Here is a 72089-nt window from a genome sequence, read left to right as displayed (position 1 = left end):
AGTGTACAGCCAACAGCTGATTGATTGTCATCAGTGGAGGGATGTTAGTCCCTTAAGTTGCAGGTCAGTAAAAATATGTATTGGTGGTCACTAAGGGGTTAATACAGTAAATCTTGTAATTACATGGAAAATGAACATGGGTAGAGGAGAGAGAGAACCCTGCTGACCATAAGAGCTTACACTTTACATCTGAGAGAACCCCGCTGACCATAAGAGCTTACGCTTTACATGTGTGAGAGAGACAATCCCACTAACCATAAGAGCTTACACTTTAAAGGCAACAGAAAGAGGACCCCACTGACCATAAGAATGTACACTTTACAAGCAAGAGAGGGACTGACTCACCATAAGAGCTTATACTCTACAGAAGAGAGATAGAGAGGGGACTCCACTGTTCATAAAATCTTACAGTCTGGTGGAGAAAGAGAGACTAGACCCTGCTCACTATAAGAGCTTGGAAAACACATGTGAGGCAAAAACTCATCTCCGCAGGGAGCCAGCAATCTCAGAGGCTCCATTTACTTGTATGGAGGAAGACCGGGCTGCGGATGTCTGCGTTGTGCCGGGTCCGGAACTGCTGAGGCTGCGTCCAGTGTTGATGGGGGGAAAGAATGAGAGACCAGACAGGTCCCATGACCTGAGGAGAGGGGGTGTGGCTAAGCCGGGCAGTGAGCAGGAAGCGCAGGAAATAACTCCCAGCTTCCCGCCGGCGGTGAGAGCAGAGAGAGATGTTCTGCATGCTCCGCAGTTACAGAGGCAGTGTGGAGATGTACCCCGGCAGAACTTGTGTGAACGCTCCGGTGAGTCAGTGGATGTGCAGAATGCCACAAGCCAGGGCCGGACTGGCCATCTGGCAATTCTGGCAAATGCCAGAAGGGCCTCTCTGGTCATGGGCTGCCTTGTCTGCTACGTTGTTCTTAAGACACCCATACTGTTAAGAGTTATGATGGAGCACAAAGTCGCTGATTCCATCACTTACCCCAGCAGGCTACGGATATCATTAGAAATATTGATCTCGTAGAAAATCTTCCTTTCCTCCATCCAGGGTAATATTAGTGATATTTCCCATCTGGTTCATGGGGACAGGGACAACATGGGTCTGTGTGATTTCAAATGCCAGGACTGAAGTTCAGTCCTAGTCCGTACCTGGTGGTGGCCCCAGAGTGTAACTCCATATCCTGGAGTAAAGAGCAACCGCAGATGAGAGATGTCTCCTGCCGAGGTCGACGATCCAGACTGAAGCGCCCTCCAGACAGACACAGACGTGAGTGCTGGTCGTGCAGAAGGGTGGGACACATGTCCAGAAATTGCCCTACCCGAGAAGAGCGGTGGCAGATCCGCTCACCCCTCTGAGGGTCCTGCTAACTGAAGGGAACGTCGCCCCTGGAGAGAGTGGTACGGCAGGAAGAGAAGAGCCCCACCTAGAGCAAGACAGTACCACAATGTTGGAAGAAGGAGAAGGGGGAAAAGTGCCAAGTGTTCCTGTGATGCTCGTTTTCAAGGTCCTAGTCGATGAGAAGGAGGAACCACTGATGTCGCCCCCTGAGGTGAAGAGTGTGCTGGCTGTCAGCTCACAAGATCCTGATCGGACAGAGGAAATGGAACAGCTGTGTGAGACAGGGCGTGTGGCTGAGAAGCCCTGGGAAGTGATGCCCGCAGAGCCCGGCGCAGATGACGAAGAGTCCGGCCTGCATGGTCTTAATCCATCTGATTCTAGTTTTGACAAGAATGCTCCTGTCAAAGAGAGGGGGAGCTATGGAGAAGAATTACTTGTACTAAGCCCCCAGACTGAGGAGCCCGGGCAAAAAGTCCCTAAAGTTTCCGATAATGACAAGGAAAAGGACGACTCATCTATGCAAGCATCTGCTAGCAGCAAAGCCAAAAAGAAGAAGAAAAAGAAGAAGAGGACAGTGGATGCCGTTGGAAAATCTAATGTGACAACACAAAATTCGTCTGAGGAATTTTCTTCTATGGCTGCCGACGAGGTAGAGGAAGAATATCTCAACTTGACTGATGAACAACTCCTAGACCATTTAGTTTGGCAGTATGTGAAAGAAGAAAGGCAGAAGGAGATGTGAGAATTGCAGGTATCTGAATCCCCTCAAAAGAACAAAGAGAAACACGAAGAGTCCTCGCCCATGGAATGGCGAGCTTCAAGAGAGGGGGAATGTAAGGAGGTTGCTTTCCCTGCTCCTTACCTGGAACCACTTGATCAGACAGCTGGGTTGTTGTGGGGAAGACTTTCTGCCCTGGACAGAAGGGACCATGTGACTGCTGCGGGCAGAGAGGAAGAGAGAGGGATGTGGTCAGAAAAGAGCAGGAGAGCAGAGCACGCGGCACAGAGGGGACAGCGCGCCAGAGAGAGAGCAGGCTGCAGCACTGCGCTCCCCGAAAGAGAGTGCTCCCCGTGAGGGCACTAAGGCTGAGATACCAGCCGTAGTGAAGGCTGGATGTGAGAGTGTGGACTTGGAAGCCTCCATAATCAGAGAAGACGTATCCCCTTACAGTGACCTTAGCGCACAGCCCCTGTGACCGCACTGACAAGCCAGGACCCCTGAGTGTGACAAAGTAAACTGCTCAGTGTGTGTGTAGCATTGCTGCTGCAGAGAGAGACTGCCAGCCTAATATACAGAGACTCACAGCAGTGTGGCTGTGTTAATTCCAGCTTCCAGCTTCACTGGGAGAAAAGACTGCAAAGACTTAACCCCAGAGTCTCCAGGTCCCAGGAGACAGAGGAGAGACTTCAGGATCTTCAAGCGCTGCTGGTGACTGTACCCACGTTGGAATAAGGACCCTCCAGTCAGGACCGCCCTGGACTGATAAATTACAAGAACATTCGTTAACCATTTATATTCCGCTTGAGGCCAGCATCACACTGGCGTGTTTAACGGACATATGAGAGGAGCAGAAAATGCGGATTAGTTACCTCGAGTCGCAGTGATGCGCCCTCTGCTGGATGAACTCATATGAACTCGAGCCTGGGAACTGTTCAGAATATTTTCCCAGGCTTGAGTTCATATGATTTCATCCAGCAGAGGGTGCATCACCGCGACTCGAGGTAACTACAGTACATTCCCCTGCATTCCATTAATTCACCAAGTTTTACAGACAGGAGCACAGCTGCATTAGCAGAGCTCCTGGTTGTAAAATGATTTAACCCCTTCAGATGGATTTACAGCGTAGGACAAGACTGAACGACGGAAGGTATGGAATATTGTTGTTTGTTTTGTTTAACTTTATTTCAGGTGACAAGGGTCTTCAGGTGGATTAAGGGCATAATAAAATATTAAAAAACATGTGTCTTTATTTCATTAAAATACTTTTTAATAATGTGTGTGTGTTTTATTAACCATTTCGTACTATTGGATTAATAATGGATAGGTGTCATAATTGATGCCTCTCCATTATTAACCTGGCTTAATGTCACCTTACAATAGCAAGGTGACATTAACCCTTCATTATCCCATATCCCACCGCTACACAGGAGTGGGAAGAGAGAGGCTAAGTGCCAGAATAGGCGCATCTTTACAGATGTGCCTTTTCTGGGGTGGCTGGGGACAGATGTTTTTAGCCAGGAGGGGGCAATAACCATGGTCCCTCTCTAGGCTATTAATATCTGCCCTCGGTCACTGGCTTTCCCACTCTGGCGGAGAAAATTGCGCGGGAGCCCACGTCAGTTTTTTCAGCGATTTAACCCTTTAATTTAATAGCTAGAGCCCCCAATTTTGACACCAAGACACTTGTTACATTAGTGAAGAGGAATATGTAATAAAAGAAGGGATATGAGATGGCTTACTGTATGTAAACCATGTCTCATATCATGTCGGGTTTGTGAAGGAGAGAGGAAAAGCTGGCAATTGAATTACCGGCTTTTCTGCTATCTAGCGCTGAATTAAATATAAATACAGTATATATATATGTCTCACTGACATATATATATATATATATATATATATATATATATATATATCTAATATATAATTGCCTAGAATACTACTTCCTGCAATTTGTGCCAACTTCCGTGGCTTTGTCCGGAGCTATTGTCTGGAGCTATTGTCCGGAGCTATTGTCCGGAGCTAATGTCCGGAGCTAATGTCCGGAGATAAGTGACGTCACCAGTGTCCTACACCCAGGCAGAGCACAGTGGCCCCAGGCAGAGCACAGGGGCCCCAGGCAGAACATGGGGCCCCAGGCAGAGCACAGGGGCCCCAGGCAGAGCACAGGGGCCCCATGCAGCATATGGGGCCCCAGGCAGCATATGGGGCCCCAGGCAGAGCACACACCAAATCGGAGGCCGAGGGGCTCCGCCAACCAAATCGGAGGCCGAGGAGCCCCGCCCACCAAATCGAAGGCCGAGCGGCCCCGCCCACCAAAGCGGAGGCCGAGGGGCCCGACCCCGCCCACCAAAGCGGAGGCCGAGGGGCCCCGACCACCACATCGGAGGCCGAGGGGCCCCGCCCACCAAATCGGAGGCCGAGGGTCCCCGCCCACCAAATCAGAGGCCGAGGGTCCCCGCCCACCAAATCGGAGGCCGAGGGTCCCCGCCCACCAAATCGGAGGCTGAGGGTCCCCGCCCACCAAATCGGAGGCCGAGGGGCCCCGCCCACCAAATCGGAGGCCGAGGAGCCCCGCCCACCAAATCGAAGGTCGAGGGGCCCCGCCCACGAAAGCGGAGGCCGAGGGTCCCCGCACACCAAATCGGAGGCAGAGGGACCCCGCCCACCAAATCGGAGGCCGAGGGGCCCCGCCCACCAAAGCGGAGGCCGAGGGTCCCCGACCACCAAATCAGAGGCCGAGGGTCCCTGCCCACCAAATCGGAGGCCGAGGGTCCCCGCCCACCAAATCGGAGGCCGAGAGTCCCCGCCCACCAAATCGAAGGCCGAGCGGCCCTGCCCACCAAAGCGGAGGCTGAGGGGCCTGGCCCTGCCCACCAAAGCGGAGGCCGAGAAGCCCCACCCACATCGGAGGCCGAGGGGCCCCGCCCACCAAATCGGAGGCCGAGGGTCCCCGCCCACCAAATCGGAGGCCGAGGGTCCCCGCCCACCAAATCGGAGGCCGAGAGTCCCCGCCCACCAAATCGGAGGCCGAGGGGCCCCACCAACCAAATCGGAAGCCGAGGGGCCCCGCCCACCAAATCGGAGGCCGAGGGGCCCCGCCCACCAAATCGGAGGCCGAGGGGCCCCGCCAACCAAATCGGAGGCTGAGGGGCCCCGCCCACCAAATCGGAGGCCGAGGGTCCCCGCTCACCAAATCGGAGGCCGAGAGTCCCCGCCCACCAAATCGGAGGATAAGGGGCCCCGTCAACCAAATCGGAGGCCGAGGGGCCCGGCCAACCAAATCGGAGGCCGAGGAGCCCCGCCCAACAAATCGAAGGCCGAGCGGCCCCGCCCACCAAAGCAGAGGCCGAGGGGCCCGGCCCCACCCACCAAAGCGGAGGCCGAGGGGCCCCGACCACCACATCGGAGGCCGAGGGGCCCCGCCCACCAAATCGGAGGCCGAGGGGCCCCTCCCACCAAATCGGAGGCCGAGGGTCCCCGCCCAACAAATTGGAGGCCGAGGGTCCCCGCCCACCAAATCGGAGGCCGAGGGGCCCCGCCTACCAAATTGGAGGCCGAGGGTCCCCGCCCACCAAATCGGAGGCCGAGGGTCCCCGCCCACCAAATCGGAGGCCGAGGGGCCCCGCCCACCAAATCGGAGGCCGGGGGTCCCCGCCCACCAAATCGGAGGCCGAGGGGCCCCGCCCACCACATCGGAGGCCGATGGGCCCCGCCCACCAAATCGGAGGCCGAGGGTCCCCGCCCACCAAATCGGAGGCCGAGGGTCCCCGCCCACCAAATCGGAGGCCGAGGGTCCCCACCCACCAAATCGGAGGCTGAGGGTCCCCGCCCACCAAATCGGAGGCCGAGGGTCCCTGCCCACCAAATCGGAGGCTGAGGGGCCCCGCCAACCAAATCGGAGGCCGAGGGGCCCCGCCCACCAAATCAGAGGCCGAGGGGCCCCGCCCACCAAATCGGAGGCTGAGGGTCCCCGCCCACCAAATCGGAGGATAAGGGGCCCCGCCCACCAAATTGGAGGCCGAGGGGCCCCACCAACCAAATCGGAGGCCGAGGAGCCCCGCCCACCAAATCGAAGGCCGAGTGGCCCCGCCCACCAAAGCGGAGGCAGAGGGACCCCGCCCACCAAATCGGAGGCCGTGGGGCCCCGCCAACCAAAGCGGAGGCCGAGGGTCCCCGCCCACCAAATCGGAGGCAGAGGGACCCCGCCCACCAAATCGGAGGCCGAGGGGCCCCGCCCACCAAAGCGGAGGCCGAGGGTCCCCGCCCACCAAATCGGAGGTCGAGGGTCCCCGCCCACCAAATCGGAGGCCGAGGGTCCCCACCCACCAAATCGGAGGACGAGGGGCCCCACCAACCAAATCGGAGGCCGAGGAGCCCCGCCCACCAAAAGTAAGTGCGGCCCCAAAAGTAAGTGTGCCCCCGGGTGCAAAAGTAAGTGCGCCCCCGGGTGCAAAAGTAAGTGCGCCCCCGGGTGCAAAAGTAAGTGCGCCCCCGGGTGCAAAAGTAAGTGCGCCCCCGGGTGCAAAAGTAAGTGCGCCCCCGGGTGCAAAAGTAAGTGCGCCTCCGGGTGCAAAAGTAACGGCCCCGGGTGCAAAAGTAAGCGCGCCCCCCAGTCCCGTGTGTGAAAAGTGCTGCTGTAAAGCTGGTAGCGCTGTTCAAGCACCATGTATTTCCTTCAGGAAATGCCCATCTAATATATAATTGCCTAGAATACTACTTCCTGCAATTTGTGCCAACTTCCGTGGCTTTGTCCGGAGCTAATGTCCGGAGATAATGTCCGGAGATAATGTCCGGAGATAATGTCCGGAGCTAATGTCCGGAGATAAGTGACGTCACCAGTGTCCTACACCCAGGCAGAGCACAGGGGCCCCAGGCAGCATATGGGGCCCCAGGCAGAGCACAGGGGCCCCAGGCAGAGCACAGGGGCCCCAGGCAGCATATGGGGCCCCAGGCAGAGCACAGTGGTCCCAGGCAGAGCACAGGGGCCCCAGGCAGCCTATGGGGCCCCAGGCAGAGCACAGGGGCCCCAGGCAGAACATGGGGCCCCAGGCAGAGCACAGGGGCCCCAGGCAGCATATGGGGCCCCAGGCAGAGCACAGGGGCCCCAGGCAGAGCACAGGGGTCCCAGGCAGCATATGGGGCCCCAGGCAGAGCACAGGGGCCCCAGGCAGCATATGGGGCCCCAGGCAGAGCACAGTGGCCCCAGGCAGAGCACAGGGGCCCCAGGCAGCATATGGGGCCCCAGGCAGAGCACAGTGGTTCCAGGCAGAGCACAGGGGCCCCAGGCAGCCTATGGGGCCCCAGGCAGAGCACAGTGGCCCCAGGCAGAACATGGGGCCCCAGGCAGAGCACAGGGGCCCCAGGCAGAGCACAGGGGCCCCAGGCAGCATATGGGGCCCCAGGCAGAGCACAGTGGTCCCAGGTAGAGCACAGGGGCCCCAGGCAGCCTATGGGGCCCCAGGCAGAGCACAGGGGCCCCAGGCAGCATATGGGGCCCCAGGCAGAGCACAGGGGCCCCAGGCAGCATATGGGGCCCCAGGCAGAGCACAGTGGCCCCAGGCAGAGCACAGGGGCCCCAGGCAGAGCACAGGGGCCCCAGGCAGAACATGGGGCCCCAGGCAGAGCACAGGGGCCCCAGGCAGCATATGGGGCCCCAGGCAGAGCACAGGGGCCCCAGGCAGCATATGGGGCCCCAGGCAGAGCACAGCGATATTTTGGACCACTGTGCGGTGTTTCAGACCCCCTGTGTGATGTCTGGGGCCCTGTTCTTAAGTATATTAAAGATTAAAGTAACGTATATTAAAGTATATTATAGATCAAATTTGACACGTTTATGAGCACCATTGAGTGATATACTCAAGAATGACATAATTTTTCCACATTTTATGGTTTCAAACTGTAAACACTCAGAGTTTTTTTTACTTCAACCAGAAAACCTTAACGGTTCATAAAAAACTTGACTGTTCAGGATATGATAAAAGTCATAGTATTCTGAATCTTTAACTTATAAAGATACCTTTACATGGGGTGATTATTGGTTCCAGAGAGGCTTTCGGCCGATAATCGTACACATGGCTGGTGACAGGACAATACAATATAAACGTTCAAAGGTAAACACTGATAACATTAAAATCTAATATATAATTGCCTAGAATACTACTTCCGGCAATTTGTGCCAACTTCCGTGGCTTTGTCCGGAGATAATGTCCGGAGATAAGTGACGTCACCAGCGTCCTACACCCGCTCAGGGTGGACAAAGATATATGCCTTTGTGGTGCGCGGCACTTTTCTGATTGGTTGCCGCCTGCCGCGAGCGACCAATCAGAAATGTGCCGTACTGTCAAGAATTGTCAAGAGCTGGTGAGTGCAGCCATTTTTTGTTCTTTCTTACTATTATTTATTAATTGTATTATTCTTACATTTGAATAAATAAAGTATATATGGATTCTAGACTCCCGATTCTTTAGAATCGGGCTGCCATCTAGTATATATATATATATATATATATATATATATATATATATATATATATATAGACTGTATATATGTTTTAACAAATATTTGAGCCCATGGATCCATTGTGTGTCAGATTTGCAAGCCTGCGAGAAAATATCGCAGTACGGATGCCATACGGATTACATACGGAGGATGACATGCGCAAAATACGCTGCCACACCCTGCCTACGGATGACATACGGATCACTATTTTGGGAACATTTCTGCGTATTTTCATACGCCTAGTGTGACACCGGCCTAACTGTTTACTGTTTGCTTTATCTCTATTAACCCCCTGTTTACTCCCTGCGAGGAGAATCTTACTCCTGTTAATAAATTCCCCTCAACAGTTGGTCTGTCTGTTCCATGGTGACATACTCAACCCTGCACTCTATTACATATGGATGGAAGGCTGTTGAGTGTCATCATAAAGAAAGGTGGCTATATTGGTCACTAATTTTTGGGGGGTTGTTTTTGCATGTCAGAAATGTTTATTTCTAAATTTTGTGCAGTGATATTGGTTTACCTGGTGAAAATAAACAAGTGAGATAGGAATATATTTGGTTTTTATTAAGTTGCCTAATAATTCTGCACAGTAATAGTTACCTGCACAAACAGATATCCTCCTAAGATAGCCAAATCTAAAAAAAAAAACACTCCAACTTTCAAAAATATTAAGCTTTGATATTTATGAGTCTTTTGGGTTGATTGAGAACATAGTTGTTGATCAATAATAAAAATAATCCTCTAAAATACAACTTGCCTAATAATTCTGCACACGGTGTATTTATTTCACCCGCTGTATGTCCTAATAATACCGCCTCACCTCGCCCCCTATGTGTCGGAGTCCCGCAAGGTTCAGTCCTAGAGCCCCTGCTCTTCTCCTTTTACACCTTCAGGCTGGGACAGCTCATAGAATCTCACGGCTTCGAGAATCACCTCTATGCCGATTACACACAAATCTACCTCTCTGGACAAGATATCACCACCCTACTAACCAGAATCCCACAGTGTCTGTCTGCTATTTCATCCTTCTTCTCCGCTAGATTTCTAAAACTTAATATGGACAAAACAGAATTCATCATCTTTCCTCCATCTCATTCTACTTCTCCAATGGACCTATCCATTAAAGTAAATTGCTGCTCAATCTCCCCAGTCCCACAAGCTCACTGCCTTGGGGTAATTTCTGACCTCTACTTCAAATCACATATCCAAGCCCTTTCCACATCCTGCCGACTTCAACTCAAAAATATTTCCCGAATCCGAACATTTCTCAACCAAGAATCTGCAAAAATCCTAATCCATGCCCTCATCATCTCCCGCCTTGACTACTGCAAGCTCCTGCTCTGTGGCCTCCCCTCTAACACTCTCGCACCCTTTCCAATCTATTCTAAACTCCCCTGCCTGACTAATCCACTTGTCCCCCTCTATTCCCCGGCCTCCCTCCTCTGTCAATCCCTGCACTGGCTCCCCATTACCCAAAGACTCCAGTTCAAAACCCTAACCATGATATACAAAGCTATCTGCAATCTGTCTCCTCCATACATCTGTGACCTCATCTCCCGGTACTTACTTGCACGCAACCTCTGATCCTCACAAGATCTCCTTCTCGACTCCACTCTTTTCTCCTCTTCCCACAAACGCATGCAAGATTTCTCCCGCGCATCTGCCCTACTCTGGAACTCTCTACCACAACATATCAGACTCTCACCTACCGTGGAAACCTTCAAAAGGGACCTGAAGACCTACCTCTTCCGACAAGCTTACAACCTGCAGTAACCTGCACCGATCCACCAATCCACTGCACGACCAGCTCTGCCCTCACCTACTGTATCCTCACCCAGCCCTTGTAGATTGTGAGCCCTCATGGGCAGGGTCCTCGCTTCTCCTGTACCAGCTGTGACCTGTGTTGTTGAAAACTACTGTACTTGTCTTTTATTATGTACACCCCTCCTCACATGTAAAGCGCCATGGAATAAATGGCACTATAATAGTAAATAATAATAATAATAATAATAAATAATAATAAAACTTTTGGTTTGGCGATCCAGTGATTTCTACATATGCTCCTGCTCAGGAGGCAGACTGCAAAATCAGTATTATTACAGGGAGAGAACAGGAGACATATTATTATACAATCACAGGGGTAAGAAGGTATGGGGTCAATATTATTATTATAAAGGGTGAAGGAGAATTATTATAAGGAGGCATGGGGGCATTATTTCTATTTGCTGCTGTACTTAGATATAAGGAAGCATACGGGAGGCATTATTACCCTAAGTGTGTACAGAGGGAACATTATTACTGTGTAGGGGCATGGAGGAGGCACTGCTATTGTGGGGGGACACAAAAAGAGGCTAGGATTACCATACAGGGCACAGACAGGCATTATTACTGTCTAGATTACTTATTATTGCACTACATGGTATGTACAGGAATGGGGGAATCTATGGAGGGTAAAAGCTGTAAGGAGTGATGGGCAAGCACTAAAATGCTCGGGTGCTCGTTGCTCAGATCGAGCAAATTGGAATACTCGGCTACTCGACAAGAGCAATGAGCCCAATGTAAGTCTATGGGAAACGCGAGCATTTTTTCCGCGATCTGTTAAGGAAATCCTTTCTAGGGTAATAATTTGTATGTAAGGCAAAATAAAGACCCCCCCAAAAAATGCACCTCCACCACTTGGGCTATGTTCACATGTAGCATTTTTGATGCGTTTTTCAACTTTAGCATTGCTTTCAACTAGTGATGAGCGAGTGTGACCTCTGAGTATTTATGACTGCTCGGAGATTTAGTTTTCATCGCGGTAGCTGAATGATTTACAGCTATTAGTCAGGCTAAGTACATGTGGGGGATGCCTGGTTGCTAGGGAATCCCCACATGTAATCAAGCAGGCTAGTAGCTGTAAATCATTCATCTGCCGCGATGAAAACTAAATCTCCGGGCAGTCATAAATGCTCGGAGGTCACCCGAGCGTGCTCGGGAAAACCCGAGCAACGAGTACACTTGCTCATCACTACTTTCAACCAATACAAATGCATTCACTCGGAAATTTGATTTGAACATTTAACAACATTAGCTGTCCATGTGGTGTGTGACACATCGTCAGACACATCTTGTTTCATTTATGAAGGAGGGACTCTTAAAGTCACAAAGCCTATTTTTATGGTGACATCAGGCGGCATTAATATTCTTAAATGACCATTATTAAACAGTGGGTCTCCTATACTGTTATTGCCTATGCAGTGAGTGGCTGGGCTGCCAAAATTAGGACGCATCCTAATACTCCTTTCACAAGACGTACAGGAGGGCCTCCTGAAAATATGTTCCTATTATAAGAAAGTGGGTCTCCCATAGTGTTTGCCTGTGCATTTAATGCAATGCCTGCCCTGGCCCAAAGTTACACACACCCCAATAAGCCTTTGAGCCCCCATACTGGATGGCAACAGGAAAACCTAGTTCACATTATTCATTTGGTACTGCCATACTGTTTGCTTAGGCATTGAATGCAAGACCTGCCCTGCACCAAAGTTACACGAACCCCAATAAGCCTTTGAGCCCACGTACTGGATGGCCACAGGAAAACCTCGTTCACATTATTCATTTGGTACTGCCATACTGTTTGCTTAGGCATTGAATGCAAGGCATGCCCTGCACCAAAGTTACACGCACCCCAATAAGCCTTTGAGCCCACGTTCTGAATGACCACAGTAAAACCAAGTTCACATTATTCATTTGGTACTGCCATACTGTTTGCTTAGGCATTGAATGCAAGGCCTGCCCTGCCCCAAAGTTACACGCACCCCAATAAGCGTTTGAGCCCACATACTGGATGGCCACAGGAAAACCTAGATCACGTTATTCATTTGGTACTGCCATACTGTTTGCTTAGGCATTGAATGCAAGGCCTGCCCTGCATCAAATTCACAGGCACCCCAATAAGCCTTGGAAGAGACGTAGAGGTGGGCCTCCTGAAAACAATGTACCCGTTATTAGGAAGTGAGTCTCCTATAGTGTTTGCCTATGCAGTGAATGCAATGCCTGCCAAAAATTAGGAGGCACTCCAATGCCCCTTGAAAGAGATGTGGAGGAGGGCCTCATAATAAAATGTTCCCTTTATAACGAAGCGGGTCTCCTATACTTGGAATGCCCATACACTAAGTGTATGGGCTGACAAACATTTCCCCATGGGGGTACACCTAATTATTGTTTTTTTTTTTATATTTTTTTCAGGCATCATAAATACAGTTTCCAAAAAATAGAGTGGCTGTTCCATCACGGAATACGTTCACCCTGGTGTTCTAGTGGTGGTGTCTGAAGAGACGTGGAGGATGTCCTCCTATAAATCTTTTCCCAATTTAAAGGAGCAGGTCTCCTATACTTGGAATGCCCAAACACTAAGTGTCTGGGCTGACAAACATTTTCACATGGGGGGTACACATTATTTTTTTTATACAGTACAGACCAAAAGTTTGGACACACCTTCTCATTTAAAGATTTTTCTGTATTTTCATGACTATGAAAATTGTACATTCACACTGAAGGCATCAAAACTATGAATTAACACATGTGGAATTATATACATAACAAAAAAGTGTGAAACAACTGAAATTATGTCTTATATTCTAGGTTTTTCAAAGTAGCCACCTTTTGTTTTGATGACTGCTTTGCACACTCTTGGCATTCTCTTGATGAGCTTCAAGAGGTAGTCACCGGGAATGGTTTTCACTTTACAGGTGTGCCCTTTCAGGTTTAATAAGTGGGATTTCTTGCCTTATAAATGGGGTTGGGACCATCAGTTGTGTTGTGCAGAAGTCTGGTGGATACACAGCTGATAGTCCTACTGAATAGACTGTTAGAATTTGTATTATGGCAAGAAAAAAGCAGCTAATTAAAAAAAATTGAGTAGCCATCATTACTTTAAGAAATGAAGGTCAGTCAGTCCGAAAAATTGGGCAAACTTTGAAAGTGTCCCCAAGTGTAGTGGCAAAAACCATCAAGCGCTACAAAGAAACGGGCTAACATGAGGACAGCCCCAGGAAAGGAAGACCAAGAGTCACCTCTGCTTCTGAGGATAAGTTTATCCGAGTCACCAGCCTCAGAAATCGCAGGTTAACAGCAGCTCAGATTAGAGACCAGGTCAATGTCACACAGAGTTCTAGCAGCAGACACATCTCTACAGCAACTGTTAAGAGGAGACTGTGCAGCAGGCCTTCATGGTAAAATAGCTGCTAGGAAACCACTGCTAAGGACAGGCAACAAGCAGAGGAGACTTGTTTGGGCTAAAGAACACAAGGAATGGACATTAGACCAGTGAAAATCTGTGCTTTGGTCTGATGAGTCCAAATTTGAGATCTTTGGTTCCAACCACCGTGTCTTTGTGCGACGCAGAAAAGGTGAACGGATAGACTCTACATGCCTGGTTCCCACCGTGAAGCATGGAGGAGGAGGTGTAATGGTGTGGGGTGCTTTGCTGGTGACACTGTTGGGGATTTATTCAAAATTGAAGGCATACTGAACCAGCATGGCTACCACAGCATCTTGCAGTGGCTTGCTATTCCATCCGGTTTGCGCTTAGTTGGACCATCATTTATTTTTCAATAGGACAATGACCCCTAACACACCTCCAGGCTGTGTAAGGGCTATTTGACCAAGAAGGAGAGTTATGGGGTGCTACGCCAGATGACCTGGCCTCCATAGTCACCAGACCTGTACCCAATCGAGATGGTTTGGGGTGAGCTGGACCGCAGAGTGAAGGCAAAAGGGCCAACAAGTGCTAAGCATCTCTGCGAACTCCTTCAAGATTGTTGGAAGACCATTTCCGGTGACTACTTCTTGAAGCTCATCAAGAGAATGCCAAGAGTGTGCAAAGCAGTCATCAAAGCAAAAGGTGGCTACTTTGAAGAACCTAGAATCTAAGACATATTTTCAGTTGTTTCACACTTTTTTGTTAAGTATATAATTCCACATGTGCTAATTCATAGTTTTGATGCCTTCAGTGTGAATGTACAATTTTCATAGTCATGAAAATACAGAGGGCATCATAAACACCCTTTCCAGGGCAGGCCAGGACCTCCAAGGCATAGAGAGCCAGTTCATGTCACGTGTCCAGCTTGGATACCCAATAATTAAATAGCACAGAGGAATCATGGAGGACATAGGTACAGTCAGCAAGGTACTCCCTCAGCATCTTCCCAAACATTGCACTCCTTGTGACAGAACCCTGTGCCTCTGGGCCAGGGCGATGGGAGAGTCTGAGAAAACACTCCCAGAACTTTGCCGTTGTTCCTCTGCCTCTGCTGGATTGGAGTTGTGTCTCTCTCACCTGTACTCCTTGGTTGTCCAACGAACTATGATGCCTGCCAGCAGCATTCTCAGATGGGAATTTTTTTAGTAATTCCATAACAAGGGCCCTCTGGTACTGCACCATTTCAGTAGACCTGTCTGCCTCTGGAAGAACAGATCGAAAGTTCTCCTTGTAGCATGGGTCTAGAAGTGTCACCAACCAGTAATGAGTGTCCCCGAAAAATTTCATAATGCGGGGGACATGGGAAAGGCATCACAACATAAAGTCAGCCATGCGTGCCAGACTGCTAACAGGCAAGACTTTCGTGTCCTCGCCAACAGGATGACTGATCATGCTGTCCTCCTCCTCCCTATCCTCAGGCCATCCACGCTGAACAGACGGTATGACAGCTGTGCTTGTAGTACCATCCATAGTGCATGAAAGTAGCTCCTGTTCTTCCCCCTCTTCTTCCTCATTGTCTACCAATCCACATTGGGATGACATGAGGCTGGGCTGGGCTGTGTGTTATCACCCTGTATGGCTCCTTGCTCTATGTCCTCATGCTCTGCCTGCAATGCATCCTCTTTCATTGTGAGCAGAGAGCTTTTCAGAATGCAGAGAAGTGGAATGGTGACTCTAATTATGGCGTCATCGCTGCTCACCATCTTGGTGGAGTCCTCGAAGTTTTGTAGGATGGTACATAAGTCTGAACTGAATAACGACGGCTTTGTTGATGCTGGTAGTCAACAACTGCCCTCTTCTGCTCACAAATTCTTTCCAACATATGCAGTGTAGAGTTCCAATGCATGGGGACATCACACACCAGTCGGTGACCCAGAAGCTGCAAACGCTGCTGAAGCACGGCAAGGGCAGCTGAAGCTGTAGCTGACTTTAAAATGGGCACACAGGCGGCATACTTTCACAAGCAGATCTGAGTAGCTTTTGAGAAACTGTTGAATGACGAGGATAAGCACATGGGCCAGGCATGGTGCATGTGTGAGCTCACCTCGCCTCAGTGCCACCACCAGGTTCCAGCCATTGTCACACACAACCATGTTGGGCTGGAGGTTCAGCAGTGTCAGCAACAAATCTGACTTCTCTTTCAGATCTGTCCACAACTCTACAGCATTGTGCAGTTTATCACCTAAGCAGATTAGCTTCAGCACAGCCTGATGCCACTTGGCTTTGACAGTGCTGCAGTGCTTCCTGCTTGTGACTGATGTGCTCATTTCAGAGATGGAGGCTGAAGAGGAAAAGGAGGAGGAGGTGCAGGAGCTGTTGACTGTGGGGCTAACCCTGATTGACGTAGGGCCCGCAATCCTTGGTGTCGGGAGGACGTGTTCCATCCCAAGATCCAACTGGATCCCATCTTCCACTATATTAACCCAGTGTGCCATCAGTGAGATGTACCATCCCTGCCCACAAGCACTTGTCCACTTGCCCATGGTTAGGTAGACTTTCCCAGTAACAGCATTGTTAAGGGCATGGGTAATGTTGTGGGACATGTGCTGGTGTAATGCCGGTACGGCACTGGGAGAAGTAGTGGTGACTGGGGACCGAGTACCTTGGGATGGCCGCCCACATCAGGTTGCAGAAAGCTTACGTCTCCGCGAGCCTAAAAGGCAACATTTCGAGCACAAGTAGACGAGAAATGTGTGAATTTAGTACTGTGGCCTGTGAAGCGTTGGCTGCATATTTCCAATGACTGGGGTATGGACAACTGAAGGCTGCACTGGGACAAGGACATGGAATTGCTTGATGATGGTGCTAGTTGACTGTGGGTAACGACAGGTGCAGGTCACGAGGATCTTCATATGCACCATGGACAGGGGATTGGCTTGCATGCACAACAGTGGAAGAAGCAGTGGTGTCACCCGCAGACACTGTTCCTGGAGGCTGGGGCTTGTCCCACAAAGTTAAGTGCTTTGCTGCCATGTGCCTTGACAAGCTGGTCAGGCTGGTAGTTTTGCTACCCCTGCTGATGCGGGCATGGCAGGTGGTTCAAATGGCCTGTTTGGGGTTATCGGCAGAGTCTTTAAAAAACAACCAGACTCGGGAAGACCTAAAAGTTGGAATGGCAACTTCCGTCATGTTGGTGTTAAAGGGAATGGATGCACACCTTCTGTATGCGGCCACCACACTGCTTCTTCCTGCCTGTTGGGGTGCTATACTTACTTCCCCATGTGTGCTGCTGTCCTCACTAAGCATGTCCTCCTGCCAGGTTGAGTCAGTCACTATATCATCCACCACCTAGTCTTGCACATCCGCACCCTGGTCCTCCTCCTGACTTTCTGGCAATTGTCTCATCATCGTCCACCTCTTGTGACACTTTCCCACCTGTTGCCTTCGTGTGACCGTGGCTGCTCAAATATTTGGGCATCGCTACATGCAATCTCATCTTGCCCCGCTTCAAGTGGACCGGACGAAAGTCCCGAATCTATAAATGGAAAAGTGAACAGCTCTTCAGAGTGTAAAAGTGTGGGACCAGTTGTCTCCGGGCACTTGGCATTGTGGGAGGAAGGAGGATCAGGGTGAGTAATATGCTGTCCAGACTCACGGCTATTCAAACTTGAACATGTGGAAGATGTGGTAGTGGTGGTGGCAAAGTGACTGGACGCATTATCCGCTATCCAACCAACAACCTTTTGACACTACTCTGGGTTCAATAGTGGTGTGCTGTGGTTCCTTAGTAATTGGGACAGAAAGGTCGAGCAAGAAGATGTGGGTGTTTGTTGTGGCCCACTTTCACCTTTCCCACGGCCTCGGCCTCAGCATGCACCATCAGCATAAATCAGCATTAAATGGACTACTAAATATTTTCCACGTTCACTACAAGTGGCTGAATTTGGAGCAAACATATGTGATCAGGGTACGTAAAAACCAGTTTAAATTATCTGGACTGTAGGTAATTTTTTATTTTGTTTAAAAACTGTTGTTAATAACTAGCGTAAGAAACAGCAAAACCTGTTCAATGGAGCCCACAAATGCCACAATTTTTAGCCCACAGATAGAGGAGGTGTTTGACAGAGATACCACCCTGTTCAATATGTGGCCTGTTGTGAATTCCGTTCTTGGGCTCCCTCCGGTGGTTGTAAATAGCACTTTTGTGAATTCTGCCCTTGGGCTCCCTCTGGTGGTTTTGAGTGGAACTGCTGCTCCTTGGGTTTAGCATTAGCAGCTGCTTCCACTGATCGTCTCTCCTGGCTCTGCTATTTAACCTGGCTCTGGGCTTCAGCCAGTGCCAGCTGTCAATGTTTCTTGGTTGGATTCAGATTTCTCCTTGGATTTCTCTGATTGCCTGTCCATTTCAGCAAAGATAAGTCCTTGCTTGTTCTTTTGTTGTCCACCTGCTGTGGACTTAATCGCTCAGCTCATGTTATGTTTTTTCTTGTCCAGCTTTTCAGTATGATATATTCAACTTAGCTGGAAGCTCTGAGGAAGCAGATTTGCCCTCCACACCATGAGTCGGTGTGGAGATTATTTTTGTAAACTCTGCGTGGATTTTTTAGCTTTTAATACTGACCGCACAGTATCCTTTCCTGTTCTGTCTATTTAGGTGGTTTTGGCCTCCTTTGCTAAATCCTGTTTTCATTCTGTGTATGTCATTTCCCTCTCCACTCACAGTCAATATTTGTGGGGGGCTATCTTTCCTTTGGGGGTTTTCTCTGAGGCAAGATAGCTTTCTGTTTCCATCTTTAGGGGTAGTTAGTTCTCAGGCTGTGACGAGGTGTCTAGGGAGTGACAGGAACATCCCACAGCTACTTCTAGTGTTGGTGTTAGGATTAGGAACTGCGGTCAGTACAGATACCACCTCCTCAGAGCTTGTCCCATGTTGCTTCTTAACCACCATGTCGTAACAGTACAGCTGGCCCACAATGTGTTGAATGCATCTCAAAAGAGGGCAAAAAAAGTTCTGAGCCATTTTTTTTTCTTTTTCTCTGCAGCCTGTTTTGTCCTTTTTTTCTCCCTTAATCTCTGGGTGGTTCAGGATTCTGGCGCTGACATGGATATTGAGGGTTTGTTCTCTCGTGTGGATCAACTCGCTGCAAGGGTACAGAGTATCCAAGACTATGAACTTTAAAAATAACTGCAGATTGTTTTTTGCTTTGAGACCCCGTTCCTCTGGTGACCCCATTCAGCAGGTGAAGATTGTCATTTCTCTGCTGCGTGGAGATCCTCAGGACTGGGCATTCTCCCTTGAGTCAGGGGATCCTGCATTGCTCAATGTAGATGCATTTTTTCAAGCGCTCGGATTGCTGTATGACGCACCTAATTCTGTGGATCAGGCAGAAAAAACCTTGCTGGCTCTGTGTCAGGGTCAGGAAGCGGGAGAAGTATACTGCCAGAAATTTAGAAAGTGGTCTGTGCTCACTAAATGGAATGAGTATGCCCTGGCAGCAATCTTCAGAAAGGGTCTTTCTGAAGCCCTTAAGGATGTTATGGTGGGGTTTCCCACGCCTGCTGGTTTGAACGAATCAATGTCTCTAGCCATTCAAATTGATCGGCGCCTGCGCGAGCGCAAGGTGGTGCACCATATGGCAGTGTCCTCTGAGCAGAGTCCTGAGCCTATGCAATGTGATAGGATTTTGACTAGAGCAGAACGGCAGGAATTCAGACGTCAAAATAGGCTGTGTTTTTTGTCATGGTTCCCAATGGCAAGGGAACGTCAGAGAACATAAATAACAGAACAGCTCTTGGGTGATGGAATCTCGAGCTGACCGTGAGCTAAACCTACCACACAACTAACAGTGGCCGGGTGGCGTACCTACGTTTTATCCCTAGACGCCTAGTGCCAGCCGGAGGACTAACTAACCCTAATAGAGGAAAAGACAGACCTGGCTTACCTCTAGGGAAATTCCCCCAAAAAGGAGACAGAAGCCCCCCACATATATTGACGGTGAGTTCAGAGGAAAAGACATACGCAGTATGAAGGTAGGTTCAGCAAAGCGAGGTCCGCTTACTAGATAGCAAGAAGATACAATAGGGAACTTCACGGTCAGCTGAAAACCCTATTAAAATACCATCCCGAAATTACTTTAAGACTCATGTGTCAACTCATGACACCGGAGTGGCAATTTCGGCCCACAAGAGCTTCCAGCTACAGAAAAATAACATAACTGTGAACTGGAACAAAAATGCAAAACAAACTTAGGACTAAGAGTCCAACTTAGCTGATAGTAGTCTAGAAGCAGGAACATGCAACAGAAAGGCTCTGGTTACATTGATGGCCGGCACTAGAATAACTGAGCAGCAAGGCTAAATAGGATACACCCATATCCTGATGGAAACAGGTGAACAGAGAAAGTGAAGCACACAAGTCCAGTACCACCAGTGACCACCGGGGGAGCCCAAAAACCAAACTCACAACAGTACCCCCCCCCCTCAAGGAGGGGGCACCGAACCCTCACAAGAACCACCAGGGCAATCAGGACGAGCCCTATGAAAGGCACGGACCAAATCAGAGGCATGAACATCAGAGGCTGTCACCCAAGAATTATCCTCTTGACCGTAGCCCTTCCACTTGACCAGATACTGAAGTTTCCGTCTGGAAACACGGGAGTCCAAGATCTTCTCCACAACGTACTCCAATTCACCCTCAACCAACACCGGAACGGGAGGCTCAACGGAAGGCACAACCGGTACCTCATACCTGCGCAATAATGACCGATGGAAGACATTATGGATAGAAAAAGATGCCGGGAGGTCCAATCGAAAGGACACGGGGTTAAGAATCTCCAAAATCTTATACGGGCCGATGAACCGAGGCTTAAACTTAGGAGAAGAAACCCTCATAGGGACAAAACGAGAAGACAACCACACCAAGTCCCCAACACGAAGACGAGGACCAACACGACGACGGCGGTTAGCAAAATGCCGAGTCTTCTCCTGGGACAACTCCAAATTGTCCACCACCTGTCCCCAAATCCGATGCAACCTATCCACCACAGTATCCACTCCAGGACAATCCGAAGACTCCACCTGACCGGAAGAAAAACGAGGATGAAACCCCGAATTGCAAAAGAAAGGAGAAACCAAAGTGGCAGAACTAGCCCGATTATTGAGGGCAAACTCCGCCAACGGCAAAAAGGCAACCCAGTCATCCTGATCCGCAGACACAAAACACCTCAAATAAGTCTCCAAGGTCTGATTAGTTCGCTCAGTCTGGCCATTAGTCTGAGGATGGAACGCAGACGAAAAAGACAAATCAATGCCCATCCTAGCACAGAACGCCCGCCAAAATCTAGACACGAACTGGGTCCCCCTGTCAGAAACGATATTCTCCGGAATACCATGCAAGCGAACCACATTTTGAAAAAACAGAGGAACCAACTCGGATGAGGAAGGCAACTTAGGCAAGGGCACCAAATGAACCATCTTTGAAAAACGGTCACACACCACCCAGATGACAGACATTTTCTGAGAAACAGGGAGATCAGAAATAAAATCCATAGAGATGTGAGTCCAAGGCCTCTTCGGAATAGGCAAAGATAACAACAATCCGCTAGCCCGAGAACAACAAGGTTTGGCCCGAGCACAAACATCACAAGACTGCACAAAAACTCGTACATCTCGAGACAGGGAAGGCCACCAGAAGGACCTAGCCACCAAATCCCTGGTACCAAAGATCCCGGGATGACCTGCCAACACAGAAGAATGAACCTCCGAGATGACTCTACTGGTCCAATCATCAGGAACAAACAGTCTACCAGGCGGGCAACGATCAGGTCTATCCGCCTGAAACTCCTGCAAAGCCCGTCGCAGGTCTGGGGAAACAGCAGATAATATCACCCCATCCTTAAGGATACCTGTAGGTTCAGAATCACCAGGGGAATCAGGCTCAAAACTCCTAGAAAGGGCATCCGCCTTCACATTTTTAGAACCTGGTAAGTATGAGACCACAAAATTAAACCGAGAGAAAAACAACGACCAGCGCGCCTGTCTAGGATTCAGGCGCCTGGCAGACTCAAGATAAATCAAATTCTTGTGATCGGTCAATACCACCACCTGATGTCTAGCCCCCTCAAGCCAATGACGCCACTCCTCAAAAGCCCACTTCATAGCCAAAAGCTCCCGATTACCAATATCATAATTTCGCTCGGCGGGCGAAAATTTTCGAGAAAAGAACGCACAAGGTCTCATCACGGAGCAGTCGGAACTTTTCTGCGACAAGACCGCCCCAGCTCCGATCTCGGAAGCATCGACCTCAACCTGAAAAGGAAGAGTAACATCAGGCTGACGCAACACAGGGGCGGAAGAAAAGCGGCGCTTAAGCTCCCGAAAGGCCTCCACAGCAGCAGGGGACCAATCAGCAACATCAGCACCCTTATTGGTCAAATCAGTCAAAGGTTTAGCAACATCAGAAAAACCAGTTATAAATCGACGATAAAAATTAGCAAAACCCAAAAATTTCTGAAGGCTCTTAAGAGACGAAGGTTGCGTCCAATCACAAATAGCCCGAACCTTGACAGGATCCATCTCAATGGAAGAGGGGGAAAAAATGTACCCCAAAAAAGAAATCTTTTGAACCCCAAAAATACACTTAGAACCCTTCACACACAAGGAATTAGCCCGCAAAACCTGAAAAACCCTCCTGACCTGTTGGACATGAGAATCCCAGTCATCCGAAAAAATCAAAATATCATCCAGATACACGATCATAAATTTATCCAAATATTCACGGAAAATGTCATGCATAAAGGACTGAAAGACTGAAGGGGCATTTGAAAGACCAAAAGGCATTACTAAATACTCAAAATGGCCCTCGGGCGTATTAAATGCGGTTTTCCACTCATCCCCCTGCTTAATTCACACCAAATTATACGCCCCACGGAGATCAATCTTAGAGAACCACTTAGCCCCTTTTATTCGAGCAAACAAATCAGTCAGCAGTGGCAGAGGATACTGATATTTGACTGTAATTTTATTCAAGAGTCGATAATCAATACACGGCCTCAAAGAGCCATCTTTTTTAGATACAAAGAAAAAACCGGCTCCTAAGGGAGATGAAGAAGGACGAATATGTCCCTTTTCCAGGGACTCCTTAATATATTCTCGCATAGCAGCATGTTCAGGTACAGATAGATTAAATAAACGACCCTTTGGAAATTTACTGCCCGGAATCAGATCTATGGTACAATCGCAATCTCTGTGAGGAGGTAGTGAACCAAGCTTAGGCTCCTCAAAAACATCACGATAATCAGATAAAAATTCCGGAATCTCAGAGGGAATAGATGACGAAATGGAAACCAAAGGTACGTCCCCATGAGCCCCCTGACATCCCCAGCTTAACACAGACATTGCTTTCCAGTCAAGGACTGGGTTATGAGATTGTAACCATGGTAATCCGAGCACCAAAACGTCATGTAGATTGTACAACACAAGGAAGCGAATCATCTCCTGATGGTCTGGATTCATACGCATAGTCACTTGTGTCCAGTATTGTGGTTTATTACTAGCCAATGGTGTAGAGTCAATACCCTTCAGAGGTATAGGAACTTCCAGAGGCTCTAGATCAAACCCACAGCGCCTGGCAAAGGACCAATCCATTAGACTCAAAGTGGCGCCAGAGTCGACATAGGCATCCGCGGTAATTGACGATAATGAACAAATCAAGGTCACAGACAGAATAAACTTAGACTGTAAAGTGCCAATTGAAATAGACTTATCAACCTTTTTTGTACGTTTAGAGCATGCTGATATAACATGAGTTGAATCACCACAATAGAAGCACAACCCATTTTTTCGCCTAAAATTCTGCCGTTCGCTTCTGGACAGAATTCTATCACATTGCATATTTTCTGGAGCCTTCTCAGAAGACACCGCCAAATGGTGCACAGGTTTGCGCTCCCGCAAACGCCGATCAATCTGAATAGCCATTGTCATGGACTCATTCAGACCTGTAGGTGCAGGGAACCCCACCATAACATCTTTAATGGCATCAGAGAGACCCTCTCTGAAATTCGCCGCCAGGGCGCACTCATTCCACTGAGTAAGCACAGACCATTTACGAAATTTTTGGCAGTATATTTCAGCTTCATCTTGCCCTTGAGATAGGGCCATCAAGGCTTTTTCAGCCTGAATCTCTAAGTTAGGTTCCTCATAAAGCAACCCCAAAGCCAGAAAAAACGCATCCACATTGAGCAACGCAGGATCCCCGGGTGCCAATGCAAATGCCCAGTCTTGAGGGTCACCCCGCAGCAAGGAAATTACTATCCTAACCTGCTGTGCGGGATCTCCAGCGGAGCGAGATCTCAGGGAAAGAAATAATTTACAATTATTCTTGAAATTCAGGAAACGAGATCTATCCCCGGAGAAAAATTCTGGTATAGAAATTCTAGGTTCAGATATAGGAGCATGAATAACAAAATCCTGTAAATTTTGAACCTTCGTAGCAAGATTATTCAAACCTGTAGCCAAACTCTGAGGATCCATTTTAATCAGGTGAGATCAGAGCCATTCAAGGATTAGAAGGAGAGAGAGAGACAAAGGCTGCAATTAGAGCAGAAATGCAACTAAGTCAACTATAGAGCAAGCTCAGAGGAAAAAAAAAAAAAAAAAATCTGCAGACTTCTTTTTCTCTCCTTTCTTCTGCCAACGGTTTTAACACTGGGCCGGCCATACTGTCATGGTTCCCAATGGCAAGGGAACGTCAGAGAACATAAATAACAGAACAGCTCTTGGGTGATGGAATCTCGAGCTGACCGTGAGCTAAACCTACCACACAACTAACAGTGGCCGGGTGGCGTACCTACGTTTTATCCCTAGACGCCTAGCGCCAGCCGGAGGACTAACTAACCCTAATAGAGGAAAAGACAGACCTGGCTTACCTCTAGGGAAATTCCCCCAAAAAGGAGACAGAAGCCCCCCACATATATTGACGGTGAGTTCAGAGGAAAAGACATACGCAGTATGAAGGTAGGTTCAGCAAAGCGAGGTCCGCTTACTAGATAGCAAGAAGATACAATAGGGAACTTCACGGTCAGCTGAAAACCCTATTAAAATACCATCCCGAAATTACTTTAAGACTCATGTGTCAACTCATGACACCGGAGTGGCAATTTCGGCCCACAAGAGCTTCCAGCTACAGAAAAATAACATAACTGTGAACTGGAACAAAAATGCAAAACAAACTTAGGACTAAGAGTCCAACTTAGCTGATAGTAGTCTAGAAGCAGGAACATGCAACAGAAAGGCTCTGGTTACATTGATGGCCGGCACTAGAATAACTGAGCAGCAAGGCTAAATAGGATACACCCATATCCTGATGGAAACAGGTGAACAGAGAAAGTGAAGCACACAAGTCCAGTACCACCAGTGACCACCGGGGGAGCCCAAAAACCAAACTCACAACAGTTTTTACTGTGGTGATTCTGCTCATGCTATTTCTGATTGCCCTAAGCGTACTAAGAGGGTCGCTAGGTCTGTTACCATTAGTACTGTACAGCCTAAATTTCTCTTGTCTGTTACCCTGATTTGCTCTTTATTGTCCTTTTCTGTTATGGCATTTGTGGATTAAGGCGCTGCCCTGAACTTAATAGACTTAGAGTTCGCCAGACGCTGTGGTTTTTCCTTGCAGCCTTTGCAGAGCCCTATTCCCTTAAGGGGGATTGATGCTACACCATTGGCCAAGAATAAACCTCAGTACTGGACACAGTTGACCATGTACATGGCTCCAGCACATCAGGAAGATTGTCGTTTTCTGGTGTTGCATAATTTGCATGATGTTGTTGTGCTGGGTTTTCCATGGTTACAGGTACATAATCCGGTGCTGGATTGGAAATCTATGTCTGTGACTAGTTGGGGTTGTCAAGGGATACATAGTGATGTTCCTTTGATGTCAATTTCCTCTTCCCCCTCTTCTGAAGTTCCTGAGTTTTTGTCGGATTTCCAGGATGTATTTGATGAGCCCAAGTCCAGCTCCCTTCCTCCTCATAGGGACTGCGATTGTGCTATTAACTTGATTCCTGGCTGTAAGTTCCCTAAGGGCCGACTTTTCAATCTGTCTGTGCCAGAGCATGCCGCCATGCGGAGTTATGTAAAGGAGTCTTTGGAGAAGGGGCTTATTTGCCCATCTTTGCCACCGTTGGGAGCTGGATTCTTCTTTGTTGCCAAGAAGGATGGCTCCTTGAGACCCTGTATAGATTATCGCCTTCTCAATAAGATCACGGTCAAATTCCAATACCCTTTACCTTTGCTTTCTGATTTGTTTGCTCGGATTAAGGGGGCTAGTTGGTTTACTAAGATTGACCTTCGAGGGGCGTATAATCTTGTTCGTATTAAACAAGGTGACGAATGGAAAACAGCATTTAATACGCCCGAAGGCCATTTTGAATACCTGGTGATGCCATTCGGGCTCTCTAATGCTCCATCTGTGTTTCAGTCCTTTATGCATGATATCTTCTGGAATTATCTTGATAAATTCATGATTGTATATTTGGATGATATTTTGTTTTTTTCCGATGATTGGGAGTCTCATGTGAAACAGGTCAGGATGGTATTTCAGATCCTTCGTGCAATGCTTTGTTTGTGAAGGGGTCTAAGTGCCTTTTTGGAGTTCAGAAGGTTTCTTTTTTGGGTTTCATTTTCTCTCCCTCGGCTATAGAAATGGATCCTGTTAAGGTCCAGGCCATTCATGATTGGATTCAACCCACATCTGTGAAGAGTCTTCAGAAATTTTTGGGCTTTGCTAATTTTTATCGCCGTTTCATTGCTAACTTTTCCAGTGTGGTTAAGCCCCTGACCGATTTGACGAAGAAAGACGCTGATGTGATGAATTGGTCCTCTGCGGCTGTTGAGGCCTTTCAGGAGCTTAAACGTCGTTTTACTCCTGCCCCTGTGTTGCGTCAGCCGGATGTTTCTCTTCCTTTTCAGGTTGAGGTTGACGCTTCTGAGATTGGGGCAGGGACCATTTTGTCTCAGAGAAGTTCTGATGGTTCTTTGATGAAACCGTGTGCCTTCTTCTCCAGAAAGTTTTCGCCTGCTAAGCGTAATTATGATGTCGGCAATCGGGAGTTGTTGGCTATGAAGTGGGCATTCGAGGAGTGGCGACATTGGCTTGAGGGAGCCAAGCATCGCGTTGTGGTCTTGACCGATCATAAGAATCTGATTTACCTCGAGTCTGCCAAGCGGTTGAATCCTAGACAAGCTCGATGGTCCCTGTTTTTCTCCCGTTTTGATTTTGTGGTCTCACATCTTCCGGGATCTAAGAATGTGAAGGCTGATGCCCTCTCTAGGAGTTTTTTGCCTGATTCTCCGGGTATCCTTGAGCCGGTTGGTATTCTCAAGGAGGTGGTGATTCTTTCTGCCATCTCCCCTGATTTACGGCGGGTGCTTCAGGAGTTTCAGGCTGATAAACCTGACCGCTGTCCAGTGGGGAAACTGTTTGTTCCTGATAGATGGACAAGTAAGGTAATTTCTGAGGTTCATTATTCGGTGTTTTGCTGGTCATCCTGGGATTTTTGGTACCAGAGATTTGGTTGCTAGGTCCTTTTGGTGGCCTTCCTTGTCGTGTGATGTGCGTTCTTTTGTGCAGTCCTGTGGGACTTGTGCCCGGGCCAAGCCTTGCTGCTCCCGTGCTAGTGGGTTGCTTTTGCCTTTGCCAGTCCCTGAGAGGCCCTGGACGCATATTTCCATGGATTTTATTTCGGATCTTCCTGTTTCCCACAAGATGTCTGTTATCTGGGTGGTTTGTGACCGGTTTTCTAAGATGGTCCATTTGGTACCTTTGCCTAAGTTGCCTTCCTCCTCTGATTTGGTTCCATTGTTTTTTCAGCATGTGGTTCGTTTGCATGGAATTCCGGAGAATATTGTGTCTGACAGAGGTTCCCAGTTTGTTTCTAGGTTTTGGCGGTCCTTTTGTGCTAGAATGGGCATTGATTTGTCTTTTTCTTCAGCATTTCATCCTCAGACAAATGGCCAAACTGAGCGAACCAATCAGACCTTGGAAACCTATTTGAGATGCTTTGTGTCTGCTGATCAGGATGATTGGGTGACCTTCTTGCCGTTGGCCGAGTTTGCCCTTAATAATCGGGCTAGTTCGGCTACCTTGGTTTCGCCTTTTTTTGTAATTTTGGTTTTCATCCTCGTTTTTCTTCAGGGCAGGTTGAGCCTTCTGACTGTCCTGGTGTGGATTCTGTGGTGGACAGGTTACAGCAGATTTGGACTCATGTGGTGGACAATTTGACGTTGTCTCAGGAAAAGGCTCAACGTTTTGCTAACCGTCGTCGGTGTGTTGGTCCCCGGCTTCGTGTTGGGGATTTAGTCTGGTTATCTTCTCGTCATGTTCCTATGAAGGTTTGTTCCCCTAAGTTTAAGCCTCGCTTTATTGGTCCTTATAAGATTTCTGAAATTATCAATCCGGTATCTTTTCGTTTGGCCCTTCCAGCTTCTTTTTCCATCCATAATGTTTTCCATAGATCTTTGTTGTGGAGATATGTGGTGCCCGTGGTTCCCTCTGTTGATCCTCCTGCTCCGGTGTTGGTTGAGGGGGAGTTGGAATATGTGGTGGAGAAGATTTTGGATTCTCGTTTTTCGAGGCGGAAGCTTCAGTATCTGGTCAAGTGGAAGGGTTATGGCCAGGAGGATAATTCTTGGGTTGTTGCCTCCGATGTCCATGCTGCCGATTTGGTTCGTGCTTTTCACTTGGCTCGTCCGGATCGGCCTGGGGGCTCTGGTGATGGTTCGGTGACCCCTCCTCAAGGGGGGGGGTACTGTTGTGAATTCCGTTCTTGGGTTCCCTCCGGTGGTTGTATCTTTAGGGGTAGTTAGTTCTCAGGCTGTGACGAGGTGTCTAGGGAGTGACAGGAACATCCCACGGCTACTTCTAGTGTTGGTGTTAGGATTAGGAACTGCGGTCAGTACAGATACCACCTCCTCAGAGCTTGTCCCATGTTGCTTCTTAACCACCAGATCGTAACAGTGGCCTATATAATTTTAATTTAAACAGAAAAATACTGTGTAGAACTAGGGTAACACACCAGAAAAAAAGGTGAATGTAGGCCTGAAATGCCCAAATTTGCAGCCCACAGATAGATCAAGAGTCTGGCAGTGGTACCACACTGTTGAATCTGTGGCCTGTTTTATTTTTTAACCAAAAATACTGTTTAGAACTAGGGTAACACACTGCAAATACAGTGAAATGGAGGTGTGAACTGCCCAAATTTGGAGCCCACAGATAGATCAGGCATCTGACAGAGGTACCACACTGTTGAATCTGTGGCCTGTTTATTTTTAACCAAAAATACTTTTTAGAACTAGGGTTACAGACAGCAAATACAGTGGAATGGAGGCGTGAAATGCCCAAATTTGTTGCCCACAGATAGATCAGGCATCTGACAGAGAAACCACAATGTTCAATATGTGGCCTGTATTTTTTTACCCCAAAATACTGTTTAGAACAAGGGTAAGAGACAGCAAATACAGATGGCCAGTCCGGCCCTGCCTATAATGCCACATACGAGGAACACATACCACCACACCATGTCCAGACCACATATTACCACCACAGTGACTGAATGCTATCACATGCAAGGACAAATACCACCGCACCATGTCCAGACCACATATTACCATCACATAGTGATGAAATAATAGCACATACAAGGAACAAATACTGCCACACCATGGCTGGACAACATATTACCACCACATAGTGACTGAATACTAAAATACTGATCAGTAATAAGAAAACACAATACTAATATCACCATAAGTGCCATTATACAAAGGAGATCTGTACTTAGTATGCAGTGTCTGTGTACAGGTAATACAGTTATCACTGGTGACATTATACACAGGAGCTCTGTATATAGTGTATAGTGTAAAGGTAATACAGTGATCACTGGTGACATTGTACACAGGACCGCTGTATATAGTATATTGTCAGTGTACAGGTAACACACTGACTCACCAGTGACGTCTCTAGGTGAAGTCTTTCATCTTTGCTTTTCATCTTCATCCAGCACAGACCGCCATCGCTTCTTCCAGCCAGGGCTAGTCTCTGCAGAAAATAACACAGTTACCTAGAGCTCTGCTTGCAGAACACATTACTTTTTTTTTCCCAAATTCTAAACTACACCAGCAAGGCTGGAATTGGGCAGGTTAACCTTTGCAAAGGAAGAACGAATTAAGCCGCATACAAGGTTATCCTGGAAAAACAGTTGATTCCTTCTGATCAGGCAATGTTCCCCAACTCTGGGGACTGTTTTTTCCAGCAGGACAATGCGCCATGCCACACAGCTAGGTCAATCAAGGTGTGGATGAAGGACCACCACATCAAAACACTGTCATGGCCAGTCCACTCTCCAGACCTGAACCCCATTGAAGACCTCTGGAATGCAATCAATAGAAAGATGGATAGTGACAAGCCATCAAACAAAGAAGAATAGCTTTAGTTTTTGTACCAGGAGTTGCATAAGATCATCCAAAAGCAGTGTGAAAGACTGGTGGAAAGCATGCCAAGACGCATGAAAGCGTTAAAATATTAGTATTGATGTTTCTAAATGATTATGAACTTGTCTTTTTTTAGATTATTTAACGTCTGCAAGCAATGCATTTTTTCTTATTTTGACCATTTCTCATTTTCAGAAAATACAAAATGTATTGCTTGGAACTTCGGAGACATGTTGTCAGTAGTTTATAGAATAAAAGAACAATTTACATTTTACTCAAATATCTATAATATAACGCTGGGAGCGTCACTCTGTCCGAAGCCTTTATAGACTGCGCAAGCGCAAGCGCCGGCGCAGTCTGGACCCCACAGAGTGACGCTCTCAGGAGATCGCGGTATGCATAAGCACTGAACGCACACCGCGATCTCCAACGGAGAAGCAGGGACGAGCCAAGAGGGTGAGTATGCTATATTTACCTGTCCCGTTCCACCGATGCGTGCTGCTCCATCCTCCACAGCCTGTGACGTTCAGTTCAGAGGGCGCGATGACACGCTTAATGCGCGCCGCCCTCTGACTGAACAGTCACAGCCAGAGTATGTGGAGGATGGAGCAGCGCGCATCGGTGGAACGGGGGACAGGTGAATATAGCAAGTGCCGGGGGCCTGACCTAGCGGCGACTCCGGCACCTGACCCCCACAGCGCGCCGGTGTCCCTGCCTGCTCAGGCCCCCAGCATTCGGCGCCCAGCACAGCCACGCACAGCCGCCCGCACTCACCACAGCCACGCACAGCCGTCCGCACTCACCACAGCCACGCACAGCCGCCCGCACTCACCACAGCCACGCACAGCCGCCGGCACAGCCACGCACAGCCCCCCGCACTCAGCACAGCCGCCCGCTCTCAGCACAGCCGCCCGCACTCAGCACAGCCGCCCGCACTCAGCACAGTCGCCCGCACTCAGCACAGCCGCCCTCGGGAAGTAGAGCCGGAGAGAGAAAGATGGGAGCAACATATGGCAGAATGGAAACAAGAACAGGCAGAATGGGGGCAGCACACTACAACAGAATGGGGGCACAGGATGGGAGCAGCACATGATAGAATGGGGGCACAGGATGGTAGCAGCACATGACAGAATGGGGCGCAGGATGGGAGCAGCACATGACAGAATGGGGGCGCACACATGACAGGATGGGGGTGCAGGATGGGAGCACATGACAGGATGGGGCGCAGGATAGGAGCAGCACATGACAGAATGGGGGCACAGGATGGCAGCAGCACATGACAGAATGGGGGCACATACATGACAGGATGGGGTTATAGGATGGAGCAGCATATGACAGGATGGGGGCGCAGGATCGGAGCACATGACAGGATGGGGACGCAGGATGGAGCAGCACATGATAAGATGGGGGCGCAGGATGAAGCAGCACATGACAGGATGGGGGCGCAGGATGGAGCAGCACATGACAGTATGGGAGAGCAAGATGGGAGCAGCACATTCCAGGATGGAGACCATATACCAATATAAATGCTCACCACCTGGGCGTAGAACGGGTTCAATAGCTAGTATACCTATAAAGAGAAAAATCAGACAAACTGAAAGTTTTGTAGTGGCTTCTTACTTTTTTGCCAGAGCTGTATATGGTCTGCAGTGCACTTGTGTAGAACTGATAATACCATTATATGGACACTGTATGTTGGTGATATCAGTTCTAGTACATTGGTTTCAGCTAATGATCTGTATGGCGGCATTATCATTACTGTATATGCTGGTAATATTTTGATCTGCTCTGGTGCTATTTGTTTGGTAGGCTAAGTTCTCGTGATGAGTAGTTGGTGACTTTGTTTTTTCCACCTATTAGGTAAACTAGGCTACTTGCGTTTTTATTACATTTTGGTATCTTTTTGACTCTTTTTGGTTATTTGCCATGTTATGTGTTGAATAAATCTGCTTTATTTTTTATACTTCCTGGTACTCGGCTTTAAAAAAGCTTTATTGATAGAGTCATGTGTGGATTTTATGCTTTTTGTGCTTTTACCTGCCTATTTTCCTCATCTAATGCAATTCTATGGATAAAATCTGCATATAAATCTCAGCGTAATCGCAAGAAAGATGTATGCTGTATTTTTTTGATTTTAACCCCTTAGTGACAGAGCCAATTTGATACTTAATGACCGAGCCAATTTTTACAATTCTGACCACTGTCACTTTATGAGGTTATAACTATGGAACGCTTTAACAGATTCCGCTGATTCAGAGACTGTTTTTTCGTGACATATTGTACTTCATGTTAGTGGTAACATTTCTTCAATATTACTTGCAATTATTTATGAAAAAAATGGAAATATGGCGAAAATTTTTAAAATTTAGCAATTTTGCAATTTTCAAACTTTGTATTTTTATGCCCTTAAATCAGAGAGATATGCCACAAAAAATAGTTAATAAATAACATTTCCCACATGTCTACTTTACATCAGCACAATTTTGGAAACAAAATTTTTTTTTGTTAGGGAGTTATAAGGGTTAAAAGTTGACCAGCAATTTCTCATTTTTACAACACCATTTTTTTTAGGGAGCACATCACATTTGAAGTCATTTTGAGGGGTCTATATGATAGAACATAACCAAGTGTGACACCATTCTAAAAACTGCACCCCTCAAGGTGCTCAAAACCACATTCAAGAAGTTTCTTAACCCTTTACATGCTTCACAGGAACTGAAACAATGTGGAAGGAAAAAATGAACATTTAACTTTTTTGCAAACATTTTACTTCAGAACCATTTTTTTTATTTTCACAAGTGTAAAAACAGAACTTTAACCATAAATTTAGTTGTGCAATTTCTCCTGAATATGCCGATACCCCACATGTGGGGGTAAACCACTGTTTGGGCGCACCGCAGAGCTTGGAAGTGAAGGAGCGCCGTTTGACTTTTTCAATGCAGAATTGGCTGGAATTGAGATCGGACGCCATGTCCCGTTTGGAGAGCCCCTGATGTGCCTAAACAGTGGAAACACTCCACAAGTGACACCATTTTGGAAACTAGACCCCTTAAGGAACTTATCTAGATGTGTGGTGAGCACTTTAAACCCCCAAGTGCTTCACAGAAATTTATAAAGTAGAGCTGTGAAAATAAAAAATCCTTTTTTTCCCCTCAAAAATGATTTTTTAGTCTGCAATTTTTTATTTTCTGAAGGCAACAGGAGACATTGGACCCCAAAATCTGTTGACCAGTTTGTCCTGAGTATGCTGATACCCCATATGTGGGGGGGGGCACTGTTTGGGCACCCATCGGGGCTCGGAAGGGAAGGAGCGCCGCTTGGAATGCAGACTTTGATGGGATGGTTTGCGGGCGTCATGTTGCATTTGCAGAGCTCCTGATGTATCTAAACAGTAAAAAAACCCCACAAGTGACCCCATTTTGGAAACTAGACCCCACAAAGAGCTTATCTAGATGTGTGGTGAGCACTATGAACCCCCAACTGCTTCACAGAAGTTTATAATGTAGAGCCATGAAAATAAAAAAATCATATTTTTTCCACAAAAATGATCTTTTCACTCCCAAATTTTTAATTTCACAAGGGTAACAGGAGAAATTGGACCCAAAATTTATTGTGCAATTTATGCTGAGTAGGCTGATACCCCATATGTGGGAGGGACCACTGTTTGGGCGCATGGCAGAGCTCGGAAGGGAAGGAGAGCCGTTTTGGAATTCAGACTTTGATAGAATGGTCTGCGGGTGTTATGTTGCGGTTGCAGAGCCCCTGATGTACCTAAACAGTAGAAACCCCCCACAAGTGACCCCATTTTGGAAACTAGACCCCCCCAAGGAACTTTTCTAGATGTGTGGTGAGAACTTTGAATGCCCAAGTGCTTCACAGAAGTTTATAATGCAGTCGTAAAAATAAAAAATATTTTTTTTTCCATAAAAAAGATTTTTAGCCCCCAAGTTTTTATTTTCACAAGGGTAACAAGAGAAATTGGACCCCAAAAGTTGTCCAATTTGACCTGAGTATGCTGGTACCCCATGTGTGGGGAGGACCACTGTTTGGGTGCACAGCAGAGCTCGGAAAGGAAGGAGCGCCGATTTGGAATGCAGACTTTGATAGAATGGTCTGTGGGCGTTATGTTGCGTTTGCAGAGCCCCTGATGTACCTAAACAGTATAAACCCCAAGGAACTTATCTAGATGTGTAGTGAGAACTTTTAATGCCCAAGTGATTCACAGAAGTTTATAATGCAGAGTCGTGAAAATAAAACATTTTTTTTTTCCACAAAAAAGATTTTTTAGCCCCCAAGTTTTTATTTTCACAAGGGTAACAGGAGAAATTGGACCCTAAAAGTTGTTGTCCAATTTATCCCGAGTACGCTGATGCCCCATATGTGGGGGTAAACCACTGTTTGGGCGCATGGCTGAGCTCAGAAGGGAAGGAGCATCATTTGACTTTTTGAGCGCAAAATTGGCTTTCGTGTTTGGAGACTCCCTGATGTACCTAAACAGTGGAAACCCCCAATTCTAACTCCAACCCTAACCCCAACACACCCCTAACCCTAATCCCAACCCTATCCATAATCCTAATCACAACCCTAACAATAATCACAACTCTAACCCCAAAACAACCCTAATCTCAACCCTAACCATAACCCTAATCAAAACCCTAAATCCAACACACCCCTAATCCTAATCTCAACCCTAACATCAAACCTAACCCTAATCCCAATACATCCCTAACCCTAATCCCAACCCTAACCTTAACCCTAATCCCAAACCTAACCCTAATCCCAAACGTAACCCTAATGCCAACCCTAACCCTAATACAACCCTAGCCCTAACGCTAACTTTAGCCCCAACCCTAACACTAGCCCTAACCCTAAATTTAGCCCCAACCCTAACCCTAGCCCTAACTTTAGCCCCAACCCTAACCCTAGCCCTAACTTTAGCCCCAACCCTAACCCTAGCCCAACCCTAACCCTAGCCATAACTTTAGCCCCAACCCTAACCCTAACCCTAGCCCTAAGGCTACTTTCACACTTGCGTCTTGTGGCATCCGTCGCAATCCGTCGTTTTGGACAAAAAACGGATCCTGCAAATGTGCCCGCAGGGTGCGTTTTTTGCCCATAGACTTGTATTGCCAACGGATCGCGACGGATGACCACACGTCGTGCACTGGATCCGTTGTGTTTTGGCGGACCATCATCACAAAAAAGTTCAATGTAACATTTTTTGTACGTCGCATCCGCCATTTCCGACCGCGCATGCGCGGCCGTAACTCTGCCCCCTCCCCCCAGGACATAGACTGGGCAGCGAATGCACTGAAAAACTGCATCCACTGCCCACGTTATGCACAATTTTCACAACGTGCGTCGGTACGTCGGGCTTACCGACGAAAGTGTGAAAGAAGCCTAACCCTAGCCCTAACCCTAAATTTAGCCCCAACCCTAACCATAACCCTAAATTTAGCCCCAACCCTAACCCTAACCCTAAATTTAGCCCCAACTCCTCTAGCTGCCAGCCGGCAGATCATGGCGAGTGCACTGCTCATATGCCCACCATTTTCTTACAGGATGAAGAAGCCGGTAGGCGGGAGGGGACGCAGGAGGACCCAGGGACACCGGTAAGTATAACAGGGTCCCTGAATCCCCCTATTTCTCTGTCCTCTGATGTGCGATCACATCAGAGGACAGAGAATCACACATCGCTTTTATTTTTTGCGGCTGCCGGTAAACAGTTAATTACCGGCGATCGCAAAACAGGGGTCGGTAAAAACCAACCCCGATCATGTTCTTTGGGGTCTCGGCTACCCCCGGTAGCTGAGACCCCAAAGATCTTCCGGGTACCGGCTGACAGGCGCACTGCGCATGCGCCCGCCATTTTTTAGCCAGATCAAGATGGAGGCGCCCATTGGGAGCCACGAGGAGCACCGGGGTAGACAGGTGAGTATCGGGGGCGATCGCGGACCCCATTTCTCTGTCCTCTGATGTGCGATCACATTAGAGGGCAGAAAAATTAAATGGGAAATCGAGTTTTTTTAGCGACCGCCGGTAAACGGTTAATTACCGGCGATCGCAACCCGGGGGTCGGTAAAAAAACCCTGAATCATGTTCTCTGGGGTCTCGGCTACCCCAGGCAACCGAGACCCCAGAGACCCCCGACTCTGGGGGGCGCTATTCACTTTTTCCACAGCGCCGTTAATTAACGGCGCTGTGGTTTAAGTACCCTTAACTGCCACCGTTAAAAGGCGTATCGGCGATCGTTAAGGGGTTAAACACACATGCACAGCAGGTCATTTTATAAAGGGTATAAAAAAATCACAGTGGGCATGAGATTTCTATAAATCCCATCCACTTTGTTGGGACTGTAAGAAGGTGCGTATTTTATGCAGTGAAAATACTCAATGTGAGAACTTAACCATATATTGCAATATTATTATTATGAAATCTTATATTGGAAATATAGATAATAGTAAACTATTGATTTTCTCGAGGTAGGATAAAATTAGTATTAGAGACCTCAATCTAGGGAAGGGAGAGGTGACAGCATGTGCTTGAAACGCCAGGACTGTATTTTTGTCCCATTCCATAACATGTCACAATATCCAGAAAAAGTAAATGTTTACACAAGTGAAGAACATTTAGCGTCCAAACTCTGTTTAACATATTTTATGGGGGAAAAGACATATGTAAAAGCCGGCCTCACTGATTAAACCCATGGTGCTTCCCTCCATGCCTGAGTTTGAAACTGATGCTCAGCCTATGGTGTTGACACTTTAATTATTGCTAGGCAACTTCCTTTTATGGTGAGATGCCCCTTTAAGATTGCATCACCAGATTCCTTGATGACATCACTGATGACATGTTAACGTTCCTCCACAAGATTCCGTTATTATAACATCATAATGCACCGCCACTACTTAACCAAGTGCTTACTGCCCAGGAGTCATTGTTGTCAGTGATTGGCTGCGAAGCTGGTGATATACTGACTGCGCTTGGATTTGCTTGAAATGGCTGGAATTATCATAGATAAATATATAGTGTGGACAGACCTCAGGAAGATTCTTAGGATCTATGCCCCTGAGAATGTGCCAGCTATACCCGATGGCGTCCTCAGCTTCACTTACCGGATGGTTATGAAGCTAGTGAGCGACTGCCTGACCCAATTCTATCGAGCTCGTATAAGCTCAGAATATCTTGAGCATTTACAGATGAACATCAGGACATTAGTACAACAGGCAAGTAATCTAGGGAAATCATATAAAATAATAATGGATAATAATCATAAAATACAAGCTGGGGAGGGGGGCGGTGATAGTGTGGGCCTGCATGCTCTAAAATGCCAGGGCTGAATTTTACTCCCAGTCCACCCTGGTCACAATATGTAAAAAAAAGTAAATGTTTACACGTGTAAAAAATATGTAGCATCCAAAACCTGTTTAAAATCATTTTTTGGGGGAAAGACGGATATAAAAGCCTGATTAGAAGAGCAAAGCCATGTTTTTTCCTCTTTCCCTGATTCTGGTTCTGATGCCCAACCCATAATGTTGCCACCTTAATTGTTACTAGAATGTTGCTAGGCAACTTCCTTTTATGGTGAGATGCCCCTTTAACTCCTTCATCACATTTGCGATTTTCCGTTTTTGTGCTTTTGTTTTTTTTTCTCCCCTTCTTCTCAGAGCCATAACATTTTTTTACCATAAATATAGCCTATGAGGGCTTGTTTTTTGCAGGCCGAGTTGTAGTTTTTAATGACACCATAGATTGCATATATTGTACTTGAAAACGGGAAAAAAATTTGAAGTGCGGTGAAATTGCAAAAAAGTGCAATTCCACAGTTTTTTTTAATTTAAAATGTTCAATGAATGCTAAAACTGACCTGGTCATATGCTTCTACGGGTCAGTATGAGAATGCAGATACCAAACATGTATAGGTTCTTTTTTTACTTATGTGGTGGAAAACAAAATCTGAACGCCGGCCATGAGTCAGCGTTCATAAAATGTAATGAATGGACAGGCACACTGGCCTTCTGCAGACCCCAGCTGTCATTACCACCCATCGCAACCCTAGAATCATGTGACAAGGGCGCTAATGAGCAAGACTTGTGACACGGTTTCGGTCAACATGTCTTAAATGCTGTTGTCAGTGATTGACAGCGGCATTTAAGTGGTTGACAGCTGAAATCCATCTGCATCTATTTGTGGGTCATGACAGCTGATCAAATCAGCTGTCATGTGCGGGTAGAGATGTGGGCTCTGGCGCTGCCTAAAAAAGACGGACACAACCTTGGGCGTACCTATACTTTCAAGGATGTAAATGGGTAAAGATTCCATCCCCGGATTCCATGATGACACCACTGATGAAATGTTAACATTCCTCCACAAGATTCCATGATGACATCATAATGCGCCGCCACTGCTTACCCAAGTGCTTACTGCCCAGGTGTCATTGTTAAACCAACGAGGGTAATGGTGTGCACTCTGGTCGAGAGGGTGGAGGTGCTGGTAAATCAGACCGTGAGGTCAAGTCAATAGTAGAGAAAAAAAGTACCGCACACTCGAAGTTGATATGATGCGAAAAGGGATATGCCAAATTTATTTACACAAAAAAACAAGTCAACAATTGCCACTGTGATAGTTTGTAGAAAGGAAACCCGACGTTTCGACCCTCCCGGGTCTTATTCATGGGGTTACTTAACTCTTATGATACACATACAAAGGTGTGGCAGTGTTAGCAGGCAAGACAATGGTCCTTTTAAGGCATAACCTTGTAAGTCCAATAGTGGCTCCTATGAGATAGGTACAGGAGTCCTGTTTAAAGTAAGCTGCAGTGAGCAGAGGAGTCCTTAGAAAGGGTTCACTAATGGCTCCCGTAGCATGAACAGAGGGATCCTTTTTAGGGTGGGTCGCAGCTTGTAGAGCTGTCCTGCTCTGTCCTAGGTCCGGGGGTCAGCGGCGCATCCCGCGCCCAGCTGTGTGGTCCTCCATCAATCCAGGACCACACAGCTGGGCGCGGGATGCGCCGCTGACCCCCGGACCTAGGACAGAGCAGGACAGCTCTACAAGCTGCGACCCACCCTAAAAAGGATCCCTCTGTTCATGCTACGGGAGCCATTAGTGAACCCTTTCTAAGGACTCCTCTGCTCACTGCAGCTTACTTTAAACAGGACTCCTCTACCTATCTCATAGGAGCCACTATTGGACTTACAAGGTGTTATGCCTTAAAAGGACCATTGTCTTGCCTGCTAACATTGCCACACCTTTGTATGTGTATCATAAGAGTTAAGTAACCCCATGAATAAGACCCGGGAGGGTCGAAACGTCGGGTTTCCTTTCTACAAACTATCACAGTGGCAATTGTTGACTTGTTTTTTTGTGTAAATAAATTTGGCATATCCCTTTTCGCATCATATCAACTTCGAGTGTGCGGTACTTTTTTTCTCTACAGGTGTCATTGTTGTCAGTGATTGGCTGCGAAGCTGGTGATATACTGACTGCGCTTGGATTTGTTAGAAATGTCTAGAATTTCTTCAGATAAACGTGAAGTGTTGGCACTACCACAGGGGATTCTTACCACCTATGCCCCTGACATTGTGCTACCACTACCCGATGGCGTCCTCAGCTTCACTTACCGGATGGTTATGAAGCTAGTGAGCGACTGCCGGACCAAATACCACCGAGGTCGTATAAGCTCAGAATATCTTGAGCATTTACAGATGAACATCAGGACATTAGTACAACAGGCAAGCAACAGACAAACTGGGCAAAGCGTATAAAATAATAATGAATAATATTTATAACAAGTTTATTTACATGAAATATGTATTTTGGCCAAGAGCAATATAATTTATCACTTATACGAAATATCCATATATGTATTAATTGTAGCTGTAGATTGCAGGAGTCAAATGGTGACATAAATAGTGTCCTATATTCTCTACTTTCTCTCATGATTTTCCTTTTTTGTTTATTTCAATTTTTATAGGCTGAAGAAAGATCCCGAAGTGGAGATTTGGCCTTTCTTAAAAAAGTGGCCCGAAAGTTCCTGGATGTACTAGAATATATGGAGCCCTCACTGATGTATTTGGTAAGAATCCGTCATCTTCTATATCTCATGTCTATCTTGTCTGATCTTCTCCAGATTCCTAGTCATATAGCAGAATGTCATATTTCTCATATTAGAAGCCTCCCAGTCCGCTACCGGCAGATACAGGATATTTTATGGCCGCCTGTCTCTGCTCCATCCTCTGTGGTGGCAGTCTGTGCTGTACTCAGTGGTGCGGACCTTTCAGATCACATCTGTCTCACTTTATCTTCACAATCTGCCTTCTTGTCTATGCTGCAGTTCTGGTAACAGATGTTATTGGAGAACTGTTGTATTTACAAGTCCCTTATATATTAATGTGGATTTACTGGACGGAGCGGCGGTGTATATGCCATACAATACCGCAATTATATAAATCCAGGTTTAGTCCTTTCTGTCTTTTGTGTACTGTAATTAAGTATTTGTAAAAGTTGTATTAATTGTACCTATTATATCCATTAGGAAACACCGGACGGTGACTCCAAAAAGGGGCAACAACGAAATATCGCTGACCCCAATACCAGTGAGCCAGGGCTAAAAACTGATCTGACTGAAGGTAAGCTGATCATCTCGCCTTCCTACAAACATTAATATTATGGAGATATCTGAGAATATATAAATTTACTCTTCATCCTATGTATGAGGCCAGTGACGGCTCCTGGACCTCCTATAGACTATAATAGAGAAGGCCCATGCAATTCTGAAAACCCCTCTGATTCTCTTCTGAGATCTTCTCAGCCCCAAAATGCACAAGGAACCTCATAGGGTCCCCATTCAAGTCCTTGTCAGATCCAGAACAATCACACATTTATGGTAGAGTAGATCTATCTATGGATGTGCCATAATTATATACAGTATGTGCAGAATAGCCATATAACTTGTATTATACCATTTACTTGTCTTTCCTTCCTTATATCGATGTTATTTATTAAATATTGATATCATCTAATACATGATGTCTCATTATTTTATCATTATATTAGAGACAACTGAGTCGTCAACTGCTGACGGTGGAATACCTGAGACACCAGAGATCCCCGAATCTGCCAGTGTAAGTATCAGAGAAGACATCTGTATATCATCCGATAACGGGGTATGAATTACATATCACATGTTACACCCCAGAAGACAGCGGGTTAATTCTATTCTTAATGTAGATTGGACCTATTATTACTATTCCTGTCTCCTCTGTGTGATGTCCCTTACCATCCCCTCCAGTACAATGATATATGTGCATGGAGGCTATCCCCATAATATAATAGTGTCTGGGGAGCGTCCTGCTAGTATCATGTCCTCTACATCTGCTGCAGTGTAATCTGCAGGGACATATTCTAGGGGAAAAGTTCCTGCATCTGCAGCTTTTATTTTCCTGCAACTTTTATGTCTCATTGTCATTTCTTATTCTTCTAGGCCGTGATCAGATCATTGAACCCTATGAGTAAACAAAAGATCAACAACTTTACCCAGATCAAAGTGATCGGCAGGGGATCCTATGGGTGAGCTTTATGTATAAGCTACATTTTTCCCAAACTCCTTATGATGAATCCTCTGTCTATATGTCCTCCTGCCTTGGGGAAATTCCTGTATATGAGTCCACGTCTAAATATTACTGTTGTCCAAGATCTGAAACATTTTTATTTTTTCATCCGAGAGAGCTTTGTAAGGACTTGTTTTTTGTGAGCCGAGCTGTTGTTATTGATAGCACTTTGCACTAGATCTAATCTACATCTAGTCATCTAGTCCACGTCTATTTGTCACGATTCAGCTCAGTTATGATGTGATATGGATGAATACCTCCCATAAGTGATCATTCATGCCGAGTTATTTTGTGTATTTCCAGATAATGATTTCTAGTGACGGCCATACATCTAGTATTAACTATTAGTGATGAGTGAGTATGCTCGTTACTTGAGCTTTCCAAGCATGCTCGGGTGGTCTCTGAGTAGTTTGGGTGTGCTCGGAGATTTAGTTTGTGTCGCCGCAGCTGCATGATTTGCGGCTGCTAGACAGCCGGAATACATGTGGGGTTTTCCTAACAAACAGGCAATCCCCACATGTATTCAGGTTGTCTAACAGCAGCAAATCATGCAGCTGCGGTGATACAAACTAAATCTCCGAGCACGCCAAAATACTTGGAGAACACCCGAGCATCCTCAGAAAACCCGAGTAACGAGTATATTCGCTCATCACTATTAACTAATAGTGCAGAAGATCTTTTCACATATAGACAGACTGTTAGTAAGAATTCTGTATAAATTATGGATTTTTCTCCTCTACAGGGTCGTCCAATTAGTGCGTCATAAAGACACGAACAAGGTTTACGCCATGAAGAAACAAACCAGGAAACACTGGGTTCGTGGAAGAGAAATTGCAAGGACCTATCTGGAAAGGGATATTGGAATATTCTCTGATTGTCCCTTTGTTGTCTCCACGCTTTGTTGCTTCAAATCTAAAAGACATCTGTGTACGGTCATGGAATTTGAAGCAGGTAAGATATATCCATTGTATCTATATCCAGCCCATATCTGCTTAAATATATAAAGGTACCAATGTATTTATTACATTTCATTCATCTACATGCTCATAAGAACAGTTTAGGAGGGTTACATCTTTCTGACAGATAATAATTTTCATTGCTTCTTATTGCATTTTTTTTCTGATGTTGGGACAACAAAAACACTGCAATTCCATCTGAGTTTTTTTGTTTTTGTATTATTTATCTTGAATGGAGGAAGAATGATTTTTAGATTTAATTTTCTTTCCCCAAATATTTTTATTATTATTTTATTTTTTAGTCTCCATAAGGGACCTGAACTTGCGATTATATAATCGCATTTCCTATGTACTGCAATATGGATATTGCAGAATATGGTGAAAATCTTGGTCCCCTATGAAGCCAAGCTACACACTGACCTTCACAGAAGAACCATAATGGCAAGGATAGTAGTCTTCTGCAGCCATAGCCAACCACTGACATGAAATGGGGACGATGAGTGCTTAGAGCAGCTCGCCTCCAGGTCACCTGCTGTCACAGTGCAATGTAAGAGTTTACCAGCAGGGGGCAGACCGGAGCCCTGTTTTTGTATAGGACTACTCTGTAGTATACGCGCTCCATCACAAGACTACTCTGCAGTATGCAGTATACAGTACGCATTCTACATCACACAGTGTATCTCTATGATTGACTCCCTGCCCCAATGTCTCAGCTTATTTCTCATTCACACTCATCATGTGTAATTTACATTGTAAAAAACCCTCACCTGTCATATTTGCTTTCTGCTCTAGGAGGAGACTGCGGTAGGCTCCTAAAGGCATATGGTCGTTTACCCCTTGACTTGGCCCGCATGTACATTGCGGAAACGGTTCTTGCTGTGGAATATCTGCACAGCTATGGCGTGGTTCACCGAGACTTGAAGCCTGAAAAGTAAGTGAATGCAGCAGTTTAATACAGGGAAAGACAGTTATAGTTTGGTATACAGTCTATGGGTTATTACTTAGGGCTGACAATATCTTTTCTTTCACAGCCTCATGATATCATCAACTGGACATATCAAAGTCAAACATTTTGGGCTTGCAAAACTCGGAGTCATGAGACCAACATCACACATTTACAAGGCTCGAACTAAAGACATCACCAGAGAGTTCCCTGGTAATGAGGTTAGCTCTACATAAATAACTTATTCTTTACACATCTGATCTATTTCTGCGTCTCTGATATTTTTCACATGGAAAACGTTTCCACTGATATTAGTTGTCAAAGTTATTTTCATTGATCATCTTCTCATTGTTCTGTTGGTTTCCAGATGTTTGGCACCTTGGTTTATCTAGCCCCAGAAGTCATCGCACTGGAGGGCTATGGAAGGCCTATTGACTGGTGGGCAATAGGAATCATCTTATTTAAATTTCTCACCGGCCATGTGCCATTTAGAGGAAGCTGCAAAAAAGATATTTTCCGCAAAATCATCACGGGTAAGTAAAATAATCTGACTACTGTGTGATGCCATAGTAATTTGGTTCAGTTGTTAGGTTCATTCTTTGGTTTAGTTACTTGTTGTTTTTGAGAATTTGTTTTTAAATGATAGTAAATGTAGAGACTTTATTTTCTGTAATATTTTCTTTTTATATAACAGATAAGATCACTTTGAAATTTAAAAATCGTGCTCTTCATCCCGATGCTGAAAACATCATGACTCAGCTGCTCCGAAAAAATCCAAAACATAGACTCGGGACAGGTAATGTATATAGTAGTATTAATAATGACGTATAACTCCTCTGTGACCTTACACATAGATAATTTCCATGAGGATGAGCACCGAGGTCTCTGCTTTACCTTCTTGTCTCTTCCCCATCTTCATGCCATGTCTTCCAGTATATGTTGGCTCTGCTCTGTCTTCAGCTTAGATTAACATAAAATGTACAGTCCTCCTAACATTGTCTGAATCACTTTTTTCTTGTCTTCCGTTTCCAGGAGGAGCAAATGAAATCAAGAGTCATCCATTCCTGAGTAAGTTAGATTTCAAGAACCTTCAACATCAGAAGCCGCAGATTTGGCCAAAGCTTACGTCAGACGAGGACACCCGCTACTTTCCTAGTAAGTAGAATAAGATGTCATCTGCCGTTTGTCTTGTCTTTCATTTTATGTGACAATATGTTCCCATCATTATTAGTAATAACATGGTGACTGTGACTATATTAATAATCTCTGCTAATACTTGTTCTTTGTAGCTGGCGATAGGAGACTCAAACCTATGCGTTCAGATAAGGGTGAAGTCATTGATTGTCCAGAAGGCCTAAACGATGCATCATCTTCTCAAAGACTTTCTAAGGTAAGTATATGATCAGTAAATCCACAAAACTATAACTAAAAATAGTATTAACCCCTTCACGACATGCCCCGTACTAGGACGGCGCATGTCGTGTCTCCTTCTTTGATGTGGGCTCCGGCGCTGAGCCCACATCAAAGTCACGACATGTCAGCTGTTTTGTACAGCTGATATGTGTGCGCAATAGCGGCAGGTGGAATCGCGATTCACCCGCCGCTATTAACTAGTTAAATGCCGCTGTCAAACACTGACAGCGGCATTTAACTACCGCTTCTGGCCGCGCGGCCAGAAATGAGCGCATCGCCGACCCCCGTCATATGATCAGGGGTCAGCGATGCGTCAGAATGGTAACCATGGAGGTCCTTGAGATCTCTATCATTACTGATGCCAGCCAGCTGTGAGCGCCACCCTGTGGTCAGCGCTCATAGCAAGCCTGCAATTCAGCTACATAGCAGCGATCTGATGATCGCTGCTATGTAGCTGAGCCGATCGAGTTGTGCCAGCTTCTAGCCTCCCATGGAGGCTATTGAAGCATGGCAAAAGTTTAAAAAAATGTTTTTAAAAATATGAAAAAAATAAAAAAAATATAAAAGTTTATATCACCCCCCTTTCGCCCCATCCAAAATAAAACAATTAAAAAAAATCAAACCTACACATATTTGGTATCGCCGCATTCAGAATTGCCCGATCTATCAAATAAAAAAAAAGCAAGCATTAACTTGATTGCTAAACAGCGTAGTGAGAAAAATTTGAAACCCCAGAATTACGTTTTTTTGGTCGCCGCGACATTGCATTAAAATGCAATAACGGACGATCAAAAGAACGTATCTGCACAAAAGTGTTATAATTAAAAACGTCAGCTCGGCACACAAAGAAAAAGCCCTCACCCAACCCCAGATCACGAAAAATGGAGACGCTATGGGTATCGGAAAATGGTGCATTTTTTTTAGCAAAGTTTTGAATTTTTTTCACCACTTAGATAAAAAATAACCTAGACATGTTAGGTGTCTATGAACTCATACTGACCTGGAGAATCATAATATCAGGTCAGTTTTAGCATTTAGTGAACCTAGCAAAAAAGCCAAACAAAAAACTCCTGTCACTCCCCCTGCCCGTCCCACGGTCTCCGGGTGCAGCAGCTCTTCCCCTGAGCGGTCACGTGGGACCGCTCATTAGAGAAATGAATAGGCTGCTCCACCTCCCATAGGGGCGGAGCCGTCTATTCATTTCTCTAATGAAGCGGTGCCGGTGACCGCTGACAGAGGAAGAGGCTGCGGCACCGAACACAGGCAGGGGGAAGGAGCGGCACGCCGGGAGCAGGTAAGTATCGCATATTCACCTGTCCTCGTTCCACACGCCGGGCGCTGTCTCCATCTTCCCGGCGTCTCTCTCTCCGCACTGACTGTGCAGGTCAGAGGGCGCGATGACGCATATAGTGTGCGCGCCGCCCTCTGCCTGATCAGTCAGTGCAGGGAGACGCCGGGAAGATGGCGCCGAGAAGCTGCAAGCAAGACAGGTGAGTATGTGTTTTATTATTTTTATTGCAGCAGCAGCAGCACAGCTATGGGGCAATAATGGACGGTGCAGAGCACTATATGGCAGAGCTATGGGGCAATGGTGCAGAGCACTGTATGGCACAGCTATGGGGCAGTAATGGTGCAGAGCACTATATGGCACAGCTATGGGGCAGTAATGGTGCAGAGCACTGTATGGCACAGCTATGGGGCAGTAATGGTGCAGAGCACTATATGGCACAGCTATGGGGCAGTAATGGTGCAGAGCACTGTATGGCACAGCTATGGGGCAGTAATGGTGCAGAGCACTATATGGCACAGCTATGGGGCAGTAATGGTGCAGAGCACTATATGGCACAGCTATGGGGCAGTAATGGTGCAGAGCACTGTATGGCACAGCTATGGGGCAGTAATGGTGCAGAGCACTATATGGCACAGCTATGGGGCAGTAATGGTGCAGAGCACTGTATGGCACAGCTATGGGGCAATAATGGTGCAGAGCACTATATGGCACAGCTATGGGGCAGTAATGGTGCAGAGCACTGTATGGCACAGCTATGGGGCAATAATGGTGCAGAGCACTATATGGCACAGCTATGGGGCAGTAATGGTGCAGAGCACTATATGGCACAGCTATGGGGCAGTAATGGTGCAGAGCACTGTATGGCACAGCTATGGGGCAATAATGGTGCAGAGCACTATATGGCACAGCTATGGGGCAGTAATGGTGCAGAGTACTGTATGGCACAGCTATGGGGCAATAATGGTGCAGAGCACTATATGGCACAGCTATGGGGCAGTAATGGTGCAGAGCACTGTATGGCACAGCTATGGGGCAATAATGGTGCAGAGCACTATATGGCACAGCTATGGGGCAGTAATGGTGCAGAGCGCTGTATGGCACAGCTATGGGGCAATAATGGTGCAGAGCACTATATGGCACAGCTATGGGGCAGTAATGGTGCAGAGCACTGTATGGCACAGCTATGGGGCAATAATGGTGCAGAGCACTATATGGCACAGCTATGGGGCAGTAATGGTGCAGAGCACTGTATGGCACAGCTATGGGGCAATAATGGTGCAGAGCACTATATGGCACAGCTATGGGGCAGTAATGGTGCAGAGCACTATATGGCACAGCTATGGGGCAGTCATGGTGCAGAGCACTGTATGGCACAGCTATGGGGCAATAATGGTGCAGAGCACTATATGGCACAGCTATGGGGCAGTCATGGTGCAGAGCACTGTATGGCACAGCTATGGGGCAATAATGGTGCAGAGCACTATATGGCACAGCTATGGGGCAGTAATGGTGCAGAGCACTGTATGGCACAGCTATGGGGCAATAATAGTGCAGAGCACTATATGGCACAGCTATGGGGCAGTAATGGTGCAGAGCACTGTATGGCACAGCTATGGGGCAATAATGGTGCAGAGCACTATATGGCACAGCTATGGGGCAGTAATGGTGCAGAGCACTGTATGGCACAGCTATGGGGCAATAATGGTGCAGAGCACTATATGGCACAGCTATGGGGCAATAATGGTGCAGAGCACTATATGGCACAGCTATGGGGCCATAATGAACAGTATGGAGCATCTATTTTTATTTTTGAAATTCACCGGTAGCTGTTGCATTTTCCACCCTAGGCTTATACTCGAGTCAATAAGTTTTCCCAGTTTTTTGTGGCAAAATTAGGGGGGTCGGCTTATACTCGGGTCGGCTTATACTCGAGTATATACGGTATATATATTTGATTTTACTCTTTGTATTTTAGCTATATGCCACCAATACCAGGATGATGAGCAATGAAGATCATGAGCCATCTCCAGATTCTTCTCCAGAGACCAGCACCAAACACTCAGACGTGTGAGTAGACTATTATTATGGGGTACAGTACTGACATACCTTCAGAATACCAAATACAAGATGCATATGACACAATACTACATCCAGAACCCACCACCCCATGATTGATCATCACTGTAGGGTCTGGCTTGTGATTACGCTGGTGATAACAGCTGATAATTGTGACCAGCCTTTAATTTCCATTTCATTGAAGCCCTTTATTACTAGTTATTCTTCATTCTTGCTGATAGAAGGCAGTCCTGTGCAAGGTGTCCCCTCCATTTTGTCCAAGTTTCCTAACTGCCCATACAGAAAGGAGTCTTTTTACTTTTAATTGCTTTTACTTGTAATTTATTTATTTTTCTTCTACCAAACAGGCAGAAAGAATCTTCTTCTACTACAAGTGATGGTGATAGTGAGTATTTCTCTGCTCAAAACGGCAAGTCACCATCTCCCATATTGTCAGGTATGTGCAGGTCTATAGGACATCTTGATGTCACCAGTGACCAATAGGTGTAATGTAAATGTTACATGAGGGCTCAGAAAATCACTGCTTTTTTGTGCCTTTAAAATAACAATCCAACACTTTAATGTATAAAATTTTCACTCTTTTGTTCTGTGCATTAAAAGTTATAAGAGGCCATACAGTCTGGTGCCTGATACTGATCACAAATACTGTGCCCATGGCTCGATCAAGCCCCAAACTAACCCTATATGTACCCTTAATGTGACACAGATGGTTTACGTAATGATTATATGATAACACTGCTGCAACTAATGTCATATTGAAGGGAACCTGTCACCAGATTTTTCCCCTATAACCTAAGACCACCACCTTTCAGCTCCGTGCTACAGCATTCTGGAATTTCTGTATATAAGTCTGCAAGCTGCCCTTCAAAAAACAAAAAAGACATTTTATTATACTCACTGATGGTGCAGTCCGGACTGATGGGCGTTACTGTTCTTGGTCCAGAGCCTCCTCTCTTGCGATGCCGTTCTCCCTCTCTGCTTCATGTGGATGATGCTTCCTATGTCATCCACACAGTGATCCCCCATTACGTTCCTGCGCAGGCACACTTTCCTCTGCCCTGCTGAGGGCAGATCAAAATACTGTAGTGCACATGCGCCTGTGCTCTTTGGCCCTTCCCCAATTAGTGATGAGCAAGTGTGCTCGTTACTCACATTTTCTGAACATGCTCGGGTGTTCTCCGAGTAGTTTGGGCGTGCTCTGAAATTAAGTTTTAGTCCCCGCAGCTGCATGATTTGAGAGTGCTAGATAGCCTGAATACATGTGGGGATTTCCAAAAAAAACGGGCAATCCCCACATGTATTCAGGATGTCAGCAGCTGCAAATCATGCAGCTGCGGTGACTAAAATATAATTTCCGAGCATGCCCAAAATACTCAAAGAACACCCAAGCATGCTCGGAAAACTCGAGAAACGAGCACACTTGCTCATCACTATATGTCAATGGTGGGATTTTCACATTACTAACAATGATAATTGACTTGCATTTCTCACTTTTTTATATGAATTTCCAGTTGAGAAGAAAAATACATCTGAATTAAAACTGGGAGAAGAGCAAGACCCAGAACTAGTAGCAGAGACAGAACCTAGCAGAGGTAAGTGTGACAATAAGCTCTATGTTGTCTGATGTTGGTGACTGAGAATAATTCACGAGGAGGATATATTACATGTCACTGGTGGGATTTTCACATTCATGACTAACAATGATTATTGACTTGTTTTTCTTACTTTTTATATAAATTTCCAGTTGAGATGAAAAATACAACTGCATTAAGACTGGGAGAAGAGCAAGACCCAGAACTAGTAGCAGAGACAGAACCTAGCAGAGGTAAGTGTGACAATAAGCTCTATGTTGTCTGATGTCGGCGACTGAGATTAATTCGCGAGGGGGGTATATTATATATAGTGATGAGCGAGGGTGCTCGTACTCAAGATTTCCAAGCATGCTCAGGTGTTCTCCGATTATTTTGGGCGTGCTCAGAAATTAAGTTTTAATCCCCGCAGATGCATGATTTGTGACTACTAGACAGCCTGAATACATGTGGGGATTTCCTAAAAAAGGACAATCCCCACATGTATTCAGGCTGTCTAGCAGCCGCAAATCATGCAGCTGCGGGGACTAAATTTGAATTTCCGAGCACTCCCAAAATAATCGGAGAACACTGGAGCATGCTCGGAAAACTTGAGTAATGAGCACACTCGCTCATCTCTATATGTCAATGGTGGGATTTTCACATCTATGACTAACAATAATTATTGACTTGTTTTTCTGACTTTTTTACATAAATTTCCAGTTGAGACAAAAAATACAACTGCATTAAAACTGGGAGAAGATCAAGACCCAGATATAGTAGCAGAGACAGAACCTAGCAGAAGTAAGTGTGACAATGAGGTCTATGTTGTATGATGTCGGCGATTGAGAATTATTCACGAGCAGATGTTAACTCCCAGTGGTACGATTGCCACATGTATGATGACTGACAATGATCACTGACTTGTTTTTTTTTTATTTTTTATATGAATTTTTAGTTGAGAAGAAAAATAAGTCTGCAATAAAACTGGCAGGAGAGAAAAATGCCAAAATAGTAGAAGAGCGAGAACCTAGAAGACGTAAGTGTGATAATAAGGTCTATGTTGTTTGATGTTGGCCAGTGAGAATAATTCATGTGGAGAAGATGTTATCTGTCAGTGGTGGGATTGTTACATGTATGATGACTGACAATGATCATCCTGTTCCTCTGCACAGATAAGATTTCTCTCCCCTCCTGCCACAATGACACCAAAGCAGTATCTTCTAATATGGAGTCCTATTACTTACTTTAGTTTTATATCTCTTCTCATAGGTTCCATCTTCCGACGGATTATATCATCCTGCCGGCTGCCGGAGAAGAAAAATACATCTGCATTAAAACTGGGAGAAGAGCAAAACCCAGAACTAGTAGCAGAGACAGAACCTAGCAGAGGTAAGTGTGACAATAAGCCCTATGTTGTCTGATGTTGGCGACTGAGAATAATTCACGAGGAGGATATACATGTCAATGGTGGGATTTTCACATCCATGACTAACAATGATTATTGACTTGTTTTTCTTACTTTTTTACATAAATTTCCAGTTGAGACAAAAAATACAACTGCATTAAAACTGGGAGAAGATCAAGACCCAGATATAGTAGCAGAGACAGAACCTAGCAGAAGTAAGTTTGACAATGAGGTCTATGTTGTATGATGTTGGCGATTGAGAATTATTCACGAGCAGATGTTAACTCCCAGTGGTACGATTGCCACATGTATGATGACTGACAATGATCACTGACTTGTTTTTTTTTTTTTTTTTTATATGAATTTTTAGTTGAGAAGAAAAATGAGTCTGCAATAAAACTGGCAGGAGAGAAAACTGCCAAAATAGTAGAAGAGCAAGAACCTAGAAGACGTAAGTGTGATAATAAGGTCTATGTTGTTTGATGTTGGCCAGTGAGAATAATTCATGTGGAGAAGATGTTATCTGTCAGTGGTGGGATTGTCACATGTATGATGACTGACAATGATCATCCTGTTCCTCTGCACAGATAAGATTTCTCTCCCCTCCTGCCACAATGACACCAAAGCAGTATCTTCTAATATGGAGTCCTATTACTTACTTTAGTTTTATATCTCCTCTCATAGGTTCCATCTTCCGACAGATCATATCATCCTGCCGGCGTGGACTATCCAGGGCTGCTCGCAGCATCAGAAAACGATGCATTTTTCCAATCTGTCATTAGGGCACCATATACATCTAGTGCCCTGAAGAAAGTACAGCAAGTCCATCATCAAAGCTGTACTTGGGCAGCACGGTGGCTCAGTGGTTAGCACTGTTGCTTTGCAGCACTGGGATCCTGGGTTTAAATGTCACTAAGGAAAACATCTGCATGGAGTTTGTATGTTCTCCCCGTGTTTGCGTGGGTTTCCTCCGGGTACTCCGGTTTCCTCCCACACTCCAAAGACATACTGATAGGGAATTTTCTGTGGAATATGATGGGGTACAAATACACGTAAGAAATAATACCCGTGCGGAAATATTTCTAACATCTACCTGTGGCCTTCTGACCAGCTAAAAGCATCTGCAGAAGATGAAGGCCCCTTCAAGCACATCACATCTTCCATTCAATTCCTAATTTAAAAAAAATAAATAAATTCTGAATTAATTAATGTTACTTTGTTATAGAATATTTCTGAAATATATGGCATACCAATACTGTACGTCGTACATGTTTGAAGCACCCTCATGAAGTTTTGTTTTTTCACTAAACGTGTATGTACTGTAGTGTGGTGGGGTAATATACTTCCCTATTGCCATCTTCTCTGGGATCAAGCTCTGTCCGACTCCTCTTTTGTGTGATGTCATAGCTACATAGTTGAAAAAAGACCTAGGCCCATCAAGTTTAACCTTTCTCCACCAATTGTCCATTTTGTCACTAAATTAAATATAACCCACAATGCTACGTGTATTGAGGAAATCATCCAGCCCTTTTTAAAAAGTTGTTGTAGTGTCTGCCATTACTAGTTCTTGTGGTAGGGCATCCCACAGTCTGACTGCTCTAGCTGTAAATAGCCCTTTCCTATTTAGCTGTCAGAATTGCCTGTCATTGCTCTTCTGTCTGTTCGGCTCACTCTATGCTCTCGGTGTAAGCGAGAAGTCTCATCTATAATGCAAGCCTATGGGGCCTTGTTCTGACGCTCCATAGGCTTACATTGTTAAAGCCACATCCGGGTTACATAGAGCGCAATATGACCCGGTCTGTCTGGAGAGCGGTGACATCAATCAGATGAGGAGCAATCGGCACTAGATACCAGAGAACTCGGTGGTAGATGAATATATTAACATACACTGCAGACCAGAGGTGTTGCTAGGATCCTAAAAGATTAGAGGCTCAGCTCCAAAGTACATGTCTTCTCACATGACCCCTCGCGACTTATAAGAGGATTTATACATACAGTATTTAATTACATAAATTAAGAAGAGTCGCAGGAGACTAGATGAATATATATGCACATACAGTGCCTTGCGAAAGTATTCGCCTCCTTTGAAGTTTTTAACCTTTTCCCACATATCATGCTTCAGACATAAAGATACCAAATGTAAATTTTTGGTGAAGAATCAACAACGAGTGGAACACAATTGTGAAGTTGAATTAAATTTATTGGTTATTTTAAATTTTTGTGCAAATTCAAAAACTGAAAAGTCTTGTTTGGCATTGTTGTCAAAAAGTTTGATTTTGGTTTCATCTGACCAGAGCACCTTCTTCCACATGTTTGGTGTGTCTCCCTGGTGGCTTGTTGCAAACTTTAAACAACACTTTTTATGGATATCTTTGAGAAATGACTTTCTTCTTGTCACTCTTCCAGAAAGGCCAGATTTTGCAGTGTATGACTGATTGTTGTCCTATGGACAGACTGTCCCACCTCAGATGTAGATCTCTGCAGTTCATCCAGAGTGATCATGGGCCTCTCGGCTGCATCTCTAATCAGTCTTCTCCTTGTTTGAGATGAAAGTTTAGAGGGACGGCCGGGTCTTGGTAGATTTGCAGTGGTATGATACTCCTTCCATTTCAATATGATCACTTGTACAGTGCTCCTTGGGATGTTTAAAGTTTTGGAAATCATTTTGTATCTAAATCCGGCTTTAAACTTCTCCACAACAGTATCACGAACCTGCCTGTTGTGTTCCTTGGTCTTCATGATGCTCTCTGTGCTTCAAACAGAACCCTGAGACTATCACAGAGCAGTTGCATTTATGCGGAGACTTGATTACACACAGGTGGATTATATTTATCATCATTAGGCGTGTAGGACAACATTGGATCATTCAGAGATCCACAGTGAACTTCTGGAGTGAGTTTGCTGCACTGAAAGTAAAGGGGCCGAATAATATTGCACGCCCCACTTTTCAGTTTTTGAATTTCCAATGTTTAATGTTTTATAAAAATTGGTTTTTTTTGCAACAGCTACTTCAGTTTCATATATCTAATAACTGTTGGACACAGTAATGTTTCTGCCTTGAAATGAGGTTTATTGTACTAACAGAAAATGTGCAATCTGCATTCAAACAAATTTGACAGGTGCATAAGTATGGGCACCCTTATCATTTTCTTGTTTTAAATACTCCTACCTACTTTTTACTGACTTACTAAAGCACTTTTTTTGGTTTTGTAACCTCATTGAGCTTTGAACTTCATAGCCCGGTGTATGCAATCATGAGAAAAGCTACTTAAAGTGGCCACTTGATTTATCAGGAGGAGAAAATGAGTAAATAATATACCAAAGTTCAAATCCAACAATTGTTTTTATTTAGTAACAAAATTATAACATATTCATTAGATACATAGGTCTCAAATTACAGTTGTGTGAATCACACCAAAGTGTTAAAAAATTAAAAAACTTAAAGTGGCCACTTGCAAGTTGTTCTCCTGTTTGAATCTCCTCTGAAGAGTGGCATCATGGGCTCCTCAAAACAACTGTCAAATGATCTGAAAGCAAAGATTATTAAACATAGTTGTTCAGGGGAAGGATACATAAAGCTGTCTCAGAGATTTAACCTGTCAATTTCCACTGTGAGGAACATAGTAAGGAAATGGAAGAACACAGGTACAGTTTTTGTTAAGGCCAGAAGTGGCAGGCCAAGAAAAACATCAGAAAGGCAGAGAAGAAGAATGGTGAGATCAGTCAAGGACAATCCTCAGACCACCTCGAGAGAGCTGCAGCATCAACTTGCAGCAGATGGTGTCACTGTGCATCGATCAACTATACAACGCACTTTGCACAAGGAGAAGCTGTATGGGAGAGTGATGCGAAAGAAGCCGTTTCTGCAAGCACGCCACAAACAGAGTCGGCTGAGGTATGCAAAAGCACATTTGGAGAAGCCAATTTCTTTTTGGAAGAAGGTCCTGTGGATTGATGAAACCAAGATTGAGTTGTTTGGTCATACAAAAAGGCGTTATGCATGGCGGCTAAAAAACACAGCATTCCAAGAAAAACACTTGCTACCCACAGTAAAATTTGGTGGAGGTTCCATCATGCTTTGGGGCTGTGTGGCCAATGCCAGCACTGGGAATCTTGTTAAAGTTGAGGGACGCATGGATTCCTCTCAGTATCAGCAGATTCTTGACAATAATGTTCATGAATCAGTGACAAAGTTACGCAGGGGATGGATCTTTCAGCAAGACAATGATCCAAAACAACGCTCCAAATCTACTCAGGCATTCATGCAGAGGAACAATTACACTGTTCTGGAATGGCCATCCCAGTCCCCAGACCTGAATATCATTGAACATCTGTGGGATCATTTGAAGAGGGCTGTCCATGCTCGGCGACCATCAAACTTAACTGAACTGGAATTGTTTTGTAAAGAGGAATGGTCAAAAATACCTTCATCCAGGATCCAGGAACTCATTAAAAGCTACAGGAAGGGACTAGAGGCTGTTATTTTTGCAAAAGGAGGATCTACTAAATATTAATGTCACTTTTCTGGTGAGGTGCCCATACTTATGCACCTGTCAAATTTTGTTTGAATGCAGATTGCACATTTTCTGTTAGTACAATAAACCTCATTTCAAGGCAGAAACATTACTGTGTCCAACAGTTATTAGATATATGAAGCTGAAATAGCTGTTGCAAAAAAAAACAATTTTTATAAAACATTAAGCTTAAGATTAATAGGGGTGCCCAAACTTTTTCATATAACTGTATGTGGGAAAAAGTTGAAAAGTTCAAGGGAGCCGAATACTTTCGCAAGGCACTGTAGGTACACAAGGTTATAAATTATGTAATTTTATAAATACAGGAAGTATGTGCATACGCCTAGGATATGAATTCCGAAGAAAAACTAATCTGAGCATTAAAGGGAGCAAAACACCAGAGAACTGAAAAAAAAAGTCAATAGACCAATGTATGAAAATATAAAAATTATATTACATTTGTCAAGTATAAAAGGTGTGGGAGAAACACAAATATAAGAAAAAAGGGCGCATAACATAGTTGTATTTAGTAAAAGTGACGTATGTCAAGGTTAGGTAGGGACACGTGCTGCATAACGCTGTCAACAGTGTATTGAAAATATCTGAATACTATCAAGTAAGAACAAATGTAATTTTACATAAAGACACTGCGAGTATGGTATAGCACTATGGTTAGTCAAGAAAGTTACTAAATGTATAAGTGGATACAAATACTAAATACCGTATTTTACGCATTATAAATGCGAATGGGGAATGGGGGTGCATCTTATAATGCGTTTATACCTTAACAGTACCGTTGCTGCAGGCTGGGATGAGGGGGGTTCCAGATGCCGCTGCTGCCCAGGGATGTCCGCTGCTGCTGCTGCCCGGGGTGTCCGCCACTGTGGCGGGGCTCTGCCAACTGTTGTGAATTTGGATTCTGGGCTCCCCCGGTGGCTACTGGTGGAATTGAACTGGTGTCTTCATCTTCTCTGTTCACCTGTTCCCATCAAGATGTGGGAGTCGCTATATAACCTTGCTGCTCTGTTAGTTGCTTGCCTGTCAACAATGTTATCAGAAGCCTCTCTGTGCTTGTTCCTGCTCCTAGACAACTACTAGATAAGTTGGACTCTTGTCCATGTTTGTTTTTGCATTTTTGTTCCAGTTCACAGCTGTAGTTTCGTTACTGTGTCTGGAAAGCTCTTGTGAACAGGAATTGCCACTCTGGTGTTATGAGTTAATGCCAGAGTTTTAAAGTAATTTCTGGATGGTATTTTGATAGGGTTTTCAGCTGACCATGAAAGTGTCCTTTCTGTCTTCTGCTATGTAGTAAGTGGACCTCAAATTTGCTAAACCTATTTTCATACTACGTTTGTTATTTCATCTTGATTCACCGCCAATACATGTGGGGGGCCTCTGTCTCCTTTCGGGGTATTTCTCTAGAGGTGAGCTAGGACTAATATTTTCCTCTGCTAGCATTATTTAGTCCTCCGGCTGGTGCTGGGCATCTAGAATCAACGTAGGCATGCTACCCGGCCACTGCTAGTTGTGCGTTAGGTTTAGTTCATGGTCAGCTCAGTTCCCATCTTCCAAGAGCTAGTTCCTATATATGCTGATGCTATGTTCTCTTGCCATTGAGAACATGACAGTTTGACCGGCCCACTAAAGGGTTAAAATCCTTGGCTGAGAAAGGAGAGAAATAAGAAGTCTGCTGAGAGTGTAACTGCAGGTTTGAATAATCTCGCCACGAAGGTACAAAATTTGCAAGACTTTGTTTGTCATGCACCTGTATCTGAGCCGAGAATTCCTTTGCCGGAATTTTTCTCGGGGAATAGATCTGGGTTTCAGAATTTTCGAAATAATTGCAAATTATTTTTGTCCCTGAAATTTCGCTCTGCCGGAGACCCTGCACAGCAGGTCAGGATTGTGATTTCCTTGCTCCGGGGCGACCCTCAAGACTGGGCTTTTTCATTGACACCAGGGGATCCTGCGTTGCTCAATGTGGATGCGTTTTTTCTGGCCTTGGGGTTGCTTTATGACGAACCTCATTTGGAGCTTCAGGCAGAAAAAACTTTGATGTCCCTATCTCAGGGACAAGATGAAGCGGAAATTTACTGCCAAAGATTCCGTAAATGGTCTGTGCTTACTCAGTGGAATGAGTGCGCCCTGGCGGCGACTTTTAGAGAGGGTCTCTCTGATGCCATTAAGGATGTTATGGTGGGGTTCCCTGTGCCTGCGGGTCTGAATGAGTCCATGACAATGGCTATTCAGATCGATAGGCGTTTGCGGGAGCGCAAACCAGTGCACCATCTGGCGGTGTCCACTGAGAAGTCGCCAGAGAGTATGCAGTGTGATAGAATTCTGTCCCGAAGCGAGCGGCAGAATTTTAGACGGAAAAATGGGTTGTGTTTCTATTGTGGTGATTCTACTCATGTTATATCAGCATGCTCTAAACGCACTAAAAAGCTTGGTAAATCTGTTTCCATTTGCACCTTACCGTCTAAGTTTATTCTATCTGTGACCCTGATTTGCTCTTTGTCATCTATTACCACGGACGCCTATGTCGACTCTGGCGCCGCTTTGAGTCTTATGGATTGGTCCTTTGCCAATCGCTGTGGGTATGATTTAGAGCCTTTGGAGACTCTTATTCCTCTGAAGGGGATTGACTCCACCCCATTGGCTAATAATAAACCACAATACTGGACACAAGTAACTATGCGTATTAATCCGGATCACCAGGAGATTATTCGCTTTCTGGTGCTGTATAATCTACATGATGATTTGGTGCTAGGATTGCCTTGGCTGCAATCTCACAACCCAGTCCTCGACTGGAGTGCTATGTCTGTGTTGAGCTGGGGATGTAAGGGGGCTCATGGGGATGTACCTGTGGTTTCCATTTCATCATCTATTCCCTCTGAAATTCCTGAGTTCCTGTCTGACTATCGTGACGTCTTTGAAGAATCCAAGCTTGGTTCGTTACCTCCGCACCGAGAGTGCGATTGTGCCATAGATTTAATCCCGGGTAGTAAATACCCAAAGGGTCTTTTATTTAATCTGTCTGTGCCTGAACATGCTGCTAAGCGAGAATATATAAAGGAGTCCTTGGAAAAGGGACATATTCGTCCATCGTCATCTCCCTTAGGAGCCGGTTTTTTCTTTGTGTCAAAAAAAGACGGCTCTTTGAGACCATGTATCGATTATCGGCTTTTGAATAAAATCACTGTTAAATATCAATACCCATTGCCGTTGCTGACTGATTTGTTTGCTCGCATGGAGGGGGCCAAGTGGTTCTCTAAGATTGACCTTCGTGGGGCGTATAATTTGGTGCGAATCAGGCAGGGGGATGAGTGGAAAACCGCATTTAATACGCCCGAGGGCCACTTTGAGTATTTAGTGATGCCTTTTGGTCTTTCAAATGCTCCGTCAGTTTTCCAGTCCTTTATGCATGATATTTTTCGCGATTATTTGGATAAGTTTATGATTGTGTATCTGGATGATATTCTGATTTTTTCGGATGACTGGGACTCTCATGTCCAGCAAGTCAGGAGGGTTTTCCAGGTTTTGCGGTCTAATTCTTTGTGTGTGAAGGGTTCTAAGTGTGTTTTTGGGGTACAGAGGATTTCCTTTTTGGGATATATTTTTTCTCCCTCTTCCATTGAAATGGATCCTGTCAAGGTTCAAGCTATTTGTGATTGGACGCAGCCCTCTTCTCTTAAGAGTCTTCAGAAATTTTTGGGCTTTGCTAACTTTTATCGTCGATTTATTGCTGGTTTTTCGGATATTGCTAAGCCATTGACCGATTTGACTAAGAAGGGTGCTGATGTTGCTGATTGGTCCCCTGATGCTGTGGAGTCCTTTCGGGAGCTTAAGCGCCGTTTTTCCTCTGCCCCTGTGTTGCGTCAGCCTGATGTTGCTCTACCTTTTCAGGTTGAGGTCGACGCTTCTGAGATCGGAGCTGGGGCAGTGTTGTCACAGAAAAGTTCTGACTGCTCCGTGATGAGGCCTTGTGCCTTCTTTTCCCGTAAATTTTCGCCCGCTGAGCGGAATTATGATGTTGGGAATCGGGAGCTTTTGGCCATGAAGTGGGCTTTTGAGGAGTGGCGCCATTGGCTTGAGGAGGCCAGACATCAGGTGGTGGTATTGACTGACCACAAAAATTTGATTTATCTTGAGACCGCCAGGCGCCTGAATCCTAGACAGGCGCGCTGGTCATTATTTTTCTCTCGGTTTAATTTTGTGGTGTCATACCTACCGGGTTCTAAGAATGTTAAGGCGGATGCCCTTTCTAGGAGTTTTGAGCCTGACTCGCCTGGTAACTCTGAGCCCACAGGTATCCTTAAGGATGGAGTGGTATTGTCAGCCGTTTCTCCAGACCTGCGGCGGGCCTTGCAGGAGTTTCAGGCGGATAGACCGGATCGTTGCCCACCTGATAAACTGTTTGTTCCTGATGATTGGACCAGTAGAGTCATCTCTGAGGTTCATTCTTCTGCGTTGGCAGGTCATCCTGGCATTTTTGGTACCAGGGATTTGGTGGCAAGGTCCTTCTGGTGGCCTTCCCTGTCACGAGATGTGCGAGGCTTTGTGCAGTCTTGTGACGTTTGTGCTCGGGCCAAGCCTTGTTGTTCTCGGGCTAGTGGATTATTGTTGCCCTTGCCTATTCCTAAGAGGCCTTGGACGCACATCTCGATGGATTTTATTTCAGATCTGCCTGTTTCTCAGAAGATGTCTGTCATCTGGGTGGTGTGTGACCGTTTCTCTAAGATGGTCCATTTGGTTCCTCTGCCCAAGTTGCCTTCTTCTTCCGAGTTGGTTCCTCTGTTTTTTCAAAATGTTGTTCGTTTGCATGGTATTCCTGAGAATATCATTTCGGACAGAGGGACCCAATTCGTGTCTAGATTTTGGCGGGCATTCTGTGCTAGGATGGGCATAGATTTATCTTTTTCGTCCGCTTTCCATCCTCAGACGAATGGCCAGACCGAGCGGACTAATCAGACCCTGGAGACATATCTGAGGTGTTTTGTGTCTGCTGACCAGGATGATTGGGTTGCTTTTTTGCCATTGGCAGAGTTCGCTCTCAATAATCGGGCCAGCTCTGCCACTTTGGTGTCCCCGTTTTTCTGTAATTCGGGGTTTCATCCTCGATTTTCCTCTGGTCAGGTGGAATCTTCGGATTGTCCTGGAGTGGATGCTGTGGTGGAGAGATTGCATCAGATCTGGGGGCAGGTGGTGGACAATTTGAGGTTGTCCCAGGAGAAGACTCAGCTTTTTGCCAACCGCCACCGTCGTGTTGGTCCTCGGCTTTGTGTTGGGGATTTGGTGTGGTTGTCTTCTCGTTTTGTCCCTATGAGGGTCTCTTCTCCTAAGTTTAAGCCTCGGTTCATCGGCCCGTATAAGATATTGGAGATTCTTAACCCTGTTTCCTTCCGTTTGGACCTCCCTGCATCCTTTTCTATTCATAACGTTTTTCATCGGTCATTATTGCGCAGGTATGAGGTACCGGTTGTGCCTTCCGTTGAGCCTCCTGCTCCGGTGTTGGTTGAGGGTGAGTTGGAGTACGTTGTGGAGAAAATCTTAGACTCTCGTGTTTCCAGACGGAGACTCCAGTATCTGGTCAAGTGGAAGGGATACGGCCAGGAGGATAATTCTTGGGTGAATGCATCTGATGTTCATGCCTCTGATCTGGTTCGTGCCTTTCATAGGGCCCATCCTGATCGCCCTGGTGGTTCTGGTGAGGGTTCGGTGCCCCCTCCTTGAGGGGGGGGTACTGTTGTGAATTTGGATTCTGGGCTCCCCCGGTGGCTACTGGTGGAATTGAACTGGTGTCTTCATCTTCTCTGTTCACCTGTTCCCATCAAGATGTGGGAGTCGCTATATAACCTTGCTGCTCTGTTAGTTGCTTGCCTGTCAACAATGTTATCAGAAGCCTCTCTGTGCTTGTTCCTGCTCCTAGACAACTACTAGATAAGTTGGACTCTTGTCCATGTTTGTTTTTGCATTTTTGTTCCAGTTCACAGCTGTAGTTTCGTTACTGTGTCTGGAAAGCTCTTGTGAACAGGAATTGCCACTCTGGTGTTATGAGTTAATGCCAGAGTTTTAAAGTAATTTCTGGATGGTATTTTGATAGGGTTTTCAGCTGACCATGAAAGTGTCCTTTCTGTCTTCTGCTATGTAGTAAGTGGACCTCAAATTTGCTAAACCTATTTTCATACTACGTTTGTTATTTCATCTTGATTCACCGCCAATACATGTGGGGGGCCTCTGTCTCCTTTCGGGGTATTTCTCTAGAGGTGAGCTAGGACTAATATTTTCCTCTGCTAGCATTATTTAGTCCTCCGGCTGGTGCTGGGCATCTAGAATCAACGTAGGCATGCTACCCGGCCACTGCTAGTTGTGCGTTAGGTTTAGTTCATGGTCAGCTCAGTTCCCATCTTCCAAGAGCTAGTTCCTATATATGCTGATGCTATGTTCTCTTGCCATTGAGAACATGACAGCCAACATTTTGTGAAAGGCCAGAGCCCCCAGCAGTTCCTGGTTTCCTCCTGTGCGGTGGACTCTGGGAAAATGGCCACCGGTGGGCGGCACATGTGCAGATAGAGATCTTGGCACCAATATCTTGGGAGATGAGAGTTCAGAGCTGAGATCTCATCTCCCAAGATCTTGATGCCGAGATCTCCACCTGCGTATGTACCAACCCCCGTTACCATAAAATGTCGGGAGTGCCCTCCCGCAGTGGCGGCGGACACCCCAGGCAGCAGTGCCGGGCACCCCAGCAGCACTGCCAGGGACACCCACAGCACTGGACACCCCCTCATCCCGGCCTGCGGCATGCAGCATCACCCCACTCCTGCCTCCTCCAACAGCGACCCTGGGACCCCACTTCACCGCAGCCATCACCCCCAGTAAGCAATAAGACGCATGGATTATAAGAAGCACCACCATTTTATTAAAAAAAGTTTTTTTCCTATTTTTCTCCTCAAAATTTGGGGAGCGTCTTATAATCCGAAAAATACGGTAGTTAGCATAGATAAAGTATATATAGGTGGATATACCACATGCACAATAGTATATATTTTTTTGCAGTTAGATGATCTAGTCGGGGAACATAGCCAGAGATGAGACTTGTCCAGTTCTGCCTCCAGCGCCGGAGCATTTCAGAGAAGAATATAAATGGGACAACCATCTTGTAGATTGTGAGCCCTCGCGGGCAGGGTCCTCTCTCCTCATGTACCAGTTGTGGCTTGTATTGTTCAAGATTATTGTACCTGTTTTTTATTATGTATAACCCTCCTCACATGTATAGCACCATGGAATAAATGGCGCTATAATAATAATAAATAATGATAATAATAATAACTAGTCCTCTCTATAGTGATATTCTTGTGCTGATAATACAGTGACTTTATTGAAACTACAACTCACATCTCAGAAAATGATACATTGTTAGAATCAGATTCTCATCCCCTAAATCATGCTGTGATTAGACAAATGTGTTTCAGAACTATGATGAATATGTATTAAAAAAACAGGTATAGATGTCCAACAATACAGACAAAAGGACAAATTAGTGGGTGAGCCAGTGAAGGAGCCCCAATAGAACAAAGGCACCAATACTTATATGGCATAACAAAATACAAAAGTATTACCTGTACAGGTATTTAAAACATACAAAAGTCACATAATATAAAGCTCAAAGTGCCTACCGAGCACCCAACACGTGTTTCCCAATGCTTCAACAGGGTATTTTGTGGGACTATGGGCTAGGTATTTAAAGTGTCCGCTACCAATCAGCATATACATAAAGTAATATATGAGTAAGAGTATAATAGTTACCTCACGTATAATGGAGACACACATGATCTACCACAAATGACAGTGTGGCACACCAGGAGTTCGGGTACCACAGTAGTGCTGCCTTCCTCTCGGGGAAGGTAGTGCTATGCCTGGAAACAAGAGGGATCCTTTTGGCAGGTTATCCCACACACAACACATTCTGACTCTAGGCCAGGAGGGGGAGCTCAAAACCTGGTTTTAGGGGGACTTCCCTGGTTTTAGGGGAACATCCTGGACTGGAGGAGGAGTCAGTTCAGTCTGGAGTAGACAGCAACGAGTGAGGAGCAGAGGAGAGATAGAGGGCTCAAGGAGGCTGTGAGTGGGCCTCCTGTGAGCCAGAGTGCAGAAACCGGGCACCGTGAGCCCGAGGTTATGGATAACTGTAAGGTCCACAACAGACCCGAAGGGCATAGGACTATACGTAAACTGCCCGTACAACACCTGTGGTACAGCAGCATTCTGGAGCCTGGAGTCACCATGCAGAGACCCCAGAAGGAACGGCTCAAGCTGCCTTCCATACAGGTACTGTCCCAGGACAGTAAAGAACTAGGACCTTGTTAGGACACTTCAGATAGCAAGGAAATAATAGTGAGCGCAAAGTGGAAGGCTCCTAGCCTGACCTGCCAAGGGTATTTCCACTTGTTTCCAGGCTGTCTGGACTCCTTTTGTACCTGTGGCCGGTACCCTGGACTGTGGCCTACTACCACCAGTAAACCATGTACAGACTTTACAACTCTGTGTCCTCCACTTATTCATCGCCATACATCATCCTTGCCACACACCTTGGGAGCCCTGAGGACCCCGCTTCAACTGAGGGAAGCATTACCATCTTGCTGTAACAACATCAACCCAGAGGACCCCTTTAAGCAGCGTCAGTCCCTATTAACCGAGAATCACAGGTAGCGTCATGAACAATAGACTTTATCCACAATTCCTCTAAAAAGACCATTTCCCCTATTATTCGGCTTCCAGGGCCACGCTCCGGATCGCAGCCACCATGACATCCCCTTTAAGACCGGACCCGGTACCAAGTACCCCAAGGCCCAGGCGGGCGACTCAACTTGGCGTCACGAACAGGATCTATTGTGAGACTATTGGACTCAGACATTGCACCAAAACCGCCATTGCCATGCCACGTGGAGCGCGAGGAGAAGAAGGGGCGTACCTTTGTGGGTGGAGCGTTCAAAAAGAGCGCCAAGAGGAAGCTGGTGCCATGCTGCGAGAGGAGCCGCAAGTGAGGACGTGGTACAGCAGAGCTGGAAGTGGAGACGCCGGGTAGCAACACCGCAAGTGAGGATGTCGCGCAACGGAGCTGTGAGTAAGGACGTCGTGCCACAAAGCCCTGGATGGAGGACCGTGAGAGGCGCCTGTCCGTGCAGAGGAGGAACCGCTGCGGACCGCGCACAGGAGAGATGCTGGGCCTCTACAAGGTAGGCACGAGGGACAAGCTATGTCTGACCCAGGAGGGGAATTGGCGACGGACGCAGTCGCAGGCCCGGAGATGCCCCAAGATCTCGGAGTGGATGCAGCCGCCAGCCCAATGGTACCCCAGTCCCCGCTGCAGGCGCACCTGCAGGCCCAATACTGCCACCAGGCCCCGCAGCTTCTACCAGCTGGCCGGATCACGCTGCAGCTACAGCGCCCATCATGCCGCTGTCCATGCCCTTTATTCCTGGAGCGGCCTGGCTTCCACAATATTCTGGGGAGTCCCATACATTAAGTGACTTTAAGGAGAGGCTCTGCAGCCTATTTGAGGTATACCCCCTGACAGAGCATCAGAAGGTCAACATTCTAACTAGACAATTGATAGGCGCAGCCCTAAGAGAAGTGAAATCCTAGCCAAACATGGAAAAAGGAAATGTGCAGCAGATATTTGCCAGACTTAAAACCACCCTTGACACCCGCACCGTTGCAGAAATCAAAATGAAGTTTTTTGGGTGCAAGCAAAGAACACAGGATAGCATACGGGACTATGCCCTTAACCTCCAAGAGGCACTATGGGCCATCAAACAGGTTGGCCCTAACAGCGTACAGGATGGAGATAAACTCTTAAAAGAACAGTTCATTGAGGGTCTCCTGTCCAGCACCCATAGGACACAGCTGCGCATCCTGGCCTTGCAAAACCCTGACCTGGACTTTGCGCAACTTAATGACAGAGCCATCCGGTTGCTGCACGAACCTCAGCCCAGCCGCAAAGTGCTGGACTGGCCATCTGGCAATTCTGGCAAATGCCAGAAGGGCCTGTCTGGTCATGGGCTGCCTTGTCTGCATTGTTGTTAACAGAATCGATGTTCTCCAGACATCCACACTGTTAAGAGTTGTGATGGAGCACAACGTTGCTGACTCCATCACTTATCCCAGCAGGCCACAGGTATCTTTAGAAATATTGGACTTGTAGTAAATCTTCCTTTCCTCCATCCAGGGTAATATTAGTAATATATCCCATCTAGTCATTGGGGACAGGGACAACATAGGCCTCTGTGATTTCAAATGCCAGGCCTGAATTTCAGTCCCAGTCCATACCTGCCACAAGCGCAGCTAAGCAAAGTGCAGTGATCTCACGGAGGAGCGGGGCCCAGGTGCAAGACCCTGAGGTACGTTCCTTATTTCTGATAGATGCGCAGCAGCACCCGTGTTGGACAGAGACTCTTGTAACGATCCCCACTTCGGCTGCACAGATTTATAGACTAGGGGCTAAGCGGGCAAAACTGGTGACTGAATGTTGCCGCCAGCAGCTGGACTGTAAGAGGGTGGTGCTGTTATGGACAGTAAGGAACACGCTGTCACTTTAAGAGGCTGCACCCCCTTGTCTGGCGTGATGGAATGTTCTGCTTCTCCCCAGCAATATTCGGTGTATTGAACTAGTCTGGCAGAGTGCAGGTGTGGAGCTGGAGCAGCGTGTGTGAGCTGAGGCTTCTGCAGAGAGGACTTTTTGTGCTGATAGCTGAAAGAGAGAAGAACTGTGTCCTGATATAGCTGCAAGAGAGTCACGAAGATACAGAGAAAGGGATTTACAGTTTCCAGGAGCATCCCTAGGATCCAGAAGCAAGGAGAAGACCACGCTTCACAGAGTTGACAGAAAGCCGTGCGCACCACCATATTAGACTTCTGAGGGCCCCCTGGGACTGGATCTGATTCTCCAACATCACCGTGAGTCTGTTCCTGTTTGGTGCACCTGTTAGGGCCTAGTGTAGGCTTCAATAGTCAGTACACGGGAGCCATGTGGCCTGCTTAGTAAAGGCCAGGGAGGTTATATGTAGAGTAGCATCATCACTCGTTTATTGTTTACATTTGCTTGTTAGACATATTTTGAGTCTGTAATAGTTGTAGCACCTTGCTGTTTTATGGAAAAGTTAAAGTTCATAACTCTTGTAAATTGTCTGTTGCCATTGTATACCACTGTTTGCATCTTCCTCATTCCCTTCATTCCTTGCCCTCCAATAAATCTACCCTTTGTTGTTTGCACCTCATCTTGTGTACAGTAGTCTTCCTGCACCGTGGTGGTCCCCCGGCCATCGCTTCAAGTGGCGCTTCGAGCAGGGTACTGTCACTAAGATGGAGGCAGCATACAGCAATGGCGGGAATGCTTATGTTAATGGAGATGCTGTGGGCATTGGTGGAACCCCTGCAAGGACACTCCCTATGGGCACCATATTTAGTGTGTTACAAAAGTTTGACGGCAAGAATATGCCACTGTCCGACTGGGTGTCCCGGCTGCAAAGCACCCTGAAGATTTATAACATCAGCCCAGACCTTGAAGTGGACATTGCGTTAACTGCCCTAGAGGGAGAAGCCCGTAGAAACGTCTACCTACAACCAGAACTCACCCGCAGTACCCTGAAGGAGCTAGTGAAGTTCCTGGAAGAGATCTACTGCGAGACTGCTAGCGCCGGACACCTTCGCGCCAAATTTTTCTCTAGGCTGCAGCGGGAAGAAGAAGGAATCTCTCAGTATGCAACAGCACTGCAAGAAGTGTTAGCAGAGGTGCAGAGAAAGGAGGCGGATGGATTTGGCAGCATGGGCTCAAAAGACCAGATACTCCGAGAGCAATTAATTCTGGGACTGCACAGCACATCCTTAAGGCGAGCACTGTCAGACCGGGTCCGGGCAGATCCGGCTCTTACGTTTCATCAAATCCTGGCGGAAACAGTGGCCCGAAGTAAAGAAGAGAGCTATGCGTCTGGGGTGATGCGTGTCCAGGGCGCCAATACCAGAGGGGACCCAAACCATCAGGAGGTGCTGGTCCAGGTGGTGCAAGGCTTGCAGCGGTCCCTTGTTAACGTGCAAGAGAAACTGACCCAGATGGAGCGAAGAGTGGGGGAACTACAACAGGCTGTCCCACCGTACTCATGCAACCATTCTTCAGCCCGACCAATACTTGATAAGTGGGAGCAAGCCCCCTCCCGTCAGGCATCGGAGGCACGAGGACAGGCTCGAGGTACCCCTCGGCGAGGAGGAAGCATCCAATGCTGGGAATGTGGAGGACGGGGGCACCTTGCCAGAGACTGTCGGAACTATACTCATTGCCAGCGGAAGCTGCCGTTAAACTACCAACCCCAGCAGTAGTGCGGCGCTCTGTGGGGGAGGCGAGAAGAGAGGCCGCTCCATATCATAACGGACACTTGATTGCTGGGAGCCCCATCCTATGTGCTGAATTCGAAGGAGTTCTAGTGGATTGCCTGATAGATACCGGGTCACAAGTGACAACGATGCCAGAAGCGTATTTCAAGCAGCATTTCCAGGACCTGGCCAAGGCAGAAAAAGAGACATTGATCCGGATGTTTGTGGCCAACCAACAATCGATCCCAGTCACAGGGGTCATGTGGATGAATATTCGAATCTGTGGGCAAGAAGTTGGGAGAAAAGGGATCCTGCTAGTCCCTGAGCCTATCAAGGAGGATGTGCCTGTAGTAATGACAATGAATATCCTACGTGAACTCGATCAGATTATGTTTACCAAACGGGGACCTGGATATTGGAAGAAGGCTACTACACATAAGCCTACCCAAGAAGCCCTTCAACGACTGATCCACGTCTGTGGGACACAGAAGAGTGTGCCATCTTATCAGATGGTAGGGGTCATCAGGGCTCCTGGTAAAGAACCTGTAATCCTACCTCCCGAGCGAGAAACTATAGTACACCTTCCAGTGGGGACTCACCGCAACCTTGACGGGTTGGAAGTGGTTGTTCAGCCTGTGGTAGGCGGAGGAGTGGACCAAGAAGTCATGATAGCTCATACGATAGCTGTGGTCCAGAGAGGACATGTCCCCATAAGAGCTTTGAATGTGGGCCCCGGGGAGGTCACCTTGCCATGAGGGACAGATCTGGCCCTGGTGTACCTACATAAGGGTGAAGTGGTGAGTCAGAAGATGTCTTTATCACCGAAAGAAGGCGCAGGGTAGACACTAGCAGTTACTGCGGGGGTCGAAGAGACGCCATCCCCAGAGTGGAGTGGACTGGTCATCCTTGATCAAATGGAAGTGGATGTGAAGGCTCTGAACCCTGAGCGTGTGCAAGCAATAGAAACTATGCTGTGGGAAAATCAGGCTGCATTCGCCCGTCACGCCGAAGATTTCGGCTGTACTGAAGCCATCACGCATGAGATACCGACTGGGGAAGCTCGTCCAATTCGAGAACGATACAGGCAGATCCTGCCCAAGATGTATCAAGAGGTGAAAACATTACTGAGGCAGATGCTGGATTCAGGAGTGGTGCAGAGTAGTCAGAGCCCTTGGGCAGCCCCGGTGGTGCTCGTCAAGAAAAAGGATGGGACCATCCGGTTCTGTGTAGATTACAGGAAACTCAATGCCTGCACTGTTCGAGACTCCTACCCGTTGCCCCGCATCGAGGAATCCTTGACAGCGTTGGGGAAAGCCAAGTACTTCTCCACCCTGGACCTAGCAAGCGGATACTGGCAAGTAGCTGTGGCAGAGAAAGACAAAGCAAAAACCACCTTCATCCTCCCTATGGGGCTGTTCGAGTTTAACCGGATGCCCTTCGGGCTCTCCAATGCTCCAGGCAAATTTCAACGGCTGATGGAAAAGTGTTTGGGAGACTAAATTTTGAGGCTACTCTGATCTATCTGGATGATATCATTGTGTTTTCGGCCTCATTCGAAGAACACCTTGCCCGGCTTGGACAGGTACTCGGAAGACTGTGGGCTCATAACCTGAAGGTGAAGCCAAAAGAACTGCCACTTCTTCAAGAGAAAGATCGAGTACCTGGGCCACATAGTGTCACAAGATGGAGTTCTACAATCGCCAGAAAAAGTGGCTGCTATCCAGAAGTGGCCAGTCCCTCGAACCATGAGAGAACTCCAGGCCTTCCTGAGACTCGCTGGGTACTACTGCCGGTTTGTTAAAGACTTCGCAAAGGTGGGGGGTCCTCTCAATGAGTTGCTGAGGGGGACCGCTGGAGTGCCGAAGACCCAGTGCATCCCCTGGGCACAGGGACAAGACGAAGCCTTCCAGGCTATAAAGAATGCCCTTACCTCAGCCCCGATTTTGGCCTACGCAGACTTCGATCAACCATTCCTGTTGTACACAGATGGTAGCCTTCATGGACTCGGTGCAGTACTTTCTCAGATACAGGATGGACATGAGAGAGTCATCGGGTATGCCAGCAGGTCCCTGCGAGACAGCGAAAGAAACCCTCACAATTACAGCTCCTTCCCGTTAGAGCTCCTGGCCCTGGTGTGGGCCATGACGGAACCCAACAGGGTCAAATTGACCCCCGAGGTCAAAGTGACCCCCAGGGACTCCCGAGGCTCAAAGTGACCTCCAAGTGTCACCATTCCAAAGCACTATCTGTAGTTCCTCCAGGAAATACCCATCTAGTTGTAACTGTCGATCAATTTCGATTCAAGCTAAAGAATCCATAACTTTAGTCAAAAAACAAGTGCAATGAACATCGGGAGAAAGGAGGACAAACTAAGAGAAGGGACATTGAACAGGTGCAAATGATCATTTTTTACATTTTTCATACGTTTGCACATTTATTATATGTAACAAAAATTGCTGTTTACAATGACAATAAGTTATTAAATGTATCTTTTCCTTTATTTCTTCCCCATATACAGCCAAGCCATCGCCCGCTCCCCTCCCCCACTGTGCAGACAGCTTATTACACCTATTTAGCATATATGATGTTTCGGAGTGCTCACTAAATGCATTTTACTGGTGCTTTCAGCATCGACTCTCTTATGTTATGAGGTCACCGGAGGGAAATGCATTAATACTATTAGTCATAGGGACACAGTGACATAATGAATAATGGATGTGAGCAAAAGAGAAAAAAAGAAAACGCATAAAGGCAAATGTATCTATTTAGCTAAAGCCAATGGATAATATTTTTCTTTTACCAATTTAATGTAATAGTAAAGTTTCTGAGATTCTCTATGACATAATCACACCGAGACTTTAGGGTAATTCTTTGTCCAGACCTTTGGATGATTTTTACATAAGACACAATGTAGACACGTTAACGTTGCATCTAACTCCATATGACCCTAACCCAGTGTAATACTCTGTGGTTGACAATTGTCACCTAAAGTGGCAAACATTTTCTGCCCCTAGATGATCATCACATCGCAGCTTGTCCATTTCTTCAGGATATAACATAAATGGCTGAGAGGTGAAAGGCCCACCTCAGGAGAACAATTGTTCTCTTCATTCACTCCTAAAAGGAAAGCCACCATTGTGAATCAACAAACAGGGCTAGTGGGAATCACATCTGTTACAATTAGGATACATACCTGTGTATTAAGATTGAGAATCAACACTTTAGATTGGTGTACTCGATCTTCTGCGCACACTGTGCTTTAACTTGTTTCAATTCCTGCTAACTTCCACTTCATCAAGATTTCTGAGTGTGCTACATCCTCGCTCTCCAGGTGCCCAACTTCTGGAGTCCTTCTACTCACCAGGACCTGGGGCTTAGTGGGTCCACTTCACAAGGTTAGCCTTTACACTGTGCCCTCCCCCCAACATTACACCACTGAGAGGGAGGCAACATTTCCTTACAGACAACATTGGGTGATAATGTTTTAGGCCATGTAAAGAATAGCCTTTTTGGCGTTGAACCTAATGAACTATCAACTTACACTCTCTAGTCAGTAGGATCAATGATGGAGGCCAGAGGAGTAACAACCACAGTCACAAAGGTCACAAGGACTCACCTTCAGCTGAAGTGCATTGTTACGTAGAGATCTGCCGGGTCCATGACTGGCAATACAGGTTGTCGTTCAATCAGAGGCCAGCAGCTGAAGTCGACGTC

General features: G+C 46.3%; 1 protein-coding gene across 3 annotated transcripts; it reads left to right on the top strand.

Annotated features, from left to right (window-relative positions):
• The first annotated feature begins 37181 nt into the window (after positions 1 to 37181).
• LOC143783477 (microtubule-associated serine/threonine-protein kinase 4-like) lies at positions 37182 to 52880 on the top strand. 3 transcript variants are annotated; one of them, XM_077271877.1, is made up of 20 exons: positions 37182 to 37454; positions 40202 to 40303; positions 40763 to 40856; positions 41284 to 41351; positions 41711 to 41796; positions 42580 to 42788; positions 43586 to 43724; positions 43825 to 43957; positions 44104 to 44269; positions 44431 to 44532; positions 44769 to 44891; positions 45026 to 45126; positions 48416 to 48507; positions 48864 to 48952; positions 50808 to 50888; positions 51043 to 51123; positions 51357 to 51476; positions 51627 to 51707; positions 51863 to 51943; positions 52177 to 52880. In XM_077271877.1, the coding sequence occupies exons 1-20, from the start codon at positions 37227 to 37229 to the stop codon at positions 52272 to 52274; spliced, it is 2274 nt and encodes a 757-aa protein (XP_077127992.1). In that variant the 5' UTR covers positions 37182 to 37226; the 3' UTR covers positions 52275 to 52880. The 3 variants fall into 3 exon arrangements, with proteins under 3 accessions (XP_077127992.1, XP_077127991.1, XP_077127993.1); XM_077271876.1 differs by lacking the exon at positions 37182 to 37454 and adding an exon at positions 39666 to 39959; XM_077271878.1 differs by lacking the exons at positions 37182 to 37454; positions 51357 to 51476; positions 51627 to 51707; positions 51863 to 51943 and adding an exon at positions 39666 to 39959.
• Positions 52881 to 72089: the final 19209 nt, after the last annotated feature.

Source organism: Ranitomeya variabilis, chromosome 6 (genome assembly GCF_051348905.1).
Source record: "Ranitomeya variabilis isolate aRanVar5 chromosome 6, aRanVar5.hap1, whole genome shotgun sequence".
Classification (NCBI taxonomy): Eukaryota; Metazoa; Chordata; class Amphibia; order Anura; family Dendrobatidae; genus Ranitomeya; species Ranitomeya variabilis.
This window is presented reverse-complemented; position numbering and strand designations above follow the sequence as displayed.

What these genes read in the sequence shown, in the direction of transcription:
- LOC143783477 (XM_077271877.1), top strand. Translation starts at nt 37,227, where the DNA reads ATGGCTGGAATTATCATAGATAAATATATAGTGTGGACAGACCTCAGG. An exon ending in AGCCCTCACTGATGTATTTG is followed by an intron (nt 40,304 to 40,762) that starts GTAAGAATCCGT and finishes TATATCCATTAG; the next exon opens with GAAACACCGGACGGTGACTC. An exon ending in AAAAACTGATCTGACTGAAG is followed by an intron (nt 40,857 to 41,283) that starts GTAAGCTGATCA and finishes TCATTATATTAG; the next exon opens with AGACAACTGAGTCGTCAACT.